Here is a 72,089-nt window from a genome sequence, read left to right as displayed (position 1 = left end):
TATTAATATGTGTACCAAAATATGAATTTGAACAATATTCATATACACAGCCATGCAGTTACATCCTCTAATGGATTTTTGATGATTTTATGATATCCTGACGTCGACTATTTTTATCCTAAAATTTTTTGCGGAACTCCCAAAGGGATTTTATATACAAATAGTAATAAAAGCCGGTCTTCACCTGCCGGCTTTTATTGGATTATTATTATTAATACCATAGTTTTTCTATCGGGGAACCCCGTCATTTCCACAACTTCTATCAACTCCATACATCGAACATCCTTCAGATTTGTAATTAACTGCCTTGGTGGTCCAATGCCAGCGTGTCTATGTTGCTTATGTGGCTTTTTATCCTGTCCTGGATTCAATGTCATTTTCAGTACCAGGCCAGAAGTTGGTGGTGTTAAACCCCTGTGCCTCGACCGCGTTTGCCGTCGCCCTCGTTGCTATCATTCATATCTGTTAGTAATCATTAAGAGCCGTGATAACCCAGTGAATATGACCTGTGCCTTTGATTCGGAGGGCGTAGGTTCGATCCGGGACATGCAACTCCAACTTTCAGTTATGTGCATTTTATATGAATTGAATATAATAAATATATAAAAACCTCAAACGGTAAATAATGCAGGTTTATGCAAACTTGAGAATTTTTAGTCTACCGATCCGCATTGCGCTGGTGTGGTGAACTATTAGCCTAACCCTCTCATTTTAAATGAAGACTCGTGCGCAACAGTGAGCCAAATATACCCATATTTGGCTCACTGTTGGTAATGATGATGATGAATTACACAATCAAAAAATATCACTTTCAACTCATCAACCAGCATTGAAGCAGGGTGGTGGTTGTAAAAGCTCACCACACTGCTCTGATGCTCCAATGCTGTTCTACTCTATATTCCTTTTCATATAAGAGGACGAGGCCTGGCCCTGTAGTAGGTTATTTAAACTTGCTAATAAAGAAGGAATAAATAATTCAATTCAAGGGTAGTATGGGCATCGCGAACTTATAGCTCAGTTGCGTAATAGCAAGTAATTTACAGAGTATAGGCTAGAACATCTCTTTCTTTAATCGTAGTGATATTTAATTTGCAAAAAAACAAGGTTATGAGCTTTTAACTTTATCAGTACTCTAGTTTAAGAAAGCACAACATGTACTATATAACATACCGTAAAATAATTAAGCAACAATGATAGCCCGGTGAATATGACTTCCCTCTGTCTTCGATTCGAATCCGGTCCAGGGGATGTCTCTTCAACTTTTAAGTTATTCGTTACGTTTTCAAAAATTAAATATAAACGCTGAAGGACATTTAAGGAATATAAAAAAACTAGCGGACGCCCGCGACTTCGTCCGCGAGGAATTTAGTTTTTCACAAATCCCTCGGGAACCATGGATTTTTCCGGGATGAAAAGTAGCGGGATGTGTTAATCCAGAGTAAAATTTCCATTCCAAATTTTAGCCAAATTGCTTTAGTATAGCGGCGTTAAAGAGTAACAAACATCCATACAAACTTTCATGTTTATAATATTGTATATATGTAGGATAAATAACTTTTTATTTCGGTTTACACTATAGAATTAAAAAATAATCTAGAAGAGTTAGTAAGATTTGTGACAATTTTTATCTTAAAACTATGTTAGTATTGTTAGTGACCTAAACATGTATTACTCTACTTACAAATACGGTCTGTGGCCACCGCTACCCAGCGTGCCACTATTGGATAGCTCAGCCTCTCCTGTATTGACCCCAGGATGCTGTTGTGACTATCGCGAAGACGCTGCAGGAGTGAAGGTGCCTTCAATATAATTACAATGTTTCTTATTAACACGTTCGCTGCGGCACTGATTTTACAGTACTTTACCAATACAATACGAGGTTTTTTGACCTCGTACTAAAAAAAATTGTGGTGTAGCACCATGCAATACGAGGTTTTTTGACCTCGCACTAAAACTTTGTGATGCGGTACGAGGTTAATTGACCTCGTACCGCAGCGAACGTTTTAAACCTCTATGATTATCTAGAAACATATTTTTATGAAGATAGTCTTCACACATTTATTTTTCAGATCCTATTACAGGCAGCCTCGAGGCAGTGGCAATTCCACCGCAGTCCGGAGAACATATTACAACATTAGATATAACTTATTTTTCACGAAGCTTGATAACTTTACAGATGTTATTTCAACGCGTATGTGAGGTGAAAGTAAATCCGTAGTTCAATGTGAGGTTTTATTTTCTAAACCGTTGGTAAGTACAGAAATATGAATAGATACAATTTTTTTTTAATATTTGCCATCGCATATATATATGGATCGAAATCGAAAGTTTGTATGGATGTTAGAATGTATGTTTGGATGTTTGTTACTGTTTAACGCCGCAACTGAAGCGATTTGGCTGAAATTTGGAATGGGAATAGATTTTACTCTGGATTAACACATAGGCTTTTTATCCCGAAAAAATCCATGGTTTTCCGAGATTTGCGAAAACTGATGATTTTGATGATATGAATGTCTGTTGTTACTCTTTCACGCCACAACCGAATTAGCTGAAATTTGGTATTGAGACATATTATAATAATAATAATAATAATAATAAAGCCTTTATTTCCAATAATATACAAGTAATTTCAAAAACAGTATTCATCATAAATCTAATATTATTCTTTTAAGCAAAACATGTCAATTCTAAATAAAATTTTTTATAGATGTTTTATGTCAGAAAAGTTCTTCGTCATTGTTAGTAAGTATTTGTTTAGTCCAATTTAGTCAAAGAAAATTAGTTCTATAAGTTTACGTCACTGCTTGCTGTCAATTAATTATTATTGGAACGCCCATTTTTGGGCATAGGCCTCCTCCATCCTTCTCCATTTATCTCTGTCTCTCGCCAACCTCGTCCAGGTAGTCCCCGCTGCATCGACGATGTCGTCGCGCCAGCGTCGTCGCGGCCGGCCTCGCGACCGGCGCTCGTCACGTGGGTACCAGTGCAGTACCTTCTCTGTCCACCGCCCGTCCGTTGTTCTGGCTATGTGTCCAGCCCAGCGCCATTTTAAGAGACATGCTAGTTTTGCCGCGTCTATAATTTTTGTCTTATTTCTTATTACTCTATTTTTTATTTTATGCTTTATTTTTAGGCCTAGCATGCTTCTTTCCATGGCTCTTTGTGAAATCTGTATTTTATAAATGATCTCTTTAGTGATCGGCCACGTTTGACAGCCGTATAGAAGTGTTGGTGTTACTATAGAGTCCATTGTCAGTTTCTTTAGTTTTACATCCATATTTGATTTAAATATATGTTTTAAAGACCAGTATGCAGCCCAGGCTTTTTTGATGCGCCTTTCGACTTCATTGACATAATGACCTTTGAAGAATACGTTCTGACCTAGATAGACATACTCATCCACATATTTAATCTCTTTCCCTTGTACTGTAACTTTATATTGATCACTATTTGACATCACGCAAGTTTTCTCCAAATTCATTTCTAAGCCACACTCTCGGCTGCGGGAATCTAAAGTATTCATCATGTGTAAAAGCTGATCGTGATTTCTTGCTAGTAAAACTATGTCATCGGCAAATCGAAGATTGTTTAAATATTCCCCATTTATATTTAATCCTAAGCCCGTCCAATTTAGCTTTCTGAAGATATACTCTAGGAGAGCAGTGAAAAGGTTAGGCGAGATTGGGTCTCCTTGTCTTACTCCTCTCTTTACTTCGAAAGATCTCCCTCTCTTTTCAAGTTTTACTAATGCTTTACTCTTGCTATAGATTTCCTTAAGGATATTTATATATTTTTCTGCAATGTTTTGACTCCTCAAAGCACACCACAAGGATTCATGAAAAATGGAATCGAATGCTTTGGAGTAATCAATAAATGCTATATAAATAGATTTTCCATACTCTACATATTTTTCCATGATTTGACGTAGAGTAAAAATATGATCTAATGTAGAGTAATTCCTTCGAAAACCTGCTTGTTCTCGGGGTTGGTGGATCTCAAACTCTCCTTTTAGCCTATAAAGTATTATATTGGTAAATAATTTGTATAGTCCTTGTAATAAGCTAATTGGGCGATAGTTATTTATCTCCTGAGGGTTGCCCTTTTTATAAAGTAAAGTTATGACAGAAGTTTCCCATTGCTGCGGTATTTTTTCTTGGTCTAAAATATTATTAAATAGAACGGTTAATATAGGAGTCAGTGGTTCGGTTATTGCTTTGATAGTGTCGTTCGTTATGTTGTCCTCTCCTGGGCTTTTCATACACTTCAAAGAATTGATTCCGCGCCGGATTTCACTTTCCAAAAAAGCAGGTATCTCTATTATATTCTTATCTGTTATCGATAGGTTAGTTTCCCTTTCCATTGGTGTGTTATACAAATTTTGATAAAATTCAGTAGCTACTTTAATAATAGTGCTTCTGTTTGTAGTGATGGTGCCTGATGAGTTTCTTAAAGTTGGTATCCACTCTTTATAGCCTGGATTAATACATAGGTTACTTTTTATCCCGGAAAAATCCATGGTTCCCGAGGGATTTGTGAAAAACTAAATTACACGCGAACGAAGTCGAGGGCGTCCTCTAGTTTATTGTAAATTAAGACTAATATAATTTGTTGTTCCCATCCAGTACGACAATAGTCCAGAGGGCGGGATTAGAGCCCAGCCTCAACGTCGTTGAGCTGTTGAGGCTAATGTTCGATTTTCACCCACGCCGACGCAGATTCGCGATAGAAAATAACGTAATAATGGGTTGTATTTACCAGGACAAACTTTAAAAGATATTTATTGAAAAATAATTTGTTCATAAAAAATATTTTTTACTCCAAGACTCATGAAGTGACAATCTATGTAACATAGACTTTCAGTGTTAGATAGCCCATTTATCGAGGAAGGCTATATGCTACATTTTATCTCCATATTCCTACGGAAACCACGCGGGTGAAACCGCGCGGTGTCTACTAGTAATTACATAAGACTTATCTTTTGTAGATCTTACAACGCCTTTGTTATTGTTATACGAAGATGAAAATCGTCAATAAAGAAACGTAAACTTTTGAGAAATGATAGCTAAAGGAAGAATAACAAAGCCACAATAGAACGCCATCAGTCAGGAGCGGCGGAGTGCAGTCAATGGCTGCTGTCAAAACAGCGCCATTCAATACGGCTGCTTATGATTCAATAATGGCTCTCACTTCTTCCATCGTAAATAATTCAACGTCGAACTCCTGATGTTGTGTTATAACTGCGGTTGAAGAAAGACTGATCGTTGTGTCTTGTGTGTATCTATTTAAGTAAACGCAAAAGTTTGTATCAGTGGCGAAGAGAATTTGTATCAAAATTAGTTTTTTTTTATGCTACACTTGTGACTTTGAGGTAACCTATACCTAATGCTGGTGTAAGCGGGCCAAATAGAAAAGCGGCAAATCCCGCAAAATCTCTTTAGTTTTTGATTTACTAGCCTAACCTAGTTTTTTTTTAATTTTGACATGGTTTTTTATACTATATATACGCGGAAAAACCGCGAAGCACCACCAGAATATATTAGATTACTTTTTACAAATTTTTGCTATCACCGACTCTGGAGGGGTGTTGGTTCGAATTCGGTCCGGGGCATGCACCTCTAACTTTTTAGTTGTGTGCATTTTAAGAAATTAAATATCACGTGTCTCAAACGGTGAAGGAAAAACATCGTGAGGAAACCTGCATACCAGAGAATTTTCTTAATTCTCTGCGTGTGTGAAGTCTGCCAATCCGCATTGGGTCAGCGTGGTAGACTATTAACCTAACCCCTCTCATTCTGGGAGGAGACTCGAGCGAGCTCATCATAATGATGATGATGATGATGACTGTAAACGACGGTTAAAATGCCAATTTCCAACTCCGAACTTAAAAGACAATGCCTCAAGGCATTATGTTTCGCCTTTGTACCTGCATTGATTTGTAAAATACAGTATAAATCATCAAACAAACAAACAAACAACTTTCTGAGAATATCTTGGAAGAATTAAAGCCTTCACATGGAACGTTGCGTAGTTTATGTTTACTTAAAAATCTCTATAAAGTGTACTAAGTCCTTAAAATTGTACTTACTCCTTTATACATTTTAAATGTCTGCTTCTTCTATTTATAGCCCCAATAATGGAGCGCAGCAAACAAAAGCACTAATTTTTCTTGGGAGGAGATTTACAATAGGTACTACAAAAAGTTTCGTTGCAATGAAATGGATGTTTTTTCACGCCCATTGTAAGGAGCGCTGAAAAATTCAAACTTATAAATACGCAGTTAGTTTCCTTTTCATTTAATATTCTTATGATATTATTTAAGTAGTAAGCAGTATTTATAATACGTAACGGCCAAGATGGCCAATCTCTAACAGATAGTTTCTTCATAAAAAAACAATAGGTAGGTAAACTTTTATTTAAGACTTCCTTTATGACACGGGCGACCTAGTTTAAAGGCCAGGACGTCATTGTAATTCTATACTGAGTATTTCAAATCAACATTTCTTATTTATTATTTTTCCCTGATGCGACATTCGGACCCTTATAAACTGCAATTAAGCAACCAGATCAATGAGAATGCAGTAATAATAAATTGGTGGCGCAGTGGTATGCGCGACGAATTTACAAGACGAAGGTTCTGGGTTTGATCCTCGGCTGGGCCGATTGAGGTTTTCTTAATTGTTCCAGGTCTGGCTGGTTGGCTTCGGCTAGTTACCGCTCTAGACGTACCGGCAACCGATTAAGCGTTCCAGTACCATGTCGTGTAGAAACCGAAATAGGTGTGGATTTCATCCTCCTCCTAACAAGTTAGCCGTTAGTTAGTTATGCAAATTGCATCATGATTTACAAGCAGGTGAGAATATAGTCAATGGCAACTTGTAAAGAATAAAACAGAAAAAAAAACTTTCACTAAAATGATAAATAAAATATGTAAAGTAATTTTTTTTTTACTATTACAACGCCAAACTTAAACGTTTATCCACTTGAAATGTTGTATAACGTTAAACTTTAAGCTCGAGAACATGCTTGAAGAATGCATCCAAATACGTGGCACTTGTATTCAGAACAGCCGTTACTTCCTTGAAATTCTTTTATGGAAAGGAAATGTTCCGATCGGCGAAGTCGCCTTTTAAACTGATATAAACATCGTAGCGGCGGAACGTTGAAAATGCGCGCCTCCCGAGAGGGCGACTCATCGTAACGTACTTCCGTTGCATTCACGGACAGACAGTTTGTTTTTAGTTTTACAATAAATAAATACACAGCCACTTTTGCTTGAATGTAAACTATTGTGAGTTTTCTTCAAAATTTTAACTATACTACTATATGTGAAATACAAAACATTCTTAAAAACTTATAAACAAAAAACCCAGACTTGCTTAAGTACCTAACCGATGGTCAGGGCTTCAGAGTAAAGAAGAACCGTCTCAAGGATTATTCTTCTGTATCTAACCTTTCATCCAACATTTAAGCCAAATATTTAGGAATTTTGTTAAGTACCTACTTCTTTGTATAAAAAGTAAGTAGTACCTGAAAAAAAAGGAAAGTAAAATGTTCATCACTTAAATTCGGAGTGTCCAGAATTTTGCGGATATTTCTACAATTGATAACTAATTTGTTAGTAGATTCAATACATGGTAGCTCAGAAAGATCAACTGCCATCTCTTACTACATTACTATGTCACAAAAGCACCGAAAGACACCAACTTAGTGAATAAGCCACCGCACTGAGGTGGCAAGTAACGTAAAATATATGAATCACATTTAGCCAAAGCAACAAATCGAGGGTGTTTGCAGGATTTATAATTATTTTCGAAGGGCAAAAGGTACCGCATATATTGCAGCGTCGCGTGCTTACACCCGATTCATCACAGTGTCTAGGCTTAGACGGCTTTGTTTAGTACAGTGCTTTGTTTACTCACACATACCGCTATTTCATCGTAATCATTACATATGGATGAATCGCAGAGTGATTCGTCTATTATAATTGTAGTGTTTGTATCTGCTAAATAGATACCAACAATACTATACACTATCTCATGTACATTTTTAGTGGGGGTAATGGAACAGTCGGTCACCAGCGTTCGACCGGAGTGGTCGTGCGCGGTCTGCTTGCCTTACCAGTATAGAGATGAGCCAGTGTTTAACTTCTCTTATAGTAAGGACAAGGGTCCTTACAACAATAAAACTGTAACATGTCCTCATGTCCTGTCATGTTCTAATTTCACATTGTAGATATTTTGAAAATGTTCATGATCTAAAACCACAAAGACTAAGAACTGGATAAACGAGGTCTGCCTTACTTGCTCTCGCATGATTAAAATGTTTAACAAACAGGATTTAAATCTAATTCTCGATCTTTTATTAATAAAAAAATATATACAGCTAGCTGAACCGGCTGAATAAATGAGTGTACATATGAAACTTTGACTTATGTTTACGCGTATTTTCAAGAATGTATCCTTATGCTTCAAACTTGTATGAGAAAAGGTCGTGATTACTTATTCACTCGCAATGTCAACATGATACATGCGACCGGTCCCGTATCAAGATTAAAGGGCAGGTGCAATATTACCAACATTTTTGCGATATTGCCCAATTTTTCACTTCTGTATACTCGAATGAAACTGACAAATGAGATAGATCACATGACGACACTAACAAGCTGCAAGATATACGTGCAACCTTTTTCAGTAATGTCAGAAATGATACTACGTCAGCGAGATTCTAGAAGAAAAAAAAAATACGTGTGGCAGTCGGGACCTGTCGCGGTAAAGCTTTTGCATAGCATTTTGTATCAATGTAAGCAAATATAAATATTTGTTTATTTTATTTAAGCAGTATTTTTTTCTCTTTCGTAGGACAGCAAAACAAGGATTTTCTGCTTAGACGCACCCCTACCCTTCTTAAATAAATAAATAAATAAATAAATAAATATACTCAAACAATACACATCACTATCTAGCCCCAAAGTAAGCATACAGAGCAGCTTGTGTCATGGGTACTCAGATAGTTGATATTATAATATTCATATACGTTTATATACTACATATAAATACTTATATAATGTATAAATACACACAGACACTGGAAAAAACCCATGTTCATGACACAAATATTTTCCAGTTGTGGGAATCGAACCCACGGCAGTGGATGAAGAAAGCAGGGTCACTACCCACTGCGCCACACGGCCGTCTTCACATCTATGATGTTTAAAAACTCATCGAGTGAAGAAATTTAAATAATAATCATTAAATCTTTTTCACACATAATAAAAAATGCTATATCAGTACATTTGATAGCGTTATGTAGAGATTTAAAAAAAGAAAAATTAGGTATTAATATAGAAATACCTTTCCTTTATAGAATAAGCTTTATATGATGTATTGGAATTATAAATTACGTCATCAACCCATATTCAGCTCACTGCTGAGCTCGAGTCTCCTTTCAGAATGAGAGGGGTTAGGCCAATAGTCCACCACGCTGGCCCAATGGCCGGATTGGCAGACTTCACACACGCAGAGAATTAAGATAATTCTCTGTTATGCAGGTTTCCTCACGATGTTTTCCTTTACCGATTGAGACACGTGATATTTAATTTCTTAAAATGCACACAACTAAAAAGTTGGAGGTGCATGCCCCGGACCGGATTCGAACCCACACCCTCCGGAATCGGAGGCAGAGGTCATATCCACTGGGCTATCACAGCTCTATTATAAATTACAATGATTAACAATTGTTCGTAAAAGTAGTAAAACTAGCACGTATCTTATATTCCATTTGGAAATAACTGGTTAAAAAGTTAATTAAGCTGTAGACGGGTCAGTCCCAGGGTGGCTAGATTTATTGCTTCGTACATTTTTCTCGTACTGTGACCGCGTCATAAATTTTATAAATAAATTCTTATGAATTCGTGCATACCACTAACCATTTTTTTTTTAAATTTTAACTCAATATATGACAATGATTACAAATCAAATTACTTACCATTAAAACAAGTCGTACAGCCTTTTTTAGCAAATTTAACATCAGGACGTCTTAGCATGCCCAGCTTAAAACCTGGAAAGAACATTATCCGAACTTGGCGGCTCTATTGGAATCTCCAAGATAAAGAAAGGCCAAGTTTGTACTTTCCAGGACTTGACTTGACTTTCTATAACTTGCTTAAATGCAAGCTTGGCCTCTCTAGAATTGCAGCAAGTTCTATATTAGAGCGGGTATCCAAAGTTGCTCTAACATAATCTTATCAAATTTGGCTTGGCAGGGAGAACATCACAAGCGGAGAAGGGGAGTGTTAACCAATGTCAAAGAATTCCTAAACCTAACCGTCCATTGGTCAGAAGTCCAGAAGGGCTCGGAGTTTTCTCTCTGTCACTCGATGGACCCGGCACCCGCACGGTGAATCTATGGAATGATAAGATATTCGTCTCATAGGACGAGGTTCTATATTCCACTGTTCTTATTTATATGTTTATAGATTTTCAGTTTCATTAAACCTCAAGTCGAATCCGTTCCCTGGTTTTCTACTATCACAATTGAATTTATTATCGAACTTATCGTTGGTCATATCCTTTAGAATATAGGTATAATTAGTGCGGCGAGCGGTTAGTTCGGCTTAAAGGAAATAGCATCATTAGGTTGCCTCGTATTTCTTACTGTACATACTCGTATTTCATGCTCAACGGAAAAGAGTTGCTCAATTTATTACCATTTCTTTTTAAGATTACATCCCTGACAATGACCTTTAAGTGGCTTAAAGAGAATCTATTTTGTACACGCATATTATTTAACTTTAAATAATTAACAAAAAATGGGAGTCAAAATAAATAAAGTTTTAAAATTAAGTTTAATTTTTTACAATATTGTGGACCTGCTACCTCAACAGAGTCAGTACTTATATTTTTCTTAAATTGAATGTTTCTTACATAAATAAAATAGGACCGATTCGCTAATGGCTAAATAGTTTTTTTTTTTTGTTCAGAAGATAATAATAAAAACGGAAGGTTATTTCAATTCCATCTTCTTTGTATAGGTACGGTGGACACAATAATACCCTCATACGAACGTTCGAATAAAAGATTCTTTTTTGAACTGAAAAACGAATGGATTAGAATACGAAAGTTATCTAGCGAACCGTGCGAACGAAGCAGGTGTGGGGCCACACTTTTTATTTTGCCTGCGGGCTATACCTACTTGTATTGCAAGTGAGCACAATTTGTAGATCATCCCTTTGAATACCTACTCCAATGTGGATTTTCACGTTAATTTTTTATCTATGAAAAAGGCTATGTGTACGCCGTAGAAGTAGGTGCGAGAGGATTACCAGCAAAATCTCTCTATAACTTGCTTACAGACCTTGGCCTTTCTAGAAGTGCAGCTAGTTCTATATTAGAATGAGTATCTAAAGCTGTTCTAATAGGATCTTACCAAATTTGGCTAGGCAGGGAGAACAACACGAGCAGAGAACGGGGAGTGTTGATCGATCGTCAAGGAATTCCTTAACCCTACATCCTGTAGTCACAATTTCAGGACCCTGCTCGGAGTATTTCTGTCTACCACGTGATGGCCCCGGCACCCGCACGGTGAATCCATGGAATGCTAAGATATTCGTCTCCCATTATTGGAAAAAAAAACTGAACTAGCTTACTCCGCGAGTCTTACGGATCTACTACCATAGCGTGGGACGCAAAATACTCTTAGTGTGACGTCACAACACCGAAATTAGTGTAAGTGTTACGTGAGTCGACCCAATATTAAACAAAAAAAAAATATAGGGTTTAAAAAAATCCGTTGTTTATAGGCTGAGGTTTATAATTCAACCTCAACAGTGTCTATAAATAGGCAAACATGAATAAAATTCTTTATTAACTTTGTGCCCGTGAAAACATACCAATTTGTCCACCCGTTATAAAAACAGTATAATATTCTAAAATATTGCAGTCAGCTCTAAAATATTTGCATGTTGCATACAGAAATATATTTCTGTAAACAAACGTAGTGCCCGGGTCGGTATATGATCGAACGAACCACAAAATTCAATTACGTGGCAGACAAAATAAAAACGTTTCAGACTGTACCGTATCGTTGATTTGTTTCACTTTGTTGTGTCGTTTGATATTCGGGTGCGGTTTCAATCCATTTTTGAAATGGAATGGATACGAGTTGTTTATGATTAATATCTGATTAATCATTCTATGTCACTTATACTCTTTGTCCCATATACCAACTGTAACTCATTTTTAATTTTAAATCTAGAAAATTTTTAGATATCATACCTATTTGTGGTTGCGTATCATTTTATTTTCATTATAATTATTCCAATAAATAGATTAGAAGATATATTACCGACCATAGACTCCAGTCGTTTAATAATAAATTCGATTTAATACATATTATGTGAAAAGCACTTATAATGATGTAGGACTTGATTGCTATGTTTTTCAATTGTTTTTTTTTTAACATAGTGTGTTATAAAAAGATTATCATGGGTTTGACCTGAGTATTCCGACTTCAACTTCACTCAGAGTAGTTAGGACTAATCTTCTGTCAATCAACAAATCCTTCTCTCAGTCCATCAGTCCCTCTCTGTTACGACTTTAAAAGTCGCTCATTTGGAGACAAAAAGAAAAGCGGTCAAGCACTTACGGCCAGAATTAATATTTTTAAATTGATATATTTTTTAAATAAATGATTTTTGCTTTTGCCCATACTCTCCTGGTGTATCTATAGCAACAAATATTAAATATATAATATAATACTTATGTTAACAAACACAAAAGTTAAAAAAATAAGTAACAATTAATTTAGTTCATTTATTATTTAAAATGAACACATTCGTAAGTAATAAATATTGTTGTAAGTCTGAAAATTGAATGAAATAACAAATGAAAAGTAACTTCTTTAATTACTACGTCATTTTGGTTTGGTATCGTTTGATTGACTGGAGGAAATTAAAAATTTCATAATTTCATTTGCGTGACAGGTACTTTTCATTTCTTAACATCACGAAATGATGTTTGTAATTAAAATACTCACTTTCACTTTTTGACTTTGTTGCTGAAAGTGATAATTAGTAAAACCTGTACCTGTTAATGTTTTAATTGAAAAATTCTACTGATACTACTAGTAACATATGTAACTCCCTTAACTTACGAGCATGTTCATAATATTATGCCCCAAAATTAGCCTATAATCCTTATGAAAATCCTGTGCTATTTGGTCATGTCCTATTTAGTTATTTTATATTATATTATATTCTATTTTCTTTTTGACTTTGCACCATCTTCAAACCATAGCACTTTTGTGCTATCCTATTTCTTACTTTTTAATTTACGTTAAACTTTGAGCTATGAAATGAAAATCATTTAATTTTTTTTTAATAAATTATCAACAACTTTATGAGTAATTGATAAAATAGTAGGCACCCTGTTTCAACTCTTTTTTTATATTACAATAGTTTAGATTATAACAAAAAATTTCTATTACAATACAGGTAAAATTTTTCAGTAAAGTATTTCGTTGCGGATAAAACGGCGCTACAGTTTTGCTATTGTGAAATACGTCAAGAAAATAATGGCGTGCAAGTTTTGCAACGCCTCGGCTGCTTTCTGAGATAATGTCTTAGGATGAGGAAAATTGTTCAGTAGATGGCGTGACGGACGTTTTCTCTCCCTTTGAAAACCCATGCTTTGGATTTTTTAATGTTCTCGAATGTAATCTCACAGGATTTATGTTTCGAGTGTATTCTTTTATTTTGTAAAGCTTGAAAGCGTGAACGAGCGTTTTCCCTCATTTTCATTCAACATGAATACACTACGGTTTATTAAATATTTTATTTTGCTACACAAAACGTGTAAAAAGTACCTTTTTGTAATATAACATCAATTACGGTACGGCACATTATTAAATTAGTAAAGTTGATAATATATTTGAAAGTATTTTTACAGAAGGATAAAATGTGATGTTTTGTGCTCTATGTGTGATAATGATTTCATTACTACACCTGTCATAATCAGAGGCAGTTCTAAGCAAAGTAGCCATACTACCGGTGAACTTTTTAAACTAAAGTTATATTAACTACAAGTAAAACCAAACTTTTAGTATTTGATCTTGGCAATTAATTTTAATTTACCTTGCTCAATCTCAGTTTATCTTTGGCAATTCACTTCAAAACAATATTATCTGTTTGTGACAGCTACCAATTCATAAACTCCAAGTTGATTCCTAGTAGGTATATTAGTTAGCAGATTTTTATATTTTCATCATAATTTTCTTCTTTATTTTCTTTATCAGCCATTTTGTACTAAATCGGTATAGACCTTTCTTTCTATTTTGGGCAGTCCAAATTCTATTTATATTATAGTCTTGATGAAAATATCGTTATTACATCTCATTTGTGGTCTTCCCACTGATTGCTTGCGGTTTCACAGTCGCCATTCTAGAATCATAATTTTACTTTCATTACTAGAATCATATATAATTTTAGTCATTCATACAATAATAAAAATATTTATTATTGCTTCCGATTCGTATTAAACTTTCAAAAAATAAAATCATCAACGTCTTGTTCTAATATCTATTGCTTAGGACCTGATCTCTCTCCTTATTTGGAGCTTAGATCCACCACGCAACTCCAATACGGGTTGGTGATAATGTTTGATTCTACAATCTCTATAAGACATTGACGCGCTTTGACGTATGGGGTATGCACCACCAGCGTCTCAAATCCAGACTGCTACTGACTATTTCTTAGAGAAAACAAAACCTCAATTATTAATAGATCCAGGATACGACCCCTGGATCTTAAGGTTCGTAGTCTAACCAAAGGACCACGGAGTCTTTAATATGACAATTAATAAAATTAACTAATAAAATACCGAAGAGTTTTCTTAATGAATCTAAAAATAGCCAACGTAAAACAAATAACGCCTCCTAATAATGAGTAAGAAGAAATAAATTAATTCCATTTTACACAAGTGTGCTCTAAAATAAGAAGGCGTATTGCTCTAGAAGAAATACCCCGTGAAATGAACTGGATTCGGTTCAGACTGGACACTTCAGGTACGAAAGACAAACGACCTGAGGGCAATCATGGCTTACGGGGGATGGCGCGATGTTAAAGTTTGAAATTAGCTCTTTTATTTAACGGCATTGAAACGTTATTTATTGTTTACCATTTTACCCATTGTATCTATACTTAGGTATCTGTAATTTAAATGCGAAGGCGATTTTATTTGTTACTAAACGCATCTTTGTAAAATTTTGCATTCACGTCGACAAAAGTATAAAAAAGTACAAAAGGTATCTTTGTGTAAGCTATCTTTTATATAAGGATAACATTTTTGCTTTAATTATCCAATTTTATAAAGCTGAAAAGTTTGTTTATTTGTTTGCTTGAACACCTTAATCTCAGGAACCACTGGTCCGATTTGAAAAATTCTATCAGTGTTACATAGCCCATTTATCGAGGAAGGCTATACATTATCACGTTAAGACCAATAAAAGCGAAACTTCATAAATAATGTTTCAAAATTGGGTCATTTGGGTCAACGCGGATGAAGTCGCGAGCATCCGCTAGTATAGGTATATATATAGAAGGGACGTCTAAGGATACCTTACGGGTGATCAGTAATCAAACCTAACCCTAAACTTAACCTCACTACGGACTATTCCACCCCTTTTCCGTTTTATAAAAGCAGGCATATTTAAAAATTTAAAAACGATTTTTCCTTGAAAAGCTAATTCATAATATTTTAAACGGCTTACTTACTCACAGTTTCCAATCAAAGATTCGTTACAAACACAAAACCGATCGGCCGTAAACTGGCCAACTAAGTCCAAGTCATTACATAGCAATAATAAACCAACTAAAGAAATTTATGAGCCCAATGTTTGACCCTAAATTCGCGCAATAAATTATGGTTTACTTTGTCGTTTATGAGGGCTGCTGTAGACATAACCGAGCCCCAGCATGTGTAACAGATTGCAGCAATAAGGGAAATTGTCTTTTTTATGAACGCGCCGACAACGCGCAGTAACGACAGGAGACAAGCTGACACGTCTGAACTCTTTCCTCTTCCACTTAAATGGCGCTTTGATTCCAAATGTCTTAAGTATCAAGATGCTGTACTTTTTGTAGCGCGCCACGATCTCACTTGATGTTAGACGCAAGCTTTTTCTCTTGCATATACGCGTCATGCACTGCTTACATTATGACATTTTACATAATCTTTTATTGTTGCTGACTACTTTTTATGAACGATACCGACAACGTGCAATAATAACAGAAGGCAAGCTGACACGTCTGAACTCTTTCCTCTTCCACTTAAATGGCGCTTTGATTCCAAATGTCTTAAGTATCAAGTTGCTGTACTTTTTTTGTAGCGCGCTACGATCTCACTTAATGATAGACGCGTTCCTTTTGGGTTGCATATACGCGTCATGCACAGCCTACATTATGACATTTTACATAATATTTTATTGTTGAAGACTACTTTTTATGCTTTTATGCACGATACCGACAACGCGCAGTAACGACAGGAGGCATGCTGACACGTCTGAACTCTTTCCTCTTCCACTTAAATGGCGCTTTGATTCCAAATGTCTTAAGTATCAAGATGCTGTACTTTTTTGTAGCGCGCCACGATCTCACTTGATGTTAGACGCGTTCCTTTTGGCTTGCATATACGCGTCATCCACTGCCTACTTTATGACATTTTACATAATCTTTTATTGTTGCTGACTACTTTTTATAGAAAGTTTCACAGAAGGCGTCGCTCATCGCTGCAACCACGACCACTCTGCCAAGAGTGTACGATTAAGAAGAAGAAGAACTTTTTATAAACGATACCGACAACGCGCAGTAACGACAGGAGGCATGCTGACACGTCTGAACTCTTTCCTCTTCCACTTAAATGGCGCTTCGATTCCAAAAGTCTTAAGTATCAAGATGCTGTACTTTTTGTAGCGCGCCACGATCTCACTTGATGTTAGACGCAGGCTTTTTCTCTTGCATATACGCGTCATGCACTGCCTACATTATGACATTTTACATAATCTTTTATTGTTGCTGACTACTTTGTATGAACGATATCGACTACACGCACTAACGACAGGAGGTAAGCTGACACGTATGAACTCTTTCCTCTTCCACTTAAATGGCGCTTTGATTCCAAATGTCTTAAGTACCAAGATGCTGTCCTTTTTTGTATGAAATTCACCAATGACTTTTTCGTAATCTTTACTGTACTTACGATTTGTGCATTTATACATATAACTTTCAACTTAATAACTGCTTACTTTGGCTAAAACATTGTGAACAACACTGCCTGATGGTACCTAAGTGTGGATATGGAATAAGATGAAGAGCGCGTATTTTGAAAATGCCTATTAAAACTTGTTTTTTTCCTGATATCCATACCAATAAGAAAAAAAACGTAGATCAAAAAAATATATATATTTACATAGAGAACTGGATAATTTACAATACCTATTAATGTACGATTATTATTTGTTTTTACATTATACTTGTTTATTTGTACTGATAATGTAAAGGGAAAAAAAATATATTTTTTGTATTTAAAAACAAACTCAAAAACCACTAGACCTGCAGAATAAACATAGCGATCCTTGAACTATTATGATTACAAAATTCTTAGCTGACAACATCATCAAGCGCTAAATATGTATGCAGTCAGTTAAAACTTCGCACTCTCAACATCGTCGCTGACAACATAGATTTATTTAATTGTACTTTGAGTGAACTCACAAAGGCTGCCCAGTGGGCTATTTGTTATAGTACCTAGGTAAAATAAGTTTTTTTTTTGATTTTTTATTGTTTTAGTTCTTTTTTGTAACTTGTAAATTGTGTATGGCTACACTAGCGAATTGGGGACGACCTGTAATGCTAGTTTGTAAGTTTGTAAATAAATAAAAAAAAAAAAAAAAATACTTCTAACATCCTACATAGCAGTAACGACCCGCACGCAACATGAGAAATGTAAGTATCTCACAGAAAAATACTAGGTAAAGTTTTGTAAGTCTGAAACATAGCTCTTCTTTTATTCATGTCCTGACATGTGGCGTTCTCTTCGTTGTATACAGGCTTTCTTTCTTAACAAAATAAACAACATTTTACTTTGAGTTGGGTTCTTGGAAAGTCGTCTTCAAATCAGAAATTTTATAAAAGATATCTTGTATTAAATTTTCGTGTTATTTTAATTTGTATCTTCTCGATAAATACTGGATTTTGTAAGGTAAAAGCTTCTTATATTTAAGTCTTAGCATGAAAATACCTATACGATGAATAAGACTATCTTCACACATCTTATAAAACATTTTAAGATCATCCCCTCTACTCGATTGATGTAGGCCGTTCCCTTTTGTCACTGAAAACTGTATCTATCTCTGTCTAACATGGAAAAATTCAAACATTTTCCAGCGTTCCGCATCACATTCGGTTCTTTGTTCGCAGCCTACTCGAAATCTCTAGCACTGTGTCATAAAGCTTGTTATTGTACAATGACTGGTGTGACATAGGACCTTTTTATTCTTTGTCGCATGAAACCTTAACTGCAAGTTACTACGCATGTCATAAGATAGTTGTTTGGCCAACTTATTTTACAAGTTATTGACTGATCAGTAAGGCTCATTTTCGAAAAGTTACAGTGACTCATATAGCACGTTTAAGGCTAAAGGATACGTGGAAAACTTAAAAGGTAGGCCACTGGGAACGCGATGACTGTGGTTCTCAGTGAAACTTGCTTTCAGTCGTGCTGCGTACGTCCTGTGGTGTACACGGATTTTCAGACGGTTTAACTTAAAATGGCGGGAACATTACGATAACGCAATAACTTTTTGCCGTTACTTAAACTTATTCATAGAGTAATTTTCATTAGTGAAACAATAAACTACTGTACTTTTGTTATTATTTTGGCAGTTCATTCCATAATAGTGTTACAACTTATAAACTTCATGTAATCATCGACTAGCCTCTTCAAATGAGGTAAGTACTGTATTTCTCCTTTTCAAGTAGTGATTGTTTTTCCAGTTTACTGTTTTTAACTTCAGTTTTATCCATTGTACAATTTATAATCAGATAGGTACAACATAATTTATTTTAATATTTTTGGCGACCAAACAAATCTCTTCCTCGTCTAAATTATTATAATCACATAGCCAAAAGTTCTCTGTAAACTTTTTCTCGTGTACTTTTATGTTGTTTTTTACAAATTCATCAGCATTATTATCATTATTATTACTTAACGCTATTTTTATATATCCGCTTATAGCATCGCATCTAAGGCTCATCTATTTTTGTAATATTTACTTTGATTTTTTAATACATAGTAAAATTACAATTACATTAATGGAAATGGCGCTATGGCCCTATACAATATAAATCAGCAAGGTTGAATGAAAGTAAAATTAACTTAAATACTTAAAATATCATTTAGAAATAATGTATTCAACGTTTGGCGTTACATTAAAAATTTAACTTAATAAAAATTACTGTAAAAAGCGGAAACATTTATTGTTTTTTTAATTGCACCAAATGTCTAAATTATTTTATAGTGTTCTTGAAAAAAAGTTTGAAAAGTTTTTTTGAAACAATTTAAAAATTGTACCCAACATATTATACAAAATATATAAACGGTGATCCCACAAAAGTTATCCACTGTGTTGTGGTAATGAACGCCCCCCGTGAAAATTACATAACATAAAACGTGATGTACAAACATATATTAATACAACTTCAACTTTTGTTATTTAAAAGCCTACTTGAAATAAATAATCACCTTAACGGTAACAGCAGTCAGAAAAGACAAAAAAGAATTATAATACATAGTTCCGTTATAAAATTCTGTAGGGAAAAAGCTCAATTTGAACTTTCGCTCAGCTTTTAATACTATAACAGCTCAAGGGTTAAGTAACGTTGCAGAAATACTGAAACCGCGAACGGAAAAACTAATAATGACAGCTGGAAAAAATCTGAATCCTTTACTGTAAAAATTCATTCGTAAATACGTGGTCTTAAAATATATTTTGCTTTAGCAAGAGCCTCACGAAGCAAAACTAAAAGAGCAACTGAAAAAGACTACGGCAGCTGTTTCGTAATTCCAATTAACTACAAGTATTTATGAATACACAAAAAAGCTGTTGTTTTGCTAAGCATATTGCGTGGATTATGACTTTACACAGTTTTTACAATTTCATGTTTTTTCAATTACAGTTTTAAGTACGCGTAAACTACTAATCTAAGTAACTAAGTTTACGGTTTAAGTTAAAATATATTAAACTGTTTCCGCGAATACTCAATAAATCGAGCGAGCCCCACACGCCGACAAATTACTCTCACCGCATATTTTACAGAGAATCAGTAGATGGTGCTTTTTTATAGAGAATCAGTAGATGCTAAACAGATAATAGCCAAACTCTTCAGGTACATTTTAAAGTAATTATTTTATAAGTATGGTGATACATATTTGACAAAATAATGTTATGCAAAATTAAAACTTAATTTAAATTACGGTTAAGTTTGGACCTCAAAACTGTTCCACTAGTTATTAATAATACTCAAGTTATTGTACTGAATATTACAAGTATTGTGCAAAATTAAGGTATCCGTATCTCTGCAAAGGCATTAGAAGTTAGCAAAGTAAATTAAGTTATACTAAAGTTTCCTTATACACGTACGTCTGTCTAAGACACGTGACATCTCTATTGATGAGTCCAAGCCATAAACATCAATATCGCTTTGATTATAATGTCCTTTTGACAGAATTCGACCAAAGCGGCCGATTTCATTGGAGCCTAGCCAGTTTTAGATGGGACTTTAAAGATATATTCTATAGATTGATATAGTATAGATTGATATTTCTATTTCTTAATTATTTATAGACTTATAGATCCGATGTGACTGGGATAAGCTCAATAGCATAATGTACCTACTTCAGCAGGTCACAGGGTTGTGACAAAAATTCTGGTTTAACCTCGGACAACAACCTTGTATGGTCGGACAAGCTAATCACTGTACTAACCAATTTTATAGTTTTCAATAGGCTGCCGAACCCGAAATGCTAAACGTGTACTTACTCTTTATTACTTCGGTTTTCCGATATTTTCTGAATATTTTTTTTTGGTTCACCCTTATCGGTTCGAGCAATATTGAAGACTTATACTTGCGGAGGTACTCAACAGCATGAAAAATTTCTGTCGTGCTCGTGATTCCAAAATTCCTTTTTCGGCTCCCCATTAATACGGATGACAATATTGTTAATTTTGTCCGGGCGCCCATACAATTAATAAAAGCATACTAAACCAACGTTGTAAAAGGTTCTGTTATCATTATCTTGTATTACAAAATTTGCTTTCAATATGGGCAACTATATATCAAAACCATGTAATTAACAGCAAAATCCGTTGCAAATATAATATTATTCGAGCGGATGGAAATTTCGATGCACTTGATACTGATAGAGTCGCTCTGGGGACTTAATTCCCTCGGCTGTCACGAATCGGCGCATGTTTTTTCATTAAAACGCATTCAATACGACGACGTGGCTTTGAAATAGCGGGCCTTTTCAAAAATATTCCGCTGACATTCCCTCGATTCTGCTACTACCGTATTTTACGGTTACCAGCAAAGCTATTTTTGTACAAGAGTATTTTACCTTCATTTATTAATGAATGCAGTGATACATTTTACTTACAGTCAGTTTACTTTATAGCCATTTGTGCATATTAATAACCAGTGCATATATAATGAAAAGCTGACAAGTTAAATTTGTTCTTCGTCGTCGTCATCAAGGTCTTTGTCGTCGTCACCTTCATCGGTAATGCTATCTTCCAGTAAATCAACATGTACTCATGAACGCGACGATTCTGCATCGTTTACATAAGTAATATTCCGTTGACATTTCATCAATTCTGCTACCAAAGTATTATACGGTTACAGTGAAAGCTATTTTTGTAGAAGAGTATTTTACCTACATTTATTAATGAATTCAGTGATAAATTTTGCTTACAGTTTGTTCATTTGGTACATATTTACATAACCATTTGGTACATATTTAATAAAATGTTGAGAGTGAAAATTTCTTTTTTTTCGTTTCATTCGTCGTGGTCTTCAAGATCTTTGTCATCATCGCCTTTGTCGTATTTATTGTCATTGTCCAGTTAACTGATATATCCTCGTGAACTCTATCGCTTTCGTAGCTCCAGAATTCATAAATATTCAGATGACATTCCCCCGATTCTGCTATCACCGCTATTTTTATACAAGAATATTTTAACATCATTTAATGCAGTGATACGTTTTTCTTATAGTAAATAAAACGCCGACAATTGAATTTGTTTTTCATCGTCTTGTTAGTCATCATCAATGTTTTCGTCGCCATTGTCGTCGTTGTATATTTAAGCACAGATAAATAATTCACTTAATATATTTGAAATATGTACGTACGTATATTTTTAAATTACTTATTTTCAATACTTTAACTTATTGCGCATCAATTCTGAAACTGATTACGTAAAATTGATATTTAGTCAAATGAAAATCCACTGTAAGCGTTGGTTGGAAAATTAAATTTCTTTGACTGTTGTGAATCAGTGCATGTTTCTTTTTCATTAAAACGTAAAATGCATTCAATACGACAACATGGCTTTGAAACAGCGGATCTTTTTAAAAATATTTCCCTGACATTCCTTTTAAATCTACCGCTCCATTCTATTACCGACTTGTAGTAAAAAATTATAAAGATCTCTTTGTTGATAGCGATAACATCATGAATAGAGCTTTTGTAATTTTTTTTTTATAAGACATTTAGCAATTTAGCCATTACTTGATTTAATTCAAATATTAGTAAAATGGGTAATATGCTATCGAAATATTACGATAGATTCTTTGGGTTTTCTATATAATTTTACAGGCACATTTAGTTTTCGGATAAAAAGTATACTAGCGATATATCAGTTGTTCTTAATTATCTACAACTGCTTAACCGTTAGAATTAGTTGATATTATTAAAGCAACCATTGAAGTGTACTAAACCTTTAAAGTGTTCGCAATGTTAAACGTAATACATATAAAAATCCGCCAGATGCAATTTAGTATTTTTGGACGTTTTTTGTGCGGCGGCGGTAAAATAAACTTCTATTTCAAATTAGAGGTTAATTTTTTTGCCATCGCATAAAGTAAGACCGCATCGCAAAGAGAAAATCGCAATCACGAACTAACTTATTGAATAAGTGATCTAACACTCACTTCTGTTATAGATTTAGGCCAATCGACGTACATAACAAAAATATGAGGGTTCCTTGTTAAGTACGGAACCCTAAAAATTAACATTTCAATATCGTGTAGTAGATTGCTCGTTTCGGGATTTCGCCTGGCTGTTGCGAATCGGTGAATATTTTTTCATTAAAGCTCATCGACATGGCTTTACAAGTGCAAACCTTTTCAGAAATGTTATTTCGTTAAAATTCCTCCCGAGTACATTCGCTTTATATTGTTTATGAATCCCAACATGAATTGAATTGTTTAGAATTCTATAGACTCGGGGATTTCGGTGGGAAGTGAGTTTACTCGTAAATTGATTTTATGTTGTTATTTTTATGTACATACAACTTTCAGTCAATTAAATGATTTGTGTGATTCTATTTATTTTTTACAGTCAAGAATAAAAAAGGAAAATCAATATTTTTAAGGAATAATAAACCCTCTGGGAAATTTGCCAATATAAAATGAGAGAAAGCTCATGCAGCCCATTTTCCAATACAGTATTTATTTTTATTTTTGAAAGTAAAAGTATGGTAGGTAACTTAAAGCAGGTGACATCGCAGTCAAGAGCTAACTAAAAAGAACTAAATTTCCTGTGGACGAAGTCAGTTAGTAAATGGCGAACAAGCTTATTTCTGGGATGGAAAGTAGAGTAAAATCTATTTCCATTCCAAATTTCAGCCAAATTTTTAGTAACCGCAGCGCAAAAGAGAATCAAATATACACACTTACACACAAACTTTCGCCTTTATAACATTACCTAAGTGTGATATTATTATCTATCTATATATCGCAGGATTTTGTTGACAGCATTCCGTGTTCATGTGAGAAACAACATTTTTCAAATGGAGTAATTCAATCATAATTTTGTCAGTGAATGCCGGGAAATTCGTACTCATGTTATCTACGGTGGACGGAAAATGTTTAGATTATTACAGCAGATTGTGCTGTTTGAAAATTTAATAAAAACAGTAATGTTTTCCTCTATAATTTCATCAGGAGCCTAAAATACTTTTTTGTTATTTTTTGTCTGCCTTGTTTTTGACCGGACATCACGCTGAAACTACTGAATGAATTCAAATCTTGACATGATTTGAAACCATAATACGAAGAAGAATAATAGGATACTTTTTGTTGCGAAAGTAAAATCAGAAAAGGGTGAAGTAGAGGTAGAAAGTTTGTATGGAAAGGCCTTTAATTTTTTAGGTATAGTTGTAAATGTAATATGAATAATGGACTATTTATTATACGTTACAAAAATTGCAAAATATAAATAGAAGGGTGTCTAATAAGGGTTGAAAGTCTTACGCGGACAAAGTCGCGGGCGTCCGTTAGTTATTTTATGTTTGACCTAGTATCTAACGATTTCATTGGTACAGATTGTAGCACTCTTACGAGAGATCTTTTTTTATGCAATATACAATTAAAGCATTAATTGCGGTCTAAATTGGAGCGCGCTTACTCACTTTTAGGGTGGGAGTAGGGTAGGGTAGGGGTGGAGTTTCATGCGGACGAAGACGCAGGCATCCGCTAGTAATAAAATAAACTAGAGTAGAATATTAGAGCTCGGAAAACTATCGCATTGAAAGTCAGCTTGAGATAGCATAATACAGAAATATTAACTTATCTTTAAAATAAAAACTAGATAAAGTAATGATATTTGATATTTAAATATCTGATCAATTTTGTCGACCTACTGCAATGAAAAGTTGCAGAATAATTTCGCACAAAGTTTGTCTAGACCCGTAGCGCGGTATGGTTATTCTTGTCGCCAAACAACATTGCTCACACACATTTTTCATTGCACACCGGCAATCATTCTCTACCGACCGAATGATGCAATCTAAGATGAAAGCGGACTAAGGACGATGAAACTCCACACTCCTCTCTCTTCTACACAACATCATTCGGGAACGCTAAATTGCTTGGCGGTTCGTCTTTGTCGGTGGTAACTACCCGCGGCCGAAGTCTCAAGCCTAACTAGCCGCGGAGATCGAACTCAGGACCTCCGTCTTGTAAATCCACTGCGCATACCACTGCGCCACGGAGGCCGTCAAAAACTGATATAAAAATATATTACTTTGAGTTGTCCAGCCATAAATAAATCTAGGTCAGACAATCAAAAAGTCAAGGACACGTGTGATGCTTAGCATCATAAATGGTGACATAAATCTCCAAAGTAAAAACTTTGGTCACGCGAATTCAGCTTTGGTTTCACTTTGCATTGGCCTTAATCGTGGCTACCTTCACGAACTGAATGAAATGAAATGTTAAACATTCCTGGGCTTTGAATAGACTTGCAGTCTAAAATTGTGTTCGACGTTCAATTTATGTGACTAAATACGAAAGTTTGGATGGATGTTCTTTGAAAGTTAACAGAGATAGAAAAATCTCAATTGGACATTTCTTTTTTGACGTGGGTTAGTTATTTTACTGTCTAAGATATACTGTTTTAATGAAATAGGTATAGTATAGTTTTGCTACTTCAACTTCGCGACCCGCTGAGTCACTCATTTCTGATTCTATCAAGCAGAGAAACTCCAAGCATAGCTCGCTCCATTACCCGCTGAGTGACTTTGAGCTTTCTCATGAAGCCCATAGTTAGCGACTAAGTCTCAGATCCGTATAGGTCATCACTGGCAACATGCATTGTTCAAAGACTTTTGTCTTCAGGCACTGAGGAATTTTGGACGAAAAGATGTCGCAAAGTTTCCTAATCGCCACCCAACCGGCGGTTTGCCTCCTTCTCAAAATTGGACCTACCTGGACCGGGTGTCCTAGCTATCATCTACAATTTCGAATGCAGAGTCCTCAAAATCTTTGTCCTGCTCAAACCCACCTTTAAGACATTCTGCTGAGGTCATTGAACATCATAATAAACTCATACAGAGTCTCTCATGACAAACACACGGAGCAAAGTTCGAAGAGCCGATGGACGTTAGGGTCCCAAGATGCTAGAATGGCGACCCCGCACCAGAAAGCGCAGTGTTGTTCGTCCCCCCACTAGATGGACCGAGGACATCAAGCGGGTTGGAGGGAGCCGCTGGATGCTGGCGGCCCCGATACCAAAGTGTTTAAAAGCCTATACAAGAGGTCTATGTCCAGCTGCGAACGTCTATCGCTTGGAAATATTGTTGTTACAAAATTGTTTTAACGACAAATTTAGTTGACGTATGATTAAACATATCAAATTCTGCAATAGCTTTGGTTTGTTTGGTTTGCAAAAGTGTAATTTCTGCAAGTCGAAATCGACTTGGCAAGCGCTCTAAGAAATGTAATTGAATATAATAATAATTGTAACATTGTGTATTCATGCGATGGCCAAGTCAATCTATTTATTTAAAATATAAAAGATTTTTAATATTGATATGGTCACTGTAAGATGTTGTTAGGTTAGCTAATTACGTAATAACTTGAAACAGAAGATCCCTTAATTACAGACAGAATAAGGTAATCGACTTGGTATTACATGGATCTCACTACTTTGCGGTAGAATAATTGGTTGCGAGAATTGCTACATTTTACAAGTGTTGTTTTTTATGGTATTAACTTGTTTATTCGAGAAATGTTACCGTTAATTATTAAAATTCCTGGCGCACCGGTGGCAAAATATTTGATTGGTAACAGTGTCATGGCGGGCTATGATCAAAGAGGATACATAATATGACCTACTACGCTTCGCATGGTACGTTAGATTGAATGTTTAGGTTTGTCTGTAAGTTAATACCTTTGTTTTAATAAATATTACATGTTAACTAAAAAAATTACACACGTAAAAATTATTTGGCGTAAAATAATATAATCTACAAAAAATGCCCAAAAAATGACCCTTATATTTTTTTTATCGTGCCGTTAAAAATATTATAAGGGTCAAAACCCTTTTAATTTTTTTTAACGAATGTCGATTTTTACATCTTCATTACAATGCCGTATTAAAGGTGTTTACAAAGATTCAGCTTATTAGGAATTATTTAACAGATAAAACCTATTTAACTACTGGGCTAATAAAAACTGTCCATATTTGTGAAATGATGTGATTTATGAATTTTAAGTGAAATGTTTTTGGCACTCATTTACTGAGGAGGTTTTTTAGGTCACTGATAGAAAATAACTTTTTTTATAAGAGAACAGTGATAATAACATTCAAATTACTCTCGAACGTTTCAGCTTGAATACACATTACAGAATTTAAAACATAATTTGCTTGTATTGGATAGTATACGTATTATCTTGCATCCAATTACGCGTAATTGCGGATAAACGTGACAGCAACGATAAACTTTTATGCTCACATAGAACTGTGGAAGCTTTTCATAGCAGCCTAGCCATTAAACTCGGATTAAATCATTCATTAAATGTTTTATTTAATCTTATTATAATGTTAACAGCCTCGTTGGTTTAAGAGTTAGGGGTCCTGAGATAAAGGGTGCAAGATTGTACAGAGTCAAAATAAAATTAATTTATTTCTAACTTCCTATTTTACTAAGCTTGCTTGGCTTAGTTTACAAGGACTTTTAGAACGTCAAGTTTGACTATTTCGAAAGTCCTTACCACCGGTTCGGAAGGCATGAATAAGAAGTAGAACCGGCAGTAAACTCAACAGTTGTTCTTTTAAAATTATTAAAATTGAATTTAGTTTAACTTCCTGTGAAAAGTAATTCATTGGTCTTCAAGCATCTTTATAATTAAGAATTTTATCAATTCTACAATAATAAAATTTATGACGGCCTCCGTGGCGCAGTGGTGTGCGCGGTGGATTTACAAGACGGAGGTCCTGGGTTCGATCCCCGACTGGGCCGATTGAGATTTTCTTAATTGACCCAGGTCTGGCTGGTGGGAGGCTTCGGCCGTGGCTAGTTACCACCCTACCGACAAAGACGTACCGCCAAGCGATATAACGTTCCGGTACGATGTTGTGTAGAAACTGCGAGGGGTTTGGATTTTCATCCTCCTCCTAACAAGTTAGCCCGCGTCCATCTTAGATTGCATCATTACTTACCACCAGGTGAGATTGTAGTCAAGGGCTAACTTGTAATGAATAAAAAAAAAAAAAACTCGACTTAGTTAATATTTTTTAACACTTTTTATACCAGTGGTTGATAAAATGATAAACAAGCAAATTATTACCTGATTTAGAGTGGGACACCACTTCCTATAACAAAACTTCACTTTGCTGGGCACATTCGCTATGAGCCTCTCCTATACCGCTGCCGAGCGCCAATCAATCTGAGACATACTTAATGCGAGCTACACAAATGCACGGCTATTCTCTAACGATGTTTTGTGTAACTCGCAAATGCGAGTCTCGAATTAACCGCTATCTTTCTCATTCTATAATATCGTGTTAAACAGAGGGAGATAGAGGCGAATTCGAAACTCGAACTTGCGAGTTATAAAAATATCGTTACAGAATCGTCTAGCTGCAATTTTATCTGTACATTCAAACTGTTAAGTTAAATCGTACGTGTCCATTAGTTTTTCTAATGGTTATAATTGAAATTTCGATCATATAAAACTGAAGAGACACAACACATTAAATACAAAGTAATAAGGTAAGCATGAAAAATTGCATTTTAATAATCTTATGAGACGAATCTTGCAATTAATTATGCACGCGTTGAAACAGGTACAGAACAATAAAATAATAACTTATTGATCCGTCTGGTTGCATCAGTAGTCGGCCAAGTGCCAGAAAAGCTGTTGCATTAAGAGCCTTCATTTCTTTTGTAAAGAAGCGTTAATGTTTGATTATTCTTTAGCCAAGGTATGCTGAATAAATTGTGCAATAATTAAAAATTAAAATATGTGTTCCAATTAAACACCTTTTGAGGGTTAAATAAGTTGATCGCTTGAATACATTTTAACTTCGTAACTATTTCCTACGTCAAAGAAACCCGATGATGCTTCGAGTAAATATTAGTCGAAGAAAATTGCACGACAATTTCGTTTTCAATTTCGGGACACTAAACGTGACTGCCATAAAAAATAAAACATCGTTTTAAATACCTGTGTACAATAAAATTATTACAAAATATGTTAAAGGTTAGTTACTTGTTACACATACCAGATATCTACTTCATTTCTTATAGTAAGAGATGATCAGAATCATAAAAGTCAAAGTTAACAAGAAGAAGACATAAAGCAATCAATATATTTTAGCATAGTCAATAAATACCATTACGCTACTATCTATACTAATATTATAAAGCTGAAGAGTTTGTTTGTTTGATTGAACGCGCTTATCTCAGGAACTACTGGTCCGATTTGAAAAATTCTTTCAGTATTAGATGGCCCATTTATCGAAGAAGGCTATACCATATATCTACTATTATAACATTAGGCTATATTTTATCCCTGAATTCCTACTGGAACGGTGAAACCTCGCGGCGTCTACTAGTATATATATTTTTCAATAACTATATTTTATGTTTTTCAATAACTTGAAATTTTAATCCCTTTATGTACTCAGTCTAAATAAAAATATGTATCCTATGCTATTCTTTAAATATTAATCAACATGCTTAAGGATAATGCAAACTTTAGCTAATAGTAATAGAACGAATAAAGCGAGATAAACCCCCATATCAATGTATTTATGTGTAACATAATCTCGGGCGGGTTGTTTTTAGGTGGCGGTTTCGTTGCGGTCGTTTTGACACCCTCGGCTCCCATTAGTAAACCGTGAGGCAGGGTTAATGACCGGTTCGCGTGATACCACACTACTTCACGTTTATTTATACGATGAACGAACAAACCGAGACCTTACATTCAAGTGTTGCACGGCGCTACCTATCAAATTTCCATTATCAGCAGTTTCAAGCGTAACTTATGTAGACATTTTTAACTCGGCGCTGTAACGGAATTATAGTTGTTATTCCGTGTAAACGACTTTCGTTGTTCTTGTAAATATTTGTTCTAATGGTACTAGTGGTGTTCGACAAAATTATTCCATTTAAGTAAAATAGCTCAGCGGTATAAACTTGAACTTACATCTCAATTATTGTTGCAAAGAACTTCGTTCGAAAAAGCGAATTATTTCCTTTAATTTTATACCAGTAATAACAATTGTTTTTGTAAAGCTTTGAAGCTGAATATCTCAACATGAACTTAGCTACTGCCGTTCTCGAAATCTTCAGGAGCACATTACTTATTATAATAAGTCTTTATCATTAAATATCTTATCCTAGGATACAAATAAAATTGATATTAAACATTAATTATTAAGTATTACTTAATATTAAGTATTTTTTCCTAGATAAGGTACTCGTAGATACTTAATAATTATTCGGTGATTCCTCAATAAAACGCAGCGTCGGCGTCATCCGCTTTGAGCAAAAAGCATCCAGTAATTCTGTATCCGTATTTCGTGAAGTTAGTACAAATTAGAGCTAATATTTGTGCATTTTAAAATCAGTGTATGTGTGTGCGTGTATTTTGTTTATATGTGTTTCATTTTTGTTAAACTTTCATGAAATTTGTAAATAAATATTTCGAATGAAAATTGTGAACCACAAACCTTTGTTAAACATATGGGGTAACCTCTGGATCTTCTGAACTTTGACAATTCTTTTATCAATAGCAAGCCACGTTATTTGTTAGTATTATATGCTATCCGCGTATTCCTACGGGGACTAGAACGATGCGGGTGAATCCGCAAGGCATCTGCTAGTAATATTATAAACCTGTTGTTATGAAATACACGGCACTAATCATAACATAGAAGAATTATAAGTAGTCATAAACGAGCAATTAACAGTACAAATACAAACATCATAAAAATAAAATGAATTGCCACATTACATATTTATCACCGCACGGTAGGGTTGCGAAAATAAAAAATGCACAATCGTATATTAATTCCATAAAGCAAGTTTTCGGATCGTAACGCGTTGGAATCGGGCCTGCATTAATTTATAAAGGCTGTGAAGGATTTATGAACGCTGCACCAATTTCACAAACAGACGACTGTATGTGTGTGTGCGCCTGGAAAAATCTATTTGCTAAAAAATGTTATTTGCATGTGCAGTATAAATCCTTGTACATTTCGTTATTAGTTTTTTTTAAATAATATGACTCAACTACATGCGAGTATGTTGATGTAAAAAACTGTAGTCATTAACAAAATATTCGCACGTATCACACTTAGGTATATTTATTGTAATTTGGCAAGGATATGGGTGAAAAAAATATGGTGAAAAAGCCGTGATAGCCCAATGGATATGACCTCTACCTCAGTGAGCTGAATATGGGTTGATAATGATGATGATGGATGAAAATGTAATGATGTTATCAATTGTAAATTATAATAATGTATGATTTTTTTTTTAATTCTGTTACATTTCCTCCCGGCTCTTCTCATCAGATTGTGCCTTCCGAACCTGCGGTGGAATCTTTACAAATAGTCAACTGACGTTTTAAAAGCATAATTCTAAATCAATATACAAAAATTATTTATTTCAAGTAGGCTCAGTTTTGGCTTGTAAACTGAGCCTACTTGAAATAAATTATTTTTGTATATTGATTTAGAATTATGCTGAGAAATAATAAAATAAAATCTTGTTATGAAGAAAAACAAAATACTGTACAAACGAAATATTCGTCTAGCTCTTTGTGTGGAGTTGGTTAGTTGGATGGTTCTTGGTTTTCGAAATATTAAGCTTTAGATAAATAAATTTTGCTTGTTTTGTTACAGGTACAAAAATGAAACAACACAATAATATGTGTTGATTACGTCACAAACAACGATACGACAAATAAGCATCTACAATGAAAAAGTTAAAAAAGGAGGACTGTGCCGTTGTTAAGAAATCATAGACAATTTCCAATGTCGAAGCCGAAGGATATGCCATAGACGATGTACAACCTTCTTGGTGCGGTAACAGCGTCGGTTATACTGCAGATATTACTTTCTTGTACAGGTGCGTACCTACTTGATGATAACCTATAACTCGTGCGCATTAACTTAACATCGGGCTACCAAACACAATCAAACAAACACGGTACAATAATTATCATTCGAGCCAGGTGTCAAATTAATCCTCACGGCTGTACTATTTCATATTTTTTGAAATATATAATAATTATTACCTACGATTGTACTCTAAATGTGAGCACCTACTTTATTACTAATCCAATTTTATTAATCAGTTCTAATAAACACTAACTGTTATTAATTAAACGTACAAATAGATAATGCATAAATCTTTAAAGTTTACAACGTCACAACATAGGGAGAGTGATCAATTTATTTATTACTTGCCTACAAATATATCATTTTACTTTACATGATATAAGTATAGTAATTTCAGTTTTATTAAACAATGAATAAATCATTTGGCTATAAACATTTTCAGCCGAATTTCAAGCACTTCCACGGTATTCAGCCATAACCAGCGGCTTCGATAATTTTGCTATTTTCCACGAAAATCCAAATATTCATCCATCCATCATCATACATCTATCCATATAAGTAAATTATAAATTTTAATTATTCATATACATATAATTAGAATAATAACAATAAAAGTTACATTAGAAACAGCTTTCACAGTTTATTTCATAATCTTTATCTTATGGAGCTTGGTCCAACTTTTCACAGTTAAACTTCAAATAAACCTATTAATTCAACTACAATAAAGAACAATTCTCGTCGTTGAAAATTCTATTTCTATTTTGAAATGATAAAATTCAATACCTTGGGCAATACAAGTCAATATTGTTCAGTAGACAGCGGTCGCTGAGCTATGAAACTACTCAAGTATTAGACTAAGAGTCACTTCGCAATTTTATGGTCATTCTGTACACAGAATAGTTCTAATCCTTTTATAACAGCTTTAGTTATAGCAGTAGTGTAGCTTTTGTCTCACTATTTTCATAAATAGTTTTAATTTGGCACGTGTTCTGTATTTTCACACTCCGTGCTTTTGCAGTCTTTGAACCAAAGACGTGGTGTCGCATTTTAAAATTGTTTTAATACACACAGATGCAATAAGAGCCGTGATAGCCCAGTGGATATGACCTCTGCCTCCGATATCGGAGGGTGTGGGTTCGAATCCGATCCGGGGCATGCACCTCCAACTTTTCAGTTGTGTGCATTTTAAGAAATTAAATATCACGTGTCTCAATCGGTGAAGGAAAACACCGTGAGGAAACCTGCATACCAGAGAATTTCTTAATCTCTGCGTGTGTGAAGTCTGCCAATCCGCATTGGGCCAGCGTGGTGGACTATTGGCCTCACCCCTCTCATTCTGAGAGGAGACTTGAGCTCAGCAGTGAGCCGTATATGGGTTGATAACGACGACACACAGATGCACACCTGAATTAGATTCAATTTCTGACGTGTTGCAATCATTATTATTTTTATTTAGTATAGTAGGATGGCCTCTAAATATAAGATTCTTAAATCCTTTAGGTCCTTTATAAACAAATAAATTTGATTTTACTTTAAAATAGCTTACCATAATAGGGATGGTGGTTTTTTTTTAATGTATAAAAATTAAGAGTATGCTAATAGTAAAGCAATTTTGTAAAAGTAACAGGGTATATGTGATCATTACTTTCGGGATTTAACGGGTCACATTTGCGGCACTGGCACGGATCCCTGAAAAACGCCCCATACAAAATGGTACGAACTAATGACGTCGTAGGAACATAATGATCGTTAGATTTGTATGGGCGTACAAACAAAATTACTAATATCTTTCTATGTGCGTTTATGTTTACAGTACAAATATTAAAAAATGTCACATTTAATGTAAGGAAGCTAAAACTGTATGAATTTTCTTATCTATCTAATTACGATAAAAGATTTTTAATAAATTTTGAAATTTTATAATCTTATTTATTTTGCAAATATCCTTTGCTTTTTATGTATAAATTAATTAACATTGACCTTATTTACCCGAATGTATCATCAAAATCAATATATTCAAACCTAGTCTCATCCCCATTCAGTTTTTGGATATTCAACCGATTTCAAAAAAAGGTGTTTCTGTATTCCTGTAGCCTTTTTTTTAATCTTTATTTTAAGGAGCTGAGTCCATTTTCATTTTCTTTCAAGAGAAAAATAAGTCGTACTATTTCAAAGACGTTAATTTTTGAGCTGACTTGCTCATTATCTATAAAGACAAGCATCGCGTCGTTCTTGATACAGCTGTGTCGTTCGCGTGTTGTTAACCAATTTATCACTAAGCTGATTGTATATAGGCTCGTTTCTGTGACTTGCTTTATGACCTTTTTCAACTCTTTCTTTTGTTTCACACTTTCTTTACTCACACAACAAGGACTAGAGTAGAAAATATTTTGGTACCTACGGGCAAGGATTTAGCATTCGTTGTTATATTAATAAACGCTACTATAATATAAGTACAAATTACTTCTTATGGAACGTTTGTAATGTTTTAAATTTTTACGTCATACGTATTATGTGGCATAATATGTATCTACCTTTACAAAATCCTTGTAGTAAACGGTAATTATTTGAAAAATTTGATCGTTCTAGTCTAGGTCTACCTATCTTATAAATTGTAAATCCTTTGAGATTGTCGAAATATCATCTTTGTTTCTGGCTTGCAGCATAAACGGCTGATTTTTTTTACGTTATTAAAGAAGTTTAGCTTTTTCACAGCTTCAAGAGACTATACTCTTAAATGTATAGTTTTAATTTTAAACTCGATACCTCGAGATAACAAAGTGGAACTATAAGGGATCCGTTTTTACCTTTCGAAGTACGGACTCCTAAAAAAACAAGTTCTTGCCAAAAACACAAAAAAGCCTGTACAAATACGAGTACAAACCGGCGAGCATCTGGCGTATTAGAGAAATGCCGTGAATGAATGCCGTGCAGCGGACATAAAAAACAAAAAAAAAATGCATAAAGTAAACAGGAGTCACAAAAGGCGCACCGCAAATTGTGTTTTCAGTAGCAATAGGTCGGAGCAGGTGGCCGGACTTAAGCTGGCGGGGCGGGCCAAATCCGCGTGCGACTTCAATTTAACTTTGCCTCAATGAATGCTGTTCTTAAGCTAAAATATAATAATTTCCAGTTATTAAAACAATGAAATGTCGTGACTTGAATGGCTGGGATTTAATAATTTCAGTTGCTGCAGTTTGTTGGTACAGAGTAGTTTGAAGATGTATTTTTTTTTTTAAATTTAAATATAAGGCTTGCGATCCTTATATTTCGACTCCTGCGCTGGAAAAATGTACGTCGTTTTCAAGTAAAGTATTTGTATATGTGTACAAAACGAATTGCACAAATGCCGTACAGTAAATAAATGACCTATTTTACTTCTGCAATTGTCTACAAATTCTATAATTAAAAGTTTGTTCTGACTTCCGGCACCACCATTTTAGTACGGCACTAGGATTTACGCCATTAATTTTTATTCATCTTTAACACTATAACAAAGCCGTACAATTATAATTAGTCGTAATTCATCATTTGTGCCTGATAAATTCCATTCACTCGCGTACTCACCACTGTACCGCTCAGAAATGACGGCATAGTGTTCAGAGTTATTTTCTGATATATTAACAGCCTTCTAAGCGTTATTCACGTTTGGTCATTTCACGGGTAATTTTTGTTCAAGGGCTTGTATTCTAGGAGTGAAAGCGATGCGACGTCGGAGCGGCACCGCTCAGTTGTTTATGCGTCACAATTTCACAATGATTTACAGACCGTCCAACGCTGCTAAGGTGCCGCTGCGACATAACAACGTTGCGGCGCCGCACCGCTCGTGTGCCCGCTGATACGTTGAAATTTTTGCGATGCGGCGCCGCAACGCATCGTGTGTCCCCGCTCTACGTTGTGTATTGGCATGTTGGCATAATAATAAAGTCCCACTAGACACGGTTCGACGTACGATATTTATAAATGAGGTGGCCGATGTCTATTCCCTGCCGGATGAACATTTTGCTGCGAATTTTAATTTGAAGGAGCATTCGTACCAAATTAAAAATAAGATTTAATTGCAGTACAAGTTTAAAAGTAATCCAATGGTGATTTAAAAACCTTTATAAAATAATACCATATAGTATAAAACAAAATAGATTCCTGCTCTGATTTTAAGAGAAAGATTTAAACGAACTTAATCTTTTAAACTTCTTTACCTATATGAAGCGATTTTTTATCAATAGATACCAGCAAAGTGATTCAAGGCGAAGGTTACACGTTGCATGTAATTTTCACGAAGACTAAATTCCGCGGTCTAGCAATCGACCGCGACATCTTCTGTGCGCATTACGAATAGGTATAATAAATCAAAGCTAGCTTTATTTATTTATTACTCTTACACAAAAGATAAAGAAGCTTGAGTAGAATAAGTTAAGTTTTATAGTTTTTAAGTTCTATGGGACGTTTTACCCTTGATTGTTTATAATTTTATTAATTACAGAAACAAAAATTGTTATTGCGGAAAATAGCAAAATAATTATTCTTATCTTACTTTATATTGCATTTATTATAAACACGATTACAACTTCCGTCCGCCTACACCGTACTCATAGCCGCCGAGCTCATGACTAGGGGCCCCGAATTGGTTAAAAACTAGTCGGGCATAATCTACGTTGTATCACGTGAGTTTTTGCCGTGATAACACATAAGATAGTTTAAATTCTAAAATTATCATACTTAACACAACCATCTTATTGTTTTCATCATCATCACTGAGCTCGAGTCTCCTCTCAGAATAAGAGGGGTTAGGCCAATAGTCCACCACGCTGGCCCAATGCGGATTGACAGACTTCGCACACGCAGAGAATTAAGAAAATTCTCTGGTATGCAGGTTTTTTCACTATGTTTTCCTTCACCGTTTGAGACACAAGATATTTAATTTCTTAAAATGCACACAACTGAAAAGTTAGAGGTACATACCCCGGACCGGATTCGAACCCACACCCTCCGGAATCAATCCACTGGGCTATCACGGCACTGTACATACGAGTACGATGTTATTCTCACACAATGAAAAATTTCTGTATGTATGTAACACTATGTGGATATCTCTCATATTTTCATCGCACTTAATTCAGCAATAAAGGGTAAATTCTATTAAGGTTATCGTTTCCAGATGTTAGGAGCACAAATGCAATAGTGCAAAATTTGCATGGACGAGAGTTCACTCGCGATACGGTTTGAATATGTAACGTTGCACCGCCACCGGTGCGGTGACCGAATATACCGTTTCATAAGCGGCATGCTATATTTTGCTACTGTTTGTTCCAAGTACTGCAAATAGTTAATAAATAAATTCAAATCAATTCGCATATTTTATATTAAAATGGATTTCACAGATGCAACTATTGTTTATTTATGGAAAACGTTTGATTTTTCTCGCATTGTAATCTTTTTCATATATACGTGTACAAATAAAAATGGAGGTGTTTGTAATTTTAAATTGAAAACTTTTCAGTAATTTAATTTTTGAAAGTATTATGCAGTACCTACTCGTGCTTCATATCATTCCTTTATTATTAGTAACGTAGTATTTATAGGTATATCTATTTAGGTACATGTATTATACATTATTATCCTTACAATTTATTCCCTTATCCCTATAGAACCGGGAAATACCTTCGCATGAAATAGGGTTTTAGAAATATTTTCTTATTTACAAATAATGAAACCTACGCATGCTAAAAAAATATATATACGTAATAGAAGGCGCGTTTGGAACCCTCGTAACATTAATTTTTTTAAAGTTTTCGACTTTAATAATCACTATATCTCATACCCGTAATCTATTTTATCAACCTAATAAAATAAAAATCAATTTAATTGACCAAATGTAATTTACCTACAGTGTCATATCCACCATAAAACACCGGATGACATTTTTCGATAGAATCTCAATTTCGTATATATTAACTAGAATAATATGTCAAAGATAGTGAATAAACCTGCTGATGTTTCAAAATTACTTGTAAAGTAAGCTTAATTGAAATAAATGAATGTTGACATTGACTTATACTACAGCCTTTCTTGATGAGTACTGTTTACCAACAAACAAATTAAAAATTAGGGTATAAATCACTAGTCATTTCACACTTAATAATAATTATAATTAAATTGTTCTTAAATTTATGAAAATAAATTTGATTAATAAGCTTAGAACAATTAGATATGGTGAATATATTTTATATAACATTTTATAAACAACCCATACATAATTTAAAATAAATAAATTATGAAATGACATGCGTTTTCTACTCATCAAAAACGGCTGTATTATAGGTACCTATATGTAATTCAGCATACAAAGAGTTGAACGATTTTCCAAAATACATCGACATCTGTACAATCTCGATATGTTAGCGAGAATAATTCTCGTCAATAAAACGTTTATTATGCGGGCGTCAGCGCCAACAGCTCAACTCAAGCTGCACTTGCCACGCAAAGAACATTCAATGCAGCGTGAAATAGCCTATTTTCCACATGATTTTATTTATTTATTTCATACCATGTTTACAGTCTAGGCGTTCTGGGGTTCGTTGTGACGGAATCTGAAGACTACCTATTATCTTGGTTTGGTTTTTGTTTTAGTTACCAATTAATTGTTCTGTTTCACTTTGCCACTCACACACTAAGGCGTTAGGCGTTTAATATTATGTTCGGCGCTGGATAAAATATTTGAACCTGTGAGGATCACCTTTTGTCCAGCGCGCATTCTCGCATAAACCTTCAAGGCAATAGTCTAGCAACAATTAAGCGCAATTTTATGATGTCTTATAGCGTAATAATGTTAGACCATTTATGCTTGCCACATTAATCAAATGTGTAAACAAAGACAAGCAAATCAAGAAGTACATATACTCAGAGGCAAAATTATCCGCCCTCTTTAATGTGACGCGGGTATATTAAAGTGGACAGATAATTGTGCCTCTGAGTATTTTTCTTGAATGAGTGTTCATTTACACGAGCGGCAACTGCACAACACTAAGGGTGAAAAGTTGTGGTGGGCAAAGCGTGATTTCTTTATGATAGATACCAAAGGTCAACGCGATTTAATCTCTATAGTTTACTACCATAGCATTAGCTTAAAAGCAGTTTATCTATGTTCTGTGTTAAGAACCCTAGCAATGGTAGGAACATGGCCTGACAAACTGTAAGTTTTTTTAAAGCGACGAAGATCTGGCCATTATAGGCCCAGGCTGTACAGTTTTAAATTGTTTTATTAGAAACGCGGTAGCTCATCTTAAAATCTCTACTGCACACTATCCCTTACCATATACCGAAGCACAAAAGCAGAGTGCAAAACTGAATTAAATTACTTTTAATTCACGTATATTCACGAACTTAAACTATGAATTTAAAATGTACGACTAAGTTCAATGTGTCCCACCAGTTCTTGTTTCGATTGACTATTTATTTATATTCCGAACTCTTTCGCTTACAGCTTAAAGTCTAAATTGAATTGAATTTGGCGAGTGAGATATATCATTTATTCTACACTAAACGGAAACTGATTCATTTCCGATGCATGGTTGGAGCTCTTTGTGAAGTTTGTCGGCTGCGAATCGCTCACGTTTTCAACATTTTGATTGCGACATCAAAACCATTGATATATTGTAGGCCATGTTATGTTATGCTAGTACACGATGGACCATCACCCATCAATTTTTTTAAAGAATATATGCCATATCTTTTAAATATGACCAGTATTCCCTTTCCCCTCCAACTAGTCGAGAAAGACTGTATTAGGTACCACCACCATTCGTTGAGTCCGACCGCTTTACCGTTGAGTTATTGAGACTTTATTGGTAAGATAGTCCTAACGCATTTACACGATGGTGATGTTTACTGTTCATTCGTAGTTGTAATAAGAAGGAGGTGTAAACGATCGTTACTGCGTCCAAATAAATATATTTAGACAAAACACATATCACCAAACGCCCCAAAGTAAACATAGCTTGTGTTATAGATACCAATACTAATATACTCAGAGGATTATCCGCTTACTTTAGTATGACGCAAGTATATTAAAGTGGGTGGATAATGTGCCTCAGAATATATATAATAATACATATTAGTATATTTATTATATAATATAATATAATATTTATTATTATTAACACTAGCCCAATCCGTGCCATAAGCCATCAGACGCCACTAACCCACCCTATGGACCCACTATGATTGGGCATCGTGTAGTAGCCGCATTACGTCGACAACGTTACCAATTTCGTTCACTTAAACATAGATCGGCAATACGGGAAATATAAATCTTTTATAGGAAATAATTCCGTATTCCCAAACGCGCAACCGGCGCACTGTCTTCCAGACTCGGTCGAGAGTTAAGACTACAAAACAGACGCTGACTGGCATCTCCCTGGCGGGCACTTCCCTCAGTCACGTAGCAATCGCGTCTGCAAAATGCAACAATGCATAAGAATTCAATCTTATGTTTGTTTCAGAGCGTTTGCTGCGCTAAACGAGTCAAAATACGGAATAATTTAGTAGCTGTCTCTTGTTTCTCGCCGCTATTTTAGGAATGAAACGTTTTAGGCGTGAACATTTTGAAACAAGAGTTAAAGTTTTGAGTTATTGAATTATTTGGTTGTAATTTTTAACGCAATGTAACTTTATCTACATAAAACATTTTAAACGATCTGAAAGACAACATTATGTTTATATTCGACATCTAAGCCCTTATACGCACGAGAGTTTTTTTAACGGATGTTTAAAAAGCGTTCAAATACAGCAAATGCATTTCCAAGTATTATGTATGTCTTATTCCAAGCTATTATCTTTATTGTGTATTTCATCCATTTCCATCATGTACTTACTTATTATTACGTGATCCATCCATCAATCTATTATTATTATACTTAGGTATACTTATTTAAAATATTAGTAAAGTAGGGTAGTCTTTAGTCATTTTCTAATTACACGAAGTTACACATAGTGAGCTTATACTGGCATCATTACACATGTAAGAAATAATAAATATATTTTTAGCGTTTCTAGCGGACTCAATTCGAATTCTTTCAATAATGCAAAGCTACATCATGAGCAAATCAAAATGTAGTTTTGTATTATTGAAATAATTTTTCGAATAAGTTTCAAAACCTATGCTAACAAACAAACAATCAAGTATTTCCTCTTTATAATATGAGTAGGTAGGTACCTTTACGGTTGCCCAATGTCCATAGATAAAGGCCAACGTTTCAAATTTAAGCTATTCATAGATTTGATACAATGTACGAGCCGACCCAGGTGTTGTTTTCGGCGGTAAAGTTACTTTAAGCCGCTCTGAGCTATAGGTTCACTCAGCTCGTAGGCTTCTAAGCTCGGTTAATGTTATCCCCCACTACGGCGAGCAATGAAAAACTCATTAGTCGAAATAACTGACCTTCTCTATTCCAAATAATGATGTCAACACTCACCATATAATTTGGGCTATTTCAACTTTTTCGAAATTATTGTTGTGTTGAATATCTAAAACATTCATTATAGGAACAGTTGGAATTTGTAAGTATAATAAATAATGAATTCGTATTCATAATTAGTTACGTAGGTAGTAGTCAAAATGTAGATAGTGAAACAAAAAATGTTTACACTCATTTTAAAATGATTACTGATCCAAACTGAATTGATCGGTTCAGTTTGGATCGTGCCGCGTTGTAAGAACCAGCTTATGACTAAGGGCCCCGTATGGGTTCGAAAGTAGTCGGGCATGCTCCGACCTTTCATGTGAGTTTTAACCATGTTTCATAATCAATTAATATGAATAACACTCACGATAGTTTAAATACTAAAGTTTCCACTATAGTGTAGGTACAGGTAGTAGAGACAAATTATAGCCTATGACACTCACAAATAACGTAGCTTTCTATTAGTAGGTAAAAGAATTTTCTGAATTGGTTTGGAAGATCGAAAGATTACCCCTTATAAACTCACACTTTTTACCTTTCATATTAGTATAGAACTATAGACAAATGAAATAAATTTGCAGTGCAATGTAAACATACTCTTTTCCTGTATTATTAATAAAAAGTTAGGCGTACACCAAAAGTCCCTACAAAAACTTTTACTCGAAACATTATTATGAACTGAAATGAACGTGAACGTAGTGCGCGAGGTAAAAGTTTGTTGAGTAGCATTAAAAGATTAAAAGTCGACAGTTCGCTCAAGCTGTATCGAATCGAAACCCGGGAACGATATCTCGGGAGTCGACTGCGACATATATTTGCAATGCAGCCCGCGCGTCCGTAGCCAACTTCGCCTGGCGAATGCAAAAATTTAAATTAAAAGCATAAATCAGGCATGTATCGAGTAAGTTCGAGATTGGTATACATTTCAACTGCACGCTTTGGGATACGTACTTTAAAAGATATCGCTTTCCTATTTGGTTATTTTTACTCATTTTTGTGTTGCTCAGTTCTAGATATTTTAGGGACATGTTTTTCATTTTTCTGCGAATAACACCTATGTAGTTTTTTCTATCTTTGGTATTGCAAACTTAAGCTGATCCCTTTATAAATATTGCTCTAGGATGGTTTGAAGTAACGCAATTTAGTTATTTTGCTCTTTGGCTAACTGCATTAGATACTTACAATAACTATCAGCTACTGCAGCCACGTATCAGATAAAGTTTTAAATATGTTTACCTAACCTAATATATATATGTTCTTTAGTGGATATTGTTTTTGAATAGAAGAAGATAAAAATGAATCACGAAATGTCTGCAAATATACTCGAGTGGGGTCTCAAATGAAAGCGCACTGAAAGAGATTTTTTTTTTTTATTATTTACAAGTTAGCCCTTCACTACAATCTCATCTGATGGTAAGTGATGATGCAGTCTAAGATGGAAGCGGGCTAACTTGTTAGGAGGAGGATGAAAATCCACGCTCCTTTCGGTTTCTACACGGCATCGTACCGGAACGCTAAATCGCTTGGCGGTACGTCTTTGCCGGTAGGGTGGTAACAAGCCTGCCACCAGCCAGACCTGGACAAATTAAGAAAATCTCAATCTGCCCAGCCGGGGATCGAACCCAGGACCTCCGTTTTGTAAATCCACCGCGCATACCACTGCGCCACGGAGGCCGTCAAAAATATTGATCGAGAGTGTGTAATTTCTTGATCTTCCGGGGTTTTTCAAAATTTTCATTTTAAATACTTTCTGTAGCAGCAATGACAAATATTTACAAAAATAAAGCCCTTAAGTTTACCGCTTTATCGAATTAATTTAACTTAACATTATATTGGTATTCTGACAATTTAATTGGGGAATTAATAAATATTACATTTCATTAAAATTGCCGTTGTATATTAAAATAATTATCCGGCATCCTTAAAGTGAGAATATTTCGTTAGAATTCTCAGATAATTACGGCATAAGAATTTCATTTTAAGTATTTTTGAATTAATTGCTCCGAAATATTATGAGTATCATAATTCTATAATCTTAATTAAGAGAACTCCAGAACACTCAAATTAGAAATTTTAATCTCTTGAAAATCCGTCTCTTGCGAGTTGGTGAAGCTCGTGGAGTCGGAATATTTATGTTTTCGAGGTAAAAATTATTCGCATTTTCGTATTTTTCTGAGTTGAAGGATGAGCCGGTGGAAGTTTCGATAAGCTTTATGAAATAACAAAATTTATTAACACCGTAAACCTTGTTCGAATATAATATTACGTTTAACCATCATTGTTTTGATCGGCTTGCTTAATCTTTTCTCCTATTTGATGTAGTGCTTTGCCTATGTTGCTTCGTATCGTTATGTGCTAGGTTCAAGTTTTAGGTCAGGCTTGGCTGGCTTTCTTTTTTCCGAGAAATTTCAATAGCAGCCAGGAGTTAGCAAGTTTTTTTTTATTTACAAGTTAGCCCTTGACTACAATCTCACCTGATGGTAAGTGATGATGTAGTCATAGATGGAAGCGGGCTAACTTGTTAAGAAGAGGATGAAAAGCCACACCCCTTTCGGTATCTACACGGCATCGTACCAGAACGCTTAATCGCTTGGCGGTACGTCTTTGCCGGTAGGATGGTAACTAGCCACGGCCGAAGCCTCCCACCAGCCAGACCTGGACCAACTAAGAAAATCTTAATCTGCCCAGCCGGGAATCGAACCCAGGACCTCCGTTTTGTAAATCCACCGCGCATACCACTGCGCCACGGAGGCCGTCAATCTCTTCTGATGGTAAGTGATGATGCAGTCTTAGATGGAAGCGAACTATCTTGTTAGGAGGAGGATGAAAATTGGGATTTTTCTTACAAGGAAAATCTTAATAGCAGCCTGGAGTTAGGAAGTTGGCGGTGTTAGTACACCCCCGTAGAGCACGTAAAGCCGTCGTACACTTGTGCACTATAATATCTCCTACGTTCATGGTTAATTTCACCATCAGATTAGCCGACGTGACCGAAAAGTCGGGCGGGAGCATATTATCATATTATTATTAAATACACTCATTGCGATGAAAAATTAAAGTATTCTGAAACAAAAAGACGAAATTTTGTATTGTCTCACTCAGAAATAAAAAGGCAGCGATAAGGACATTATAACGATTTGTGAGCAATTGAAGTGTAGCAAGCGACGCGTCAAGGAAAACGTTTTGTTTCAAAAGACCGCTTTCACGCTCCATTGGCTTATTTATTTCATTATGATTGATTCGCTTAAATAAAACTGGAAAAGGAATGGTGGAGAAATAAAAAATCTTTTGGAATCTTTTTTGATGTATACCTAACTATATTTATTTCACAATCTTTTTGTTTGTCTTTTAACATTGACTGGCGACTGTTATTGTTTTATGAAGCACAAAGAACAGAAATATATGTTATCCAGACTGGACTAACGTAGCGCAAAATATAATAATAATCAGTGTCATGACCGAAAAAACACTTTTTAACAAAAAAATTCAACCGACTTCAAAATGACAAAAATAAACTAAAAAGCGATTAGCGTAAGTATTAAACGAATTACTGTTGGTATAAGCGTAGAAATATCCCTTTAACCTCAATAGTTCTGTGGTTAAAATGCCAGACTTATAGATGCCTTGCCTTGCATCATGCCTTGATTCTTGACCGTTACACACTTTTTTCTTAGTTAGGCTAATATTCTCGATAAAAAAATCGTAGTGCTTGTTTGTTAATTATGGTCTTCTGTAATATAAATAACAACAAGTCGATAATTAAAAAAACTAAACAACCAGAAAGCCTAACCTAGTCATCCGCCTTGCGTATTTTGTATAGCGATTAATGAATAACAATTTTTCTAATTGTAGGTTTTTTTTATATCGCCATAATTTACCATTTTGAGATCACTCTTGATGAGCCTTTGAATTTGATACCCATATCGCAATATTTTTTAAAAATAATATGTTTAATAAAAATATTTTTTTTTTACCTCGAGTCTATAGCGACTTACAGTCGTCGTGTTAGTTTTTTTTAACTTCACCTATCTTAGGACACTTGCTTTATTAATACGAATCTAACGATATCTTAATTACGTTAATCTGTTTAGCGCTTTGAAGGATATGAGGTAATAAAGAATATTACATACATACATACAAGATACGCGCGAAAAACATAACCCTTCTTGCAGTCGTGTAAAAAAGATGAGATGAGATATTTCAACGTACTTTAACACTGCATTTGTTTTACTGCCGCGTATATTGTAAAATTAAACATTTTGTTGTGACGTTGTAAATTTTTTCCGCTTTGTTAAATCTATGCAAATTGTATTAAGACAAGTGGCGCAAGAAATGTAAAGCTACGTTCATAATGAGAGCAGAGTTAATTAGACTCGGTTTGATTGTAGCTGTGAGCGGCGTCAGCTGGGAGGAATGGTGGACCTACGACGGCATTTCAGGTGAGATTTCATAATCATTTGGATGTGAATATACTTGTTTCGTAGTGCATTTGCTTGCTTGTATTGTTATTAAATATAGACCGAAAATTCAAGTTAAATCAACGAAACTTCATTTACAAATTATAGCGAGAACATTGTATGCTAATTATAATTAAACTGTGAGATAAAATTATGCAGTAAGCTGTTAAAATCCATGTGTAATATTTTTTTTTATAATTTATTAATATTTAGCACTTTATCAAAAATATTTTAGTTTTAAGTTGTAGGGAGCTTTTTGTGACAGATCTAGAGTTCTGTGGAACTATTTCAAAATTTAAATTAAAATTCAAAATTCATTTATTTCAATTAGGCTTATTTTATAGGGACTATTGAAACGTCAAGTTATGTTACGGTGGTAAGAAAAGTCGAAAACTATTAAAGTCACGAGCGCTTTAAAGAGCTTCTACTATTCGAATCGCCTTGGTGGTATTCCGGTCTAAAAATGATGGTGTTGTTGAAATTAGAGACAATATTAGGCTTTAAGAAACCGTAGATTTTTTAATGTAAACTGTTGCTTTCATAAAGACAATAGTTTTCTATCAGGTAAGTAAGTCTTAACGTCAGGTAGATAAGCCAGCCAGAGATAAATCAGGAATCATCTGGTGTCAATTTGAGACTTAACGTATTGAAACGAATTTTTAATGCGTAATTGTATATTGCCGGTGGAAATCTCAATGCGATGACCTACCGCAAATCCGCAAATATTTCGATTGCGCACCGTATCAATTCCTCTGGGCCGATAACATTTTTGCCAGTTTACGTGACATGAAATTTATACGAGCGATTTATCTTGCATTCATATTGCGTTACTGGCAAAATTGTGAGGTGTGTTATCGTATCATTCGGGTTCAGATATTTCATACGGTCTTACTGAATTTTATCGTTCGAATTTCGACGTGAAATTCTGGTTTCCACTTATGCCTTTTTATCCGTAGTACCTATGCTTTTTTATAAGTAGAGTAAGATAGTTATCTTGTGTACTTGTTAACTTATGTTTATTTATTTATTTCAAGGGCAAATAAAAAAGTTAAATGAAAAAGTAAAAAAAAAGTTAAAATTAAAAGTCAAACGAGAATTTTTAATTAAAATAAACTAAGGGACACAACGAATTCTCCGTGGTTTGCGATTCCGATTTAATGAAGCTACGAGAAAAACATACATACAAAAAAAAATAGACTCATATTGAGAACTTCCTCCTTTTTTTGTAGTCGGTTAAAAAGATGATAAACATACTGAAAATGTTTGTTTTTTTCTGGTTTAAATCATATCTTTTGAAATGGTAACATTTCCATGCAAAAAGCTTTTATAATATGTATATTAACATGTATAAATAAAGAAAAATATATCTGTATAATGTACTGCCAGACATGGTAAAGTTCTCATACTTCACTCGCGAGCACTCTAAGCGATACATACATATAGCTCGCGTGATGTGTATTTTTATATAGAGTGTTTTTTTAATTAACCAGGTACTAAATACCTAGTTAATTGAAAAAAATACGCTCTCTAGTTGACTTAATAATTTTACAAGACTAAAGTCTTGTAAAATTATTAAGTTAGCTAATTAATTCTATAGGAGATACGGATCATAAATATTGAAACCCCAAGGAGTTTAATCTTTTGCTAATCAAATAAGAGGCGTTAAAAATTTATCCAACATTATCAGTAAATGACTTCCGACCTATACCTTTTCTATTTGACGATATCGATACGACTTCGATACGATACGATATACAAAACTTGTAGTTTACGTAAACAAGAGCTACAAGTCAGAGAATACTAATTATAGGAAATATATTATATTTGCCACTTTCATGTGTAAATATTACATTCTACAGATTTAGTTTAATATTGGGTTTAATAAAGCAAGAAAATAACAAATTTATTACGTTTAATCCCACCTGGACTTGACTACTTGAGTACTTGGAGAGGAAAGGGGCATTATAGTAGGTACCTATTGTAAAACAAGACTAAATACTCGGTCATATCGAATGACTATGTATTTGCGGCGCTTGTTTTTGAGACTTTAGGCCCATGGTCAACAGATACAAAATTTTTTTTCAATGCTATGTCTGACAAATTGGTCCATGCGTCAGGTGACCCAAGAGCTGGCGCTTATTTGGCTCAAATGTTAAGCCTTGCCATCCAGAGGTAATAGAGGTACCTAATAGTGCCAGCGTATTGGGTCTCTGGGTGAACAATTAGATGGTGTTTATTTCTTATAATTATTTTATTTATTATAAATTTAAATTTAATTTACTGTTAATTCTTAGTTTTAATTTAGTTTAATTCATATGTTGTTCTTGGAAGTAATTAATAAAGTTATTTATTCACAAGACCAAACCATTGTTACTTTTAATATATTTAAAAAAAAAACAACAATTTATAAAATGTGGTGTTTGAAATTTGCTTCATAAAGGCTTTAGCGTCCGTTTTTAATATGTGGAAATATTTTGTGACGTCACGGGAACAAATACTGGTATCTGGTAGGTATCATAAAAATGTCCACGTTATTTTCGGTCGTATAATGTAAAAGTAAGCGTTGTTGCGTGCTCTCAACCCTCATCCCTTCTAATATTCAAGCCCATTAGTAATCGTTCTTACGATACTTTGCTTCCTCTTTTTTTACGGTCCCCGTGGTATGAATATTGTTTTCCCACTTAATGGATGTTTTCTTATATTTTTAATTAACGCTACGTTGTAATATTTTTATGGTAAATAATTAATTATTATTAGAGAGTTCATTTACAAAAGCTTTTATAAATACTTTTATTAAAAGATAAAAAAAAATATCTAAAAGAAAAATTTATTTATGGAATAAAAGTCTCTAAACAGAAACGGTAATTGTTACCCACGCAGTTTTAAAAATAAATATCAAACGAGACAGTAGCTTACGTAGGTAATACTTAAAAATAGATTAGGAGGCGTAGGTAGCACTTTGCGTCTTTTCACCTTAATACTGTGGTGGGAGCTGGTTCTGACGTAATTGCAGTTTTTATTTCATGCTAAACGGTGCCAAAAAAGTATTTACAATAAGGCAAGTTCACACATTCCCCCATAAAGTAGGCGTGACCACAACCACTGCGCTGGCTTTAACCGTGCAATTTTAAAGGCCGTAAATAATAAAAACGTGAACGCTATCCAAAGCGCTTTGGCTTCTTTCTGGCTGTATTCTCCATATTGAAATACCGAATGTAGACGTTAACCCAATTTGGCCTTTCCAGCTTTGAGCATTTTCATGTAACACGACAGCGAACAAAAATTGGTGGGTGTTCTGCCTCTCTGGTCATATAAATTCTGCATTCGATGCTACCATAAACTATAGTAGCGTAGGCTTTACAGTAGGTTTATGTAGGCATTGCTAGAAACTTGGGGATTTACCCTGATACCAGGGGTAGATTTTATTATAGCCTGTAGCTCAAAACCTACGCTCTTTCATTAAATTTAAAAGGTTCTAGACAATCATAGAGTAATCTAGTTATAAATGAGCTAATGTATCAGTGATTCAAATAAAAAAAAAAATAACAAATTGTTGAGTTGTTATCTTTGTGATCACCATTATAGCAGCCAATGGACGTCCACTGCAGAACATAGGCATTTAGTAGGGACTTCCAAACATCATGATTCTAAACCGCTTGCATCCAACGAATCCCTGTGACTCGCGTGATGTTATCAGTCCACCTGGAGGTGAGTTGAAGAACACTGTATTTTCTAGTACGGGGTCGCCATTCCAGCACATTGGCACCCCAACGTCCATCGGATCTTCGAACTATTGCCCCGCGCATTGCCACTTCAGCTTCTCGACTCGTTAAGCTATGTCGGTGACTTGGGTTCTTCTGCGGATTTCCTCATTTCTGATTCGATCATGCAGATCAGCTGTTATGGTCACAGTAATTAAATACTTAACGATACTACATAATGTATACGTAAGTGTTTTATATTAAGCAATTTGGGGTTTCAAGTCTCCAATTGTTAACGCTTACGGCCTTATTAATAAATTTGAAAATTTGATTTACCTTTGAATTTGACCTCAAATTCCTTTACAGTAAATTGAACGTTAGACAGTAGAGATTAGGTCTTCTTAGTTTGAAGAAAATTGAGGTTTAAATCTTATCTATGATAATTTATTTATTTGCATTAAACATGTGTTACAAAGATTGGAAAAAATATACATACATTTAGATCCGAACACAGTTTGCCTTACTTTATTTTTTACTTATGATTATAGGGTTTTATGTATTTAAAAAAACAGTAGGTAAGCAAATAGTTTCATAGCGTGCTCATAAAGTAAGCAGTGTAGCGGCTTACCCAATACCCATGCAATTTTCAAGGCCATAAATAATAAGAAACATGAACGCTATCCAAAGCTTTGTCCACTTTTCCACAGCTTTCTCAATATTGAAGCAGTAAATCGGAATGTTAACTGGCTTTAATCCCGTGGATTTTTTAATAAAGTATTTGCCATGTCCCTTTCCCTTCCGATTTTAGAAATCTCTTTTACTAGGAGTGGTAATGCATAAAAGTCCAACGGGCGGGGATCCTACTTTTGATAAAGAGCTCTCGAAAATCCAGCCCTATAATGGACGATTAAAAAAAATAGTAATTCGATAACTATATATTTATTTAAATTAAACGGCACACAATGGATTCGCTACGATTTTATAGTACGCGTCAAACTTTGAGTGCGGTCTCACATTGCAATACGCCAAACCGTAGGATTATTTTGTAACGATGTTTTTATAACTCGCTAGTTCGAGTTTCGAATTCACCACTATCTCTCTATGTCTAACATAGTATAAGTTGAGAAAGATATATAGAATTCAGAACTCGCACTTGCGAGTTATTTAAAACATTTACAGATTAACACTCCTGATGAGCTAAGTGTTATAAGAAGTGAAGTGAAGTGACTTGAAGCTTGGCGTATACTGTGATCGAGGTCAAGCTTATTCCTTATAAAAAAACCTCCCACATCTTTATCCGTGCTGCTGACTTGAGAGTTAACTTGATATGATGTGGCTGGTGTAAAGCGAAAATGTGTATGTGGGTTTATCGGCATCAATACCCTTAGACCGGAACACAGCAATGCTGTTTAGCAGTAAAAATCAGCATGGTAGTAGTACTTTCCCGGTAGAGTTCTGTCACAAAAAGTTTTACTACTATTACATCATTGTGCATATGTTCTAAAAGACTGCTTACTGGACGACTTATTGACGTTATGGAGGCGTTCTAATTATAATTTTGGACTTAACTGATTAATCGTTACCCGATACCGTTGTTCTAATTAATTTATTAATGAGGCATTTCTCGTCCCAGGGCCGGCGTTCTGGGGGCTGATCAACCCCGAGTGGTCGCTATGCAACAAGGGGCGGCGGCAGTCCCCCGTCAACTTGGAGCCAGAGAAACTACTGTTCGATCCAAACCTACGATTTTTGCACATAGATAAGCATAGAGTACGTAAATTTGTTTATTTATTTTTCTTAGTGGAAGTTGATATTGATTATGATAATATTTAGCTTTTGCTAAAATTACAATAAATATCGCTTGTAATAAAATTACACGACAAAAATACCATTATGCTATAAATATTTTAAATTGGTTAAAATAGTGCAAGGAAGTAAGAAGCTTTTTATATTAAGAGTAAAAATAAACAATGTCCTATCGCGTTGGGGTTATAGCGACCTTTGTTAGGTACCTACTTGCAATCTATGTACCCACCTGAAATGTTGTAAGTTCGGGATTTTCACAAAAACCATATATATTAGATAGGTAGAAAAAATATTTTAATGGAAAGGAGATGGTCCAAAATTGGAGCTCAGGATCAGTCATTGTACCCTGGCGGAAATAAAAGAAAATAATTATTTAAACTATTTTTGATTATAAAAATCTACGAATTTCCTCTACTTCTTTCGAAATAATATTCATTCTCTCCCAATAAATGCAATACCATTATGAGTAATAATGGCGGATTGATGACGTTTTCAATGCAGTAGTCGTTTTGACGTTTGCTCTCAATTGTCATGTCATAGTTTCTCTAAGGGCGCCATCTTGATATAACTCAAAAACTTGCGTTTTAATTTTATTTCTTCTTATTTAGTTAGATTTATTCAGTTATTTAGATTTTAATAAAATTCTTGTATTTTTTAAATTTTAATGATTCGGGGTACAAGAGTGGACCGGAAATGAGCCATCTCCTTTAGGTATTTAAATTGCATATTAATCAGGTATTTACTTTGAAGGGTGTATATCCTTGAAAATTACTTTTGAATATCTCCTTTGTTATATATAAAATATTGTGAGAATAAGGTTATTGAATTAATGTAATCCTTTGTTCCAGATAAATGGTCTAATAAGTAACACCGGTCACTCAGTAATCTTCACAGTGGAGAACGAGACCCGCCACCACATCAACATAACGGGGGGCCCTCTCTCATACAAGTACCAGTTCCATGAGATCCACATACACTATGGGCTTCACGATCAGTTCGGATCGGAGCACGCCATCAATGGCTACTCATTCCCTGCTGAGGTTAGTGCTATGAATTTATAGTATTAAACTTAATCTGACTAATGTTTAATATGTTGTAAGGGGAAATGGCGACCCTGCACTAGAAAGCGCAGTGTTGGTCGACCCTCCACTAGGTAGACTGTCGACATCAAGCGAGTCGCAGGAATTCGCATGATGTCGACTTTTTTTCTGCATTCTGATTCTGATTGATTCTGCATGGATGGATGCAGGCGGCTCAGCATTGTGATGTTTGGAAGTCCCTACAAAAGTCCTATGGGCTGCCGTGGACGTCAAATTTATGATAGATAGGTTCGAGGTTTACTACAATAATTAAGCGATGGAAAGCATTAAATTGTGGAGCGGTGTGTATTCCAATAATCATTATAACCAACATTTACAGACTCAAAAACTAGTAAACTATATCAGGCAAAAAAGTAAACTTACAAAGCAATTATACCGGTATAAATTTATACTTGTGCATAAATATACATAACAGGTAGTATGTACCTATATAATAGTTGTAAATGTTTGCATTCGTGAGCTGCAATCAATTAGTGAGCATCTCTCCCCCTTGTTTACTGAGTGAAACTTAGACGTGACTGCAATACTGCAACGAATATCTAGTTACTAATTATATTACTACTTAGACACCGTTATATTGTCTCTGTCTGCTATTTATCCCAAGTTCATCATTATATCTTGGATGTCTTAAACTGAATGGGTAAAGCCTCAAAAATACTGTATTGGTTTCGTGGTGACGAATCAGACCAATGAAGCATCAATCAAAATATAATATCAATAGAGATCAAGTTTCACGAGTTAATATCGATATTTATTACAAAATTTCCTCTTCTCTTATTGTAAAAATTCTCTAACACCGATAGTTTTGGAGTAATTTAATGTAGACCCCCATTAATAAAATCTTTATTGGTTACAATTTTTGCAAATATTTATGTGCGGGTATGAAATTTTAATCAGTATCAGTATTTAACATCGTTTCCGAGATGCTGACAAGACTATAATCGTAATAATCACTTTCAGTATTTTAACACTGTTTCCGAAATGCTGACAAGACTATATTGTATAAATCGTAATAATTATTCCAATAGTTTCAAACGTAATGGTTGTAATGTAGATTTCTCAATACTTTTCTCAAAACTTTCACTAGTTGAGGTAAAAGACCTCAACTAGTGAAAATTTAATCTGGTTTATACCTTCTAGGTCTACCAGCCACCTCTTTACCTCGCTGATTGGCTAAGAATTAAGTAAAAAAAACTAAAGTTTACATAATAGGAGAAAATACTTTATTTTTATATATTTCTTCTAATGAACATTTGCCATGTTTTTAAATATGACCAATACCTGTTCCCTTTGTTCCTGTGTGTATTGTATATTGTCATTAAATTATTCAAAGTGTATGTGTTACAAACAACAAACAACAATACTAAGTTCTTTATTTGTAATAACAATGCAATTAATTTAAAGCAAAGCGCGAAGCATTGTGCTAGTCGCTCGGAGTACTCGTACTATCTTACATGTCGACTACTCGTAAATTACCTCACAAGTTAACAAAGTTAAACAACAGTTCAGTACTTACGTCTGAGTTAATTTACAAATTTGTTACACGAACCCATATAAAATACATTATCGCAGATTTTTCCTATGAAGTTGCCGAGGGGTAACAGATGTTTCACACATAGGCTGTACCCCTGAGGCGCCCAAATCCCTAATGTAATCCCAAAGAACGACTGCGAACCAACTCAAGCGTGCCTCCTGTTTATTTATGTGACAAATTCTTACGCAGTCGCGTTTTATCCAAAATCATGTGTTTATTCTTGGCCGGATTTGTTTTTATTTATGTTTGTCAGAACAATTTATTTTGAAGTCGTTGGTTGAATAAGAGTTTTCAGAAACGCGTTATAATTCTCACCATACTTATTAATACTCTAATAAATTAATATTAATACTATAAAGACGAAAGTCTGTATATCTGTACCTCTTAGTAAATCATTTAATGTAACTTAATAACATTTAATTTTCCAAGTTAAATTTATAAAAATGGGTGAATAAATCACGATAAATATTGTAATTATTAAGAGATTCTGAAATTTCATCAGATGTTAAAAATATTAAATATTTTGAAATATTTTGAAAATTTTTGGTATAAATCATGAACCAATTTATTGTAAATTTTCAATTATAAGTATAGCCTATATTATTTAGAAAGTTACAAATAATTGTTTGTTACAGATTCAAATATTCGGTTTCAATTCACAACTATATTCAAACTTCTCAGAAGCTCTTCACAAAGCTCAAGGAATCGTCTCAATTTCTTTACTGCTACAAGTAAGTACGTCATTATTTACTAATTAATAACATCATTATACATCTTACTTGTTCGTTTAAAATGCTTTGATATCATAATTATGAATTTCACATCTAGATTTTAATTGTTTTTTATCTAGAAAATAACTAAAATATATGTAATTTGATGTCCGTTAGTTTAGCTAAAACTCAAAAAACGTTTGTTCGATTTCAATATTTTATAAAATTAGGGAACGAAACAGTTGAAACACACAAAAATCTAAGTTGTTATTTTATAATATGTACGTTATATTAGATATTTCAGCTACACACACACACACACACAGACAGTTCAGCTATTAGTGTTCTTATAGGTATGTAGAAAATTAATGGATCTATCTTTCATGTTTGAATAGATTCAGGGTGATAGTTATCGGTGAATTGTTATAAACGAAGCCACACCTATCCGTAACCTCCCCAAAATAGTGGTAGTTAATTAAGTAAATTGGTATTTTTGCTCGGCGTTGGATTAGCCAAAGCTATTAGTTCAAATTAGCAGCTGTCTGAACCGTGATAGGAAAATATTATGTATTTCTTTTTTGTGCAGTATTTTTCGTTTTATTTTGTACAAATATATATTGTTGGTAAAGATAAAGAGAATTAGGTTCTTGATTGATTTTAGAAGTATTTTTATTTATGTTTGGCTTTTCGGTTAAGTCGAAAAACAAAATAAACCACAAAACAACCTATAGACTACAAGCCTTTGAACAAAAATTACATGTGAAATGAACCAACATGAATAAGTCTTAGAAGTCTGTTACTATATCAGAAAATAACTCTAAGCACTATGCCGTCATTTCTGAGCGGTACAGGTGAGTACGCGAGTGAAGAGTAAGGCTTGCGACTCTTATATTTCCACTCCTGCGCTGGAAATATGTACGGCGTTTACGGGTAAAGTATCTGTATATGTGTACAAAAGGAATTGCAAAAATGCCGTACAGTAATAAATGACCTATTTTGCTTCTGCAGTTGTCAACGAATTAACATTTGTTCTGACTTCCGGCACCACCATTTTAGTACGGCACTAGGATTTTCGACATTTATTTTTAATAATCTTTAACACTATAACAAAGCTATACATTAATATAATTAGTCGTAATTCATCATTTGTACCTGAGAAATTCTATTCACTCTACTCACCACTGTACAACTCAGAAATGACGGCATTATGCCGTCATTTCTGAGTTGAGAGCTCAGAGCTCAGAGTTATTTTCTGATATAGTAACAGCCTTCTAAGCGTTATTCACGTTGGTTCATTTCACACGTAAATACTATACTAAAAGCGCGTAGAATTTTGTAATAATATATGATCCAAAGCATAATAAATTCCCTGTAACACCCTAGGCTCAATAAACTGAACGTAATTAGTTGCGTAGACTTAGCGCTGTTCAAACGACTGTTTTCTTATAGCAAAGTAACTGTTCGATCGTTTACTCCTTAATGAGGGCAGCCTGTCCCGGGCTGTTTGCTGGTCCGTTCATATCTCCCTTGGTTTACACGCTACGATCAAGTGCTGTGCCAAGCGACTTTCACACATACTAAAGTTGTTTTTTTTTTTAATAGGATTTTTTTTTTACTTATGACCAATATTCCCATTCCACTCCAAATAGTCGGGAAAGACTGTATTAAGAGTGGGTACGACAATAGACCAACGGGGCTGGGATCGAAACACCATCCCTCTGTGATGAGTGAACCGCTTTTACCGTTGAGCTATTGAGGCTTTTATATTCTATGTTTGCTGCTTTTCTCACTTTTATTGTCTAAACTGAATCCTTCTAAGCTTTTTACTTTTTTTTTGTATAAGAAGTCTGTGGAAAAATGCTGAGTTAGGGCCTTTTTCTAGGTTATGCCACATATTGCAGGGCGTTCTTTTTTTTATTGCTCTAGCCATAAGCTATATATTTAGAATTTAATATTGTACTGTGTGGCATTACCTAAAAATAAAGATATTTCTTTCTTTCTTTTCATTCTTTTTTTTGCAATGCATTGACGCATTGATGGGTCTTAAGGTAGCATTCCGTTTTTGGCGACCACGACCGCGGTCCCTATATCCGAACTTACTTTTATTCGTCGCAATTCCAAATGAGAAATTTAATTATTTTTTATATAATGTGTAGAGATAAAGATAAAGATAAATATACTTTATTTGCACACCACAAAGACAAAAACAAGTGAAATAAAAAACAAATTAGGAAGAGATCAGCATACAAAAGGCGGCCTTATCGCTAAGTAGCGATTTCTTCCAGGCAACCTTCGGTTTAGGAAAACTTAGAGATGATTTTTCTAAGAATAATTTAGTTATGTATGGCTTAAATAAGATAAGTAGATTCTTTGTTGCATACAAAATATGAAAACTACAATATAAAATAATTAACAACGCAAACATATTTCGGCTATCTGTTTTACATTTAAAAAATTAAGTAGTTAATGTGAATAGCGAAAAACATGAATACTATGGATTTACTTTGTTTATTTCCAACCGCTATTATTTCTTTGCATTTGTTTTACAAAAGCACTTATCATTCTGAACGCAGACAGATTTCTTGATTGAGTATGAAAAGAAAAAAAAAATTTGTTTCTAATTCATATCTTAGACTAGTTCCTACCATTGGTAAAGTTAACATTATGAAGTTGAGCTAGTATCTAGTTAACACATTATTAAGGTTAACGTACTGTTTTAACTGGTCGATAGTTTTTAGTATCTAGTTAACACATTATTAAGGTTAACGTACTGTTTTAACTGGTCGATAGTTTTTAACCTATTATAGTAGTAGGAAAGTGGTCCTATAACTGTTGTTCAAATCTCGCTAAAGTTGCTCGCTACTCGGAACATAGTAAAAGCAAGCAATTTGCTCACACACGATACACCTATGTACATTGTATATGCTTCGCTCTAAACTTGTTTATCTGTATTAATTAAATTTACCTGGTCTATTTACCAGGTTAATGACATTTAGTTTGCTTTTCGCTTAAACGCTAATGCTCAGCTCTACAATTATATTTGCATTAAATTTTCCTTTATGTGGGTCGGTAATATGATATTATGGAATATAATTAATAATTTAAATCGTGATTATTTTAGTATAAAGCTATTATTATTAATGTTCGAATTAATCGTTTATTAAAATAAGATTTTAAAGTAAACTTTGTTGGTGTTAATTTTTTTTAAGTTGTATTTATTTTCAGCTTGGAGATTTATCAAATCCCGAGCTCAGGATATTAACGGAGGAGTTAGAAAATATAAAATACGGAGGTAAGTTATAACTTTTAACACAATTTCTGAGACCGTTTGAAAGTTTGCGTAGCTGCCTTCTGTGTTGGGAATTTTATTCTCGACGACGATAAATCTATTATCCTCTACCGTACTTATCACTGTTGAAAACATCGTTATGGATCACTTAGAGTTTTAAAAACAAAAAAGATCATACTAGAATACTTTAGTCACAGATTTAATGTTTCGTTATTATTTGAATTGTGTTATTCTGATCAAACTTGTTATCCGTGTTTGTTTTTGCGAAGCAGCATTGTTTTTGGTCGGAAGAATTTGGATAGTCTCAAACTAGAAATGGATGTTCCGACTATTACTGTTAAAATTATAAAGTATTTTTAAACTTTACAAGCTACAGAATTTGTTCCATTTTTCATTAAATGTAACCATAATTTAGTTCCAACTAAACGTAGGCGTTCACTTACGACAGGCGTCCACAAATCTGGATCGTACGCATTGGACGCATTGCATCAAACGGATTTTAGTATTCGTTGTATAGAAAGTCATACAAGTGCGTTCACTGATCCGCATCGAACAGATTTTTTGTACCGTTAAATCAAAAAAAACCTTTTGATGCGATGCGTCCGATAAGAACAATGTGGATCAGTGGACGCCTACCATACGCAATACAATTAATGTGACATTGTTGCGAAGTACTACATGACGTACGACAGCTCCACCACAGCTAAACTTAATATGGCTAACAAGCTAAACCCTATTACGATCTTAATAAGGCCTAGTTTCACGAGATTTAAACTATACAAACTCCAAAATTGGTTGCATTTTTAAATAATGCCAAACACAGAACATAGACAACGCTAAAGCTAACGTAATGCCAACCATCGTTTAGTTCTAACTGGTGACATTGTTGGTCTAAGATCCGGCATTAAAAATATATACCCTCATCTGTTATTTATTAGTGATTAAAAATAAATTATAGACAATATTCACAAAAATGCATTTCAAAAAGGTTGCCTAGTTAAATTGCGTCCAGACACCTTTTTTATAATGAAATAGATCAAAGGTAACTTTATACAGCTAAATTAAGCATTAATATAAGCTTTTATTTAAGGTAACTGAATAACTGATGAGTGTATCTAAATAACACTACTCATGTTTATATCTGGCAACCCCACAGTTGCAATGTAAAGCAGGCAACCTTTACGTTTTCAATTCTCAGTCAAAATAATGTACTCAACATTAACCAGTAAGGGAAGTAGATTTAATAAATTTAATAAAAAAAATAATCATTTAATACAAAAAAAAACATTTAATACAATTTTGCTAAAACAAGCAACCTGTAAGAAACCTGTATTTTGTTAAAAAAAATTCACCATTATCAACCCATATTCGGTTCACTGCTGAGCTCGAGTCTCCTTTCAGAATGAGAGGGGTTAGGCCAATAGTCCACCACGCTGGCCCAATACGATATAGCAGAGTTCACACACGCATAGAATTAAGAAAATTCTCTGGTATGCAGGTTTCCTCACGATGCTTTTCCTTCACCGTTTGAGACACGTGATATTTAATTTCATATAATTGAAAAGATGGAGGTGCATGCCCCGGACTGGATTCGATCCCACACCCTCCGGAATCGGAGGCAGAGGTCAAATCTACTGGGCTATCACGCATCTTAATAAATAAATAACAGATGAGGGTATATATTTCTTACGCCGGATCATGTACTATGTTGCTTAGGAGCGGAGATGCCAGTAAACCGGCTGTCGGTGCGAGGCCTGCTGCCAGACACCGACTACTACATGACGTACGACGGCTCGACCACCGCGCCCGCCTGCTACGAGACAGTCACGTGGATTATTGTCAACAAGCCCATTTATATCACTAAACAACAGGTACGTTTGGGCTTAAGGGGATTGTTAAACTGAATTGCCACAATTTGTTTACTTTAGAATATATTTTAGACGGATATCGCTTATTTTTCAAAAATAATGAGAATTATACGATATTTAATTGTTCATCTATGGGCATTGGGTAACCCAATACCTTTTAAATGGCTAGACTTTTATCTTTCAGGTCAAATAAGTTAACTACTTGATGCATGAACATTGTCTGAATGTCAAAATGAACATCATACAAAACATCAGGGGTGCAATGCTTGTATTTTATATTCGCCTATGACAAATTTTGGACGGCCTCCGTGGCGCAGTGGTATGCGCGGTGGATTTACAAGACGGAGGTCCTGGGTTCGATCCCCGGCTGGGCAGATTAAGATTTTCTTAATTTGTCCAGGTCTGGCTTCGGCCGTGGCTAGTTACCACCCTACCGGCAAAGACGTACCGCCAAGCGATTTAGCGTTCCGGTACGATGCCGTGTAGAAACCGAAAGAGGTGTGGATTTTCATCCTCCTCCTAACAAGTTAGCCCACTTCCATCTTAGACTGCATCCTCACTTACCATCAGGTGAAATTGTAGTCAAGGGCCAACTTGTAAAGAATAAAAAAAAATGTCGTAAATAAAAGTCATTAAAAACGAAGTTTCCATGGAAACCAACGATGTCACATCGCTGTAACTTTACAAAATGCGGGAATTGTTTCTAAAGACAAAGTTACCGTTACATATTTTTGAAAATCTAGTATTATTATTTCAATTAAAAATGAGGATATAAATCGCTAGTCATTTCACACCTAGTAATAATAATCAACTTGTTCTTGAATTAACAAAAGTAATTCGATTAATAAGCTTAGAACAATTAGATATAGTTATATTTTAACTAACATACAACATGACTTAAACAATCAATACATAAATTAAAATAAATAAGTAGCGGACGCCCGCGACTTCGTCCGCGTGAAATTTCGTTTTTCACAAATCCCTCGGGAACCATGTGGATTTTAAAATCTATTTTCATTCCAAATTTCAATCAAATCAGTTTAGTAGTTGCGGCGATAAAGAGTAACAAACATCCGAACATCCATACAAACTTTTGCGTTTATAATATTAGTAGGATAAATAAATGACATGTGTTTTCTATACCTTCATTTCTATTTTGTTTGTTGGTAAGCAGTACACATCGAATAGGGCTGTAGTATGAACACAAGTTATACGTATATGCTACGTAAGTTCATTTTGCATTGATACAAATAAGACCATCGGATATGCATTGAGGTTTGCTGCTTTAAAATTTATACAGGCAATGCGTAAATTAAAAACGCACAGAAAGTTTAGTAAACGTAGGATTTTATATACTTATACCTACGTAATATAACGCGATACTTGAAAGCGGTAACTCAAATTTAAACTCGACGTTGCTACGTTCATACGAGCCGGTACTTGTAAATCAAACTGAAAACCTGTTCAGTGTTCATGTTTGCATACATCTGGTATAACGGTAATAATATTCATAAGCAAGACCCCCGGCTGTTGGTTGTAGTTAATTTGAAATTAAGAATAGTTTGCCATTTTATATAACGTTCTGCAAAAGTAATCAACATAACTTATAACATGTTAAATACTTGTTATATTTATACCACAATGTTTAAGTGAAGTATTCGAAAATATTAGTTTATTTTTCATTACTAAATGTAGTTAGAACAAATATAACAAATAGTGGCTTTTGTTTTAATTGAGGTACGTTTTGGTGATATAATAAAGTGGAGATTAAATTTCAATTTCAAGACCAAACCTAAGGAGTAATAATAAATTATTTTAGATTAGTTATACTAAATTTCAAACAAGTTAAGTGGCTTATGTAAATAAACAAGAAAGGTAGGTGTTTTGTAATGTGTGTGCGTGTGTGTGTGTTGTGTTTAAATAACCCCCAAAGGTCATGAAATTATTAATTACACTCTCGATCAAGTCATCAATATACTCATTCAGTGCCCTTTCATTTGAGACCCAACCTGAGAACATATATTTACACACATTCGGTTATTCTTCCCCACGTTCAACCTCCAGAACTTTTAAAAATCTAAACCGATTTTCATCAAACATATCAATGAGCACTCGCCCTTATGTCTCCCTTCGTACAAAAAAAAAACAAAATTAAAATCGCTTTATCCGTTCGGGAGCTATAGTGACTAACAGACAGACAGACGTCAAACATATAACACCCCTCTTTTTACGTCGGGGTTTAAAAAAAGAATGCTCCTTTACACTAACGTCTCCCCAACGTTCGATTAACGTATGCAATGTTGTCACATAATCACCGTGTGTTAATATAGCAAAAGTGATTGTCGTGGAAAAAGATCATTGATCAAGCGAGCATCGATTCGTTTCGTAGCTTATACGCAATCCTAAGTAACGTAGTCGCTACGTCTACGCTACGCATTCGTGTCGAATGCACGCTACGCTGCTACGCTTGAGAAACGCTAGTGTGTTGTGTCTTTACATAACACCTACCAGTTACAGGGTACTTGTCTGAAATAAACAACTTATTCGCTTTTTATAGTATTACTATATGGTCATCAAACTTTTTATAGTATTACAATATGGTCATCAAATATAAATAATTTATTTGTTCATGAAATTGGAATAAGTACTGACTAATTTATCTATGTTAGTCTAGTGTTTACTTACCTACCTAAAATATTATAACTATCTTTATTTTTATACTAAAACTATTCACGATTCCTAAGCGCTGATTTGGTCGAAATACTACTTCGCCGTATTTCACTAAATCGAATTTGACTTGATAACATCTTAATAAATAATAATAATAAACTTTAGTTTATAAATGAGTTAAAACCAATTATTGGCTTATAATACAAAAACCTTGAAAAAGAAAAACTCCTAACAAGTCCCGCTATCACTTGAATTTTTTATCTTCAAAATAATCGGTCTTTACTGCGTCTCTCCTAGCCATTCAGATACTTATTTTCCCTCCACAACTCTGTATTCTGAACATAGCCAAGACACATCCTTATTTGATTTTACCACCTCTACAACTTGATCATTTGAAATTAATTAATAATAATAATAATCGTTTATTTCTTAGTAATACAGTAATAACAAATTTTTATTAATTACCTCAAAACTTCTGCGTTTTAATGATTGTGCTCTTTGTCTTATTTGACACGTGTGATACGTATTCATGTGCAAAAAAGATAGTGATGTTTAAATCTTTATTGGTAAAAACCTAAACCTCAAAGCTAATTAGAACAAAAACCTCTACAAGTCCAATATTTCCGAACTTGAAACTCTCGATAACTCGAAAACTAGTTAACGTTAATATTTTTATACCTCCCTCAAAATTCGACTTACAGAAGTTACTATTACAATTACAATTCCAATTCTCACAGTTCTACAAGCCATAGTTAGGCGCATCCAGCGCGAGGCTTGTCCGGGTCCGCGGCCGCGGTCGAGTCTCGAGGCCAACGTAATAACATTTTCATTTGTGCTCACGCTACAATAAACAACTCACGTCCCTCGCCTCTAGACAAAGACTCCGCCGTGAATTATGTACGTGTTAAAAGTAAACTGAAAGTGCCGTTGTATGCTGTTATTATAAATCATTGTTTATGTTTTCCGTTTGTTAGTGGGGAAATTAAGTGCTAGTGGCAACTGCTGGCAATCTTGCGGGTAGTCGCGGTCTACAACTTTATCACTTGCATTTTCGGTTCCCAATTTACTTATAAGCTACTAACTTTCGCGCGGAACATATCTATACTAGTATTATAAAGCTGAAGAGTTCGTTTGTTTGTTTGATTGAAAGTGCTAATTTTAAAAATTATATCAGTATTAGATAGCCGTCAGCCGATAGGCGTCAGCAAGTGCTTAGTATAAAATGAAGATACAATTAAAGAAACGTAGCGAATAGACTATTCATTTTTATTTAAGAAAATATTACCCTTATAATTATTTTATAGTATTTCTTAATATTCAAGAGTTCTAAACTTTTGTAAATCTTACTAAAATTTCAAACAAAACAATATTCTAAAATTAAATTTGTTTGAAATGTTTCATTACGTGCCAATTTTAGATAATTTACCAATACATGTACATAGCTTGAATATGCCTTTAAATTTAGACACAACTAGCAAAAAATAAAAATTATGAACGAAATAATTTAAACACGCACCAGGTTTAAATAATTTACATACGAATATTTTACTGACGTCCTAATTGCATGCAGGTTTTATATTTTATTAAACACTTTTTTTTATAATTCAGGACATGCAAAACGCAAAATAAACCTCCATGTTTTTGTTGTGAAACCGTGAAAGTTAATAAAGCCATAAAGGAAACGTTCGAGTCATTTTCGGCAATCCACAATCCTTAGCTTCGAAGCGATGTCTATAATCACAATCAAACGGTTTAATACGGCGTAAACTGCGATGGAATGAGATACCGGCGCTCGCGTGTTGGGGGGCAGTTAATCCCACCTGGCAGGCTATACCAACACTACACCCTCACTGGTCTACCCACTACCTACCCGTAGCACTAAGAAATTTCAATTCAACACAAGTCGTTTGTTTCTGTGCTGAGCACACTTGTATGTTTATATTTAGAAACTTGTAAATTTTATTTTTAAACTTCAAATGAATTTTGGTGTTACTTTCAAAACTTCAACTTGGATTTAAGTTATTGTTTTGATTGTATAAACCAGACCATTTATTGACTACAAAATCCTGGACGGTTTTGGTGCTACTCGGGCAAACTGGTTAATTAAAAAAAAAATATTATAAACATCAAATTAAATCAACTTACATACCTACCTGCTAACTATATAGAAATAATTACTTACGCATAATATGTATCTATGTGAGAAATTAATGATTTTTCATTAAGAAAATTATGAAAAATCCTTAATCTGAAACTCGTAAACATATATCAGGAGGTCTATTCTATAACGATGTTTTGTTTATCTCGCTAGTGCTAGTTTCAAATTCATATCTATCTCTTATATTTCATATCTTCTATAAGACAGAGTCTTTGTAACAAAGAGAAACACATCAACATCTTATACAATAGCCCTCCAGGGCAATTATTATGTTCTATCATCTAGCATTTGAAATTATAAAATTAGTTCTTATTCAGCGAAAATTTCTTTACACATCTAAAGAAAATATTATAATTATATCAAAAAAGCCATGAATAATTTCAAGCCCAGAACTTATTTAAGTAAAAATAGATTCTAGTTACTTTAAACCTCTTTTATACCGTGGTCTACACAAAGGCTTTGTAATAATAGTATTAAGTAATTCCATTATTCTATCCTACTACTTTAAAGTATACCGAGGAGTAAAAAACTTAATCCCCGTATTAGAAGTATTTTACTTGGTTTGTTTTACACTTAACCAAACAGCCTCGCTCTTATTTGAGTAGTTAGCCACTGTGCGGTTAATTAAATTTATTTACAACTTTAGTTTCACGCCCTAAGGCGACTGTTGCAGGTACCAAAGGCATAAAAACTTAATATTATGAAGAAGTACCTTAGAATAAGAGAATGCAATAGCCAGACCGCATGTAAATTTATGAGGCAGAGGTCCTGGGTTCGATCCCCGGCTGGCCGGATTGAGGTTTTCTTAGTTTATCCTTGTCTCACTGGTGGGAGGCTTGAGTCGAGGCTAGTTACAACCTACCGACGTACTAAGCGATTTAGCGTTCCGGTACGATGTCTTGTAGGAACCGAAAGGGGTGTGGATTTTCATCCTGCCCCTAACAAGTAACCCCGCTTCCATCAGGTGAGATTGTAGGCTTAATTTGTCATTGAATATCAAAAGATATATATGGCTGTTGCAGGCTCACCTTCCAATTTGAGTTGATATGCTTTACACTTATAGACTACAAGCTAGCGTACTCACCTGTACCGCTCAGAAATGACGGCATAATGCTCAGAGTTATTCTCTGATATAGTAACAGTATTCTAAGTGTTATTCATATTGGTTCATTTCACATGTATATTCAAGGGCTTGTAGTCTATTAACCAAATAGCTTCGCTCTTCAAATTGGAAAAGTTAGCCACCGTGGGGTTAATTAAATTTATTTACAACTTTAGTTGCACGCCCTAAGGCGCCTGATGCAGGGAGATGCGCGGCACCCGAAGGCTCCACTCGGGAACAACTTCCGACCTCCACAGCCTCTGCACCACCGCGCTGTGCGGACTAACATTGACTTTGACTTGAGCAAGGTAACATACTATATAGCTATGTATACATCCCGGCAAGTAAATTTGACCCAAAAAGACATTTATTTGCGTAGGTATAATAAACAATTTGCATGCTCTGTGATTGTCCAATATATTAGTAGATCTTAAATAATTGAAAATCTTTGTAAAAGACTATATTGGCGTCAACATGTACGGTTACTTGTAAGTCGCTAACATAAGTGTAACTGCGCATAGTTCAACTTACAGACTGAGTACTATTTACGCCACGCTTCACGATGGCACATCTCATAAAGACATAAGTAAATTGATAAAAAACCTATTCAGAATTTTTAGAAAGACTTAAATTAAATAGTCTGCAATTTCAATCTCGAAATTCCGCAAGAGCTGTTTCATTTTACGTTACTCGTAGTTTATTATGCATAGGTATATATATATATAAACAATATAGAAACAATTACTAATAAATCAATTTTTGCGATGTTATCATTGTTATATTAATATACACGTAAGTATGTTTTGTAATACAAAATTTTTATTTCAGTATCCAGGCAAAACTTGCCCCAGCATGCATCGGGATATGCATTATAAAGGTATGTTGGGATTTATTTAACAATATTACTACCTTCTTCTATAGACAAATAGATCAAGCGTGTTTTTAATAGTGTAGACTAGACGATGTCTAGGATTCACTATTCATCATATACGATCGACGAGGAATAACTCTTGGACTTGAGATGATACATCTCAAGTCCAAGAGTTATTACTAGAATCCAATGAATTACTATATATTGTAAAGGCCGACAAATATTTAGCTACGAGTATTATTGACATTACTAGTGTTGAAATAAAATCAAAGATTAATTAACTACAACAAAGACTACAACTGATCTCTGAAGTGTGTAACCAGCCTTAAAAAAGTCTGTCACTTCTATTTTTAGTCTGTTGGTCATTTAACCTAAGATTATATTTAATCGAGCTTTGTTAGCTAATGTTTCATATATTTTTCAGCTAAAACCTGGACTCAATATTGAGCAGCTATGATTGAACTTCGGCAGGCATCGGCATTCTTAATTTAACACTCCGTATTAGCAGTTATTATATTTTAGACGTATAAGTATTTTGTAAATATCTTTTGTACAGTCTTGTTAATAGTGTATTGCTTAACCGGTGAACAGAAAATGTATTTGTAAGTAGGCTAATGTAATTTAAAAACATTTATAACCAAATTGTTCTAGAGCTGAACTATCTATATAAACGGTAGGCTTAGATAACTCTTTGATATATTATAAATATATTCTAATAAAATGTTACTGTTAGTTATATCTTAGGACAAATATTTTCGGATAGATTATTCAAACTGTGTCACGCTGTCAATCAGTTATTAGTACCTTATAGGGTTAGCTTAGAAATAAATAAATTATTGAAATGTATTTAAACGGTTATGTATCCTTTACGAACATAGCACGCATTGAATAGAAAGCTAATTTAGTATTAGTTAATAACGGTCATATCACCTAACATATATGGCAATTTGACGATTTGTTATCATGTCATTGTTAAAATATGTAATCGTAAACGGATTAATATACCATGTACTTAGAATAATATTGATTTAATAAAATTATTGACCCATACGTAACCGATACATAGAAGATTGAAATTAAATCATATCATTATAAACGAACGAAATTAAAATGTATGTAAAATGGGTTTGAAAATTTATTAAATAAATTTATTTACATACTTATAGTATTGCTGTGAAGCATAATTACAGCTTTAATAACGTATTTAGAGATTAATATGTAAAATTTAACGTCATAGCCAATATTTATAACTTTAATTTTGCTTCTGAGAATGTAGATATCTATGTTTTATTTAATTAAATTGTACTTCCTGAAACGTTTCTTTATTTTAAGCGCCACTTAAAATTCAGTCGCCTTCCCCTTAAATTGAGTGAATGTTCGAAAAAATATGATGACAATGGCAGCCCATTACAGTTTCATTCGGGGACTTTTGCACAGTCACAGAGGCAGCGATCGCGAGTTTAAAATATACGCCTATACGTTTTTTTCAGCGGCAATGGTGCGGAACCGTCTGTTTTAGTGTTCTTCCACTCCTGTGTTTGAATAAAAAGCTCATTTGAATTCTATGTGAATCGAAATTGGCTCTCCTTTTCGCTGTAGTAACTTAATTTAATCGAGTTCCATCACAAAGTCCTTTGGGTTAGAAGCTCGAGAATTAGGTAGGTATTACTTAGGTATAACACAATGATAATACGCTGGTATTTTGAATTTCATAACGTTTATTTTTTTGTAATAAAGGGTAAAAGCATACGATTAAAAAAAAATGGAATTCAGATCGGCGGTAAATAATTATCATCGTACTTCTTTGTAAATAACTAGTTAAGTAGGCAATGTTTTTGCCCAAGATATTATTTATAATCAAAATACGAAATTCATTAAAATTGGTTTAGAGATTTAGCAGTTAGTGTTTATTTCTTTCGAATTTTTAAAATATCAGACTAAATATAGATAGAACAGCGAAACAAGTGTGTCTGTATTAAAATCAAATATATCTATTTAATTTTCAGCAATAATTAACAAAATGCAGTATATTATGAGTAATTAATTAAAAAAATGTTGTTTTCCTGTATGTCTGTATGTACATGTACAACTCATTCAGCTAATTGTCATACAATTTCACAGGTAGAATAAGTTTAGTTTGGAACTTTATTTCACGCATAGAGGTAAGTAATTTATATAATGCTATGTTTGAACGAACTGTGGACAAGGACATCCAGTAATAATGAATAAAAACAGATATCGGATATAAAAGAAATTTGTTTGAAAAAGTAGATTAAGTGATTTTTTTTTACCGTACCGGAACGCTAAATCGCTATCGTACATCTTTGCCGGTAGGGTGGTAACTAGCCACGGCCGAAGCCTCCCACCAGCCAGACCTGGACCAATTAAGAAAATCTAAATCTGCCCAGCCGACGATCAAACCCAGGACCTCCGTTTTGTAAATCCACCGCGCATACCACTGCGCCACGGAGGCCGTCAAAAGAACATAATAACATAGGCCACCGGCCCCATTAACTACTAATAAAGACATACTAATCGCTTACCGGCGGAAAGCGAGGCTACGATATTGGAAAACTTTCCATTTGACCTACCATAATTGACTTAGCTACATAAATTGAGTTCATTAAAACAATCTCGTCTAAGTCAATATACACTTAACTACATGACGTTTTTTAGAGAGCAGCAGGCCAATTCACTAACTTTGACGTATGCTAGTTAACATAAACAATATACATATACGAAATTTACCATCTGGTCACTGTAAGTAATTCTTAAGTCACGTGGTTTGGTATTCACTATCATTATTAAATGCCAACTGATTAAAATTGAGATTAGGATTAGGGTTAGAAAATGTCACCCGGTGCCTACTGACAATCCTTTGTTGATATCATAGAGTAAGCAGATGGCATTGCCCAGTTAATATTGTGATTTCTGTTAACAATGGGCTTTATAGAATACGAAATATGCTATTGCTATTAATTTGATGTTTTTTCTATGAGGCAGCTAACTTATGTCAATGTTAGTGAATTTACTGGCAGATCTTCATTTTATAAAAGCTGAAAGACTGCCAACCCACGCAGCTCCTGTCATAGGTAAGTAGGGAGCTTAAATCATCGTAGCTGGAATATCAACTTTGGATATTTGTCGTACCTAACCAATATTGCCTAGAACAGAACAAAGTTAATTTATATAAAGACTAGCTGACGCCGCGCGGTTTCGCTCACGTAGTTCATGTTCCCGTAGGAATACTAGGATAATAGCTTTCCACGAGAATTGGGCTGTCTAATACTGAAAGAATTTTTCGAATCGGACCAGTAGTTTCTGAGATTAGCGTGTTCAATTAATCAAACAAACAAACAAACTCTTCCGCTTTATAATATAAGTATAGATACCTAATCAAATGAGAACAAATAAATTAAATACTAAAGGCAGCCATACCATTTATTATATACGAGTTCTTAGGTATCTTTCTCGGTCATTGTAGAAGAAGTATAATATAACTAAACATATAGTTAGGTACTTATATAAATATTAAAGTGTATAAATGTTAAAAATTACTCATTGAACCTACTCCAGAGCATCATGATATAAATTCAAACACTCTCATTAAATAAAACTCCAATGTGCCCGAAAAATTTACAAGTGGTCTGAAAAGTCTTCAAAATCAAATACTCAAGTCTAAAGTATTCATTGGTTTCCAATTCTTTATACAAATCTTTGAACCGTTCGTTTTTATCAAATAAAATATTTTTGTCAAACCAATTCACGTATCATCACAGAGTCTTGAGAGTGAGGGTGTTTACAAACGCCGCTTAACACTTCACGAGCGTGTTGAGTGTACGAGTACACTCAAGATGAGTGTAAGCTCATACACTCTACAGCTCCAAGTTTATTTGCTTTATTTTTATTGAGTGACAAAGATTTCAACGTTCACTTGCTCCTTATGTCATTTTGTACCTACAGCAACAAATGTTAGAATTAACGATTACCTTTTACTATTGACGTAAGAATGAGGAGCTTTTTTACATCATCATTATCAACCCATATTCGGCTCACTGCTAAGCTCGAGTCTCCTCTCAGAACGAGAGGGGTTGGGCCAATAGTCAAACACGCTGGCCCAATGCAGATTTGCAGACTTCACACACGAAGAGAATTAAGAAAATTCTCTGGTATGCAGGTTTCCTTACAATGTTTTCCTTCAGTGTTTGAGACACGTGATATTTAATTTCTTATATGATAGTCGAGTCTATGGGTGTCTATCTATGACATCGTATCTTCGAAACCATACTGTAGCTTTCTATAAAATTCGGTACCTGAATGTAAAAGTGAATCTATTAATAATCAATGCGAAGAATTGCTCCAATATATTTTTATGTGTTTATTGATATAGTACCAACATTAGTGACACTTAAAATAACTCACTGAAAGGTCATCACGAAATCTCGAAAACCGCTTTATGTATGAGACGAAATTTGGCAGGCAGGTAGTTTATAGTAGGTAGATGTCCGTTAAGACCGGATTTTGCGATTAAGGAGATCTAAAGGCGGACGAATTCGAGGGCGTTCGCTAATAATTTATAAAAAGCCAAATAAATGAAACTAGATAACATTGCAAACAAACGTATTCTCCAAACTATGCTAAAGAGATGTAATATGGAACTTCTAGTTTAACTTTCATAGCGGGTAGCACACGGTTTGTTGAAGCCAATTTGTCTTTATGCAAATGCATTCGTTGTTGAGGCCAGCTTGTTGGGCAGCGGCGGTAGTTAGCAAAAACAATGATTGCAGGGCAATGAATTCAATATGAATTGTCTCCTCTCATTTACTACTTTTTTTTTTAAAGAATGTTTGCCATATCTTTTATAATATGACCAATATTCCCATTGCCCTCCAACCAGCGCCGGACCGAGGTAAATTTTAAAATGGAGCGAGATCCAATTATGGCGCCTTTCCTGTTTGCTCCTAACATTATATACTAGGGACGTTTGAAAAGTTCGTAGCCTAACGTATATCGGAATGTCATAAATTTTTAACCGACTTCAAAAAAAGAAGGAGGTTTCTCAATTCGACCGTTCGATTTAAACGACTTGAATCGAATGATTCAAGCCGTTTAAATCATAAAGATTATAACTGGATTTTCAGACACTTCTTTCAGATACGGCTTTAATTAACACAGC

The 72,089-nt window shown here is 34.4% G+C and overlaps 1 protein-coding gene across 2 annotated transcripts; it reads left to right on the top strand.

Annotated features, from left to right (window-relative positions):
* The first annotated feature begins 18,754 nt into the window (after window positions 1-18,754).
* Window positions 18,755-68,222, top strand: LOC112058471 (carbonic anhydrase-related protein 10). 2 transcript variants are annotated; one of them, XM_024099323.2, is made up of 11 exons: window positions 18,755-19,000; window positions 31,968-32,193; window positions 46,036-46,086; window positions 51,439-51,575; window positions 52,460-52,651; window positions 54,881-54,976; window positions 58,181-58,247; window positions 59,961-60,115; window positions 66,219-66,350; window positions 66,871-66,919; window positions 67,338-68,222. In XM_024099323.2, the coding sequence occupies exons 2-11, from the start codon at window positions 32,130-32,132 to the stop codon at window positions 67,358-67,360; spliced, it is 966 nt and encodes a 321-aa protein (XP_023955091.1). In that variant the 5' UTR covers window positions 18,755-19,000; window positions 31,968-32,129; the 3' UTR covers window positions 67,361-68,222. The 2 variants fall into 2 exon arrangements, with proteins under 2 accessions (XP_023955091.1, XP_023955092.1); XM_024099324.2 differs by lacking the exon at window positions 46,036-46,086.
* The last annotated feature ends 3,867 nt before the right edge of the window (window positions 68,223-72,089 follow it).

The sequence above is a fragment of the Bicyclus anynana genome, chromosome 6, assembly GCF_947172395.1.
Source record: "Bicyclus anynana chromosome 6, ilBicAnyn1.1, whole genome shotgun sequence".
NCBI lineage: Eukaryota > Metazoa > Arthropoda > Insecta > Lepidoptera > Nymphalidae > Bicyclus > Bicyclus anynana.
The sequence above is the reverse complement of the archived record's forward strand: the minus strand, read 5'-3'. Positions and strand labels throughout refer to the sequence as shown.

Bases quoted from the DNA above. Each gene is read 5' to 3' on its own strand.
- LOC112058471 (XM_024099323.2), top strand. From the start codon at position 32,130: ATGTACAACCTTCTTGGTGCGGTAACAGCGTCGGTTATACTGCAGATA. The intron at 32,194-46,035 runs GTGCGTACCTAC...GTTTGATTGTAG, and splicing joins GATATTACTTTCTTGTACAG to CTGTGAGCGGCGTCAGCTGG. The intron at 66,351-66,870 runs GTAACATACTAT...TTTTTATTTCAG, and splicing joins TTGACTTTGACTTGAGCAAG to TATCCAGGCAAAACTTGCCC.